This window comes from Dipodomys spectabilis, unplaced genomic scaffold, assembly GCF_019054845.1.
Source record: "Dipodomys spectabilis isolate Male_0828 unplaced genomic scaffold, ASM1905484v1 ptg000017l, whole genome shotgun sequence".
Lineage (NCBI taxonomy): Eukaryota > Metazoa > Chordata > Mammalia > Rodentia > Heteromyidae > Dipodomys > Dipodomys spectabilis.
In genome coordinates, this window is record NW_024870694.1 from 13,038,998 (window position 1) to 13,111,086 (window position 72,089).

Below are 72,089 nucleotides of genomic sequence, written 5' to 3' on the forward strand. Positions count from 1 at the left end.
TTGCCATATGTATGATAGATGACAAATGCCAAGTTCTTTCTGCTTAGACTACTGTGTGCATAAAACTTCACTGAACTAAGCTGGAAAACTTTGCCAGGAATACATCATTTGCATCTGGAAATCCAAATGAATGAAACCACATTTTGAGTTCCAGTGTCTTTTTTTTTTTCCTCTGCCCCAACTGACTGATGGCATTTTCAAGGCCCCAGAGCTGGTTAAGCAGGTGTCTTCCAGAACTGCCAAGAACAGATTCCCTCCCTTGTTTTTAAGCAGAAAACTAATCTTTATTCTTCCCAGAGCTGCCTGAATCTTCATTGCTTCATGCTACACTCTGAATACTGATGTTCTGTGGCTTATGGATATAGAGAATGTTAAGAATCCTTGGGCTACTGATTCTCAAATCAGTCTTTTCCAGACTTCATGATCATCTTACAGGTTACTGCACAGGGGGTTGTAGAAAGTATTGTTCAAGGATGTATACTGGCCACATTGGCCTGGAATGGGTCCCGTGCCAAAGACATGTTTAAACTGACTGCTATGGCTCTGTGGTGTGAAAGCCAAACAAAAGCAAGTCATCCTTAGTGATAGTTGCACAGATAGGCCTGATGGATGTTACCACATGTGCCCAGCACTCTTTAAACTGTGATTAATAAGGATTTCTTTTTGGTGATATCACACCAGGATGACTGAGATAACTTCAGATCTGGAGACAGATACATTTGTATCTCCACAGTGCCTGGAAACTTCTGAAACAAGTTTATGGAAGAACAGAAACAAGTTTAAGAGCAAGGTAATAACTAAATAAAAGAGTGCAGCTATCAGCAAAGTGTACAATTTTTGTTGTTAATTTTTTTTCCTGCCCATCCGGTACGACCTGTCCCAGGATAAGTCCCATATGGCCATAAGAAGCTTCTAAATTTGATCTGATTAAACCATTTTCTACCACGTGGAACATAAAGTGTCCATTCCAGGATCTCAAGCATCAGATGGCATGTTGCCTCTCAGGTGTCAACATCTACTTCTACCACCCTCTCGGACACCCCTCTCCCAGGCTCTGGACCAAATGGTCAAGCTGCATTCAACTGCTTAAAATTCCTGACCATGACAGATGGCACCTTGCCCCCATGTCCCTCATGCCACTTGCCACCTGTTTCACAAGCTAAAAAGCCTCTTCGATTTCAAAACCCACTTCAAATCACCCCAACAATGAAGCAACGTTTCCCCTCTTTTCCCTCTCTTTGCATGTTCTTCCATGACTTTCTATAATAATCCTGATCTTTATGGGTGTTTCATTGTCCTCCAGAGTAGATTGTGAACTCCTCTGTATCAAGCCTGAATATTGTTCCTATTTTTGTTCCTGATCTCTGCCTCAGGAGTGTGGCTGTAAGCTGGTTCACCGCACGGTGGAGGAATGAAAACGGAACAAGCTCACATCAACTTCCTTGTACTTCGAGCTCCCTTGACTCTTGTTTCCACCAGGGAGTTCTCCTGCTAATCAGTTCACTCTGCTCTGATTCCTTGTCTCCCTGCAAGATCTGGGAGTCGCGTGAGAGTGAGGTGCAGCTCACTGACTCTTTGAGGGCAAACAGAGGATGATCTATGGACGTCCCAAGCACAAAATTATAAGGTGATACAAAAAAACACAGCTGCTCTTACTCACCTGCTGTCATCTATCCTGCTCCAGAATCTGATTGCAAATCTGGCTTTCTGACAACTCACAAGTTGTGCTGCAGCAGCTTACCTGCTGGTTTGTTTTCTGGCAGAACTGAAGAGGCACCGGTTTGTTGTCACAAGGCTTGAATTCTCTTCTTGGCTCTGCAGCTTGAACTCTTTATACCTTTGTGAAGGAGATTCAACTTCCTTGTGAGCTGATTAAGGTACAGAGTACTTCTTCCTGCCTTGCTGAACTTTCTAGATTTGCATGGTATAAAGAATTTCAAATCACTTGACAGAATAGAAAATTCACCCAAAGAAGCAACAGCCCAAATGTTCATCAACCAAACAGTAGATTAAATAAATGTGGTTTTATTTATACTATTGAATATTATTTAGGCACAAAAAGGAACCAAATTCTTATGTAGGCTATAATGTAGAAGCCTCAAAAATGTTGTGCTAGGTACAAGAAGTTGGTTGCAATGACCACAAATTATATAATTATGTTTACATGACAATCTACATGTAACTATTTATTGATAGAAAGTAGGCTAATGGCCAGGAGGTAGTGAGAGACACAGAGGCATTGTTGAATGATGGAATAGGCGTATGGTGTTTAGTTTTGAAAAATAAAATGAATGTAATGTTCAAATGTGGAAAGCCCCTCAACAAATTTCTAGCAAATGCCACAAGTCATCTTAACCAAACAGTAAAGCACAGTACACCTTGCAATCATCACCAACACCAGCCAGGTTGTTCATGTCTTATCTGGTCCCTTTTCTGCCTACTTTCCTAGACGGACAATAGTCAGCACTCAGACATTTAACTGCTGTTTGTGGCAGGAACAATCTAACACAATTATGTCTATATGCCAATCTTATGTTATACATAGATACGTGCTTGTTGACTATTTTAAGAATATCTATTTTGAAGAAAACCAGAAACTTGGAGAATTTATCAATGTTTTTAAAAAGCCTTAGATAAAAATTTGTCAAGTTCGTTTTTCGACATAATGTCTTGTACATCTCATTGTTGCAATGGGTCCTCTTCTCTTCCGCTCCACAAATTATACCAACAAAAACAGTGAAAACAGTGGTTAAGGTAACAATGCTTGATAAGAAAAGTACTCATTACCTTGCTCATGTAATTGTAACCCCTCTGTACAGTATTTTCACAATAAAAAAATAAAAAAGAAAATACAAAGACTATTAAGAAAAAAATTGTCAATACAATTAATTCATTTAAAATATATAGCTTTCTAGTGGATATCAAAATGCAAAATGCTTAAAGAAAATTGCAACTTATAAAAAACATTAAGAAAATAATGGACATTGTAGAACATTCTATTAGGAGAGTAAAATTAGAAAAGATACTTTCCTCCCTACTAGATATGGAGTCCATTTAGAATACACCATTTTAGAATATAACACCCATGAGGCTGTTCATGGTCTTCTGAAAATATCAAAAGGTTAAAAAACCAAACAACCAACTAGCCAAACACATAGACAAACAAAAGCATTAGCTAGGGAAAGCCCTGGATTTCTCATGACAGAGGATAAAGATTGACACTTTTTATACTCTCTCACCTGATAATATGCCCTTCTTCCCTTCAAATCTTGATTTTTCCAGAGCAAACAAACAGGAGACACCTTAGTTGAGCGACTGAGTTTGGTTACACAGCGCTTTGCTGAGCCTGCCTAACACTGTAACCCTAACTCAAAGCTATATGTAATCATTTTCTATTTTTGTAACTCAGTTAAGAGTTGACTAGTTTCAACTTGAATTAGTCATTAAAGAAAAACATTAAAATGCTGATACAAAATACATAATGTTTTGATTGCTTTTGAACAGTAGAAGTTAAAATTGTGCATCTGATTATTCAGAATGGAAAAACTATGAAAATATAAAGAAAATCAACCAGCCATCCATAATTTCATTTACTAAATAATCTCATCTACAAGGAAGTGGAAGGGAAAACACTCCATTGTTCAGGCAGTGGGTGCTTTGTTTCACAATTACAAATAATGTGCTAAAGAGTAGTAAAATTCTTTGTAATTGTTGTAGCTAGTTGTAACTGAAGAGTAAAGCAAAGAAATACTTCACACACAACCAGTTATTTTTACATTTAAAAATTTTCAGCATGTGTTAATAGCTTTTTCTCTCAACTGTAAAAGATGGAGACATTACAACATTAAACAATAGTTAGATTGTGTGTGTGTGTGCTAGGACTTGTGCCCTATGCTCTCATTCAATGTTTGTGTTCTTGGCTGGCATTCTGACAACTGAGCCATCAGTCCAGCCCTTTGCTGGTTAGTTGGAGATAAGAGTCTCACAGATTTATCTGCCCTGTCTGACTTTGTACTAAGGTCCTCTAGGTCTCAATTTTTTGAGTAGTTAGGATTATAGGTTGAACCATCATTGCCTGCCTGTTGGTTTAGGTTTCTTACTGAAATATATAAAGCATCCAGGTATTGTCTTGTTATAATTTGGCTGCAAATTTGTTGTGCTTTCTGAAAGATTCATTAAGTGTTCTAAACTATGAGTTTAGCTCTGAAACACAAAATTAAAAGCTGCTCAATCTCTCTGGATTGTTTTTAAAATCATTAACCTTTCCAAGTAGTTTCCTTGAAAGCTAGAAGAAAACACTGTAATTTCTATTTATTTATTCTAAATCTGACCTCTACCACTTGTATATTGTAGGGAAATTATAGAATCTATCTTAGGGGAAAATTGGTTCTCTCATTTATGAAAAACACATTAATGATCCTTTGGTTATAAAAAATGAAGGCCCCAGGCTAGTCTTAGGGAAAATTGGCAGTAAATTGTACTGCATAATGAAATAAAAGGCAGGCAAGGTCTCCCAGCAGTAGTAGTGAGTTGATGAGGTCCTCTCTTATAGGGCATGGATAAAATACATAGGAACAACAATGACCAACAGTCATATCCCAGAAAAAAATCATTTTAGTCCTATCTTCAATGGACAGTAATTATGCAGAAGAATATTTGTTGTTCTCTGGGGATTAGGAACAAAACTGTGGCTAACTATAGGAGTAAGAGAGGGAAAACTAAGAGAGGTCAGATAGTTGGAAGAATATATTAAAATAACAGAAAATTGAGTGAGAAATATATTTGGGGTAATAGATAATAAACAAATCTTGAGAAAATCCTTTGCAAAACTTGTGGAGTTAAACGAAATTGTGCTAAGTTTTTTTTTGGTTTTATTTGATCTGTTTTGGTGGGGGGAGAAGGAAGTGAGGAATGAGAATTATAATAAATAATAGTAATGGGAACTAGAATAATAATTGTGGCAGTTCCTCAGAAGTTTAAAGATAGAATAAATCTATCATCCAGCAAGATGGTTAAGATAGTAAATTTTATGTATTTTACAGCAAATTGAAAAATACAAGAGCACTAAATTTTACTGATTACCCCAAACAGCAGAAACCCTTCTATATTATTTTTAAATACTATCATGTTGAATAATAATAATTATTATTCCCATATCCTTGATGGACAAACTGTGTACAGACAAGTTTTGGCATATTCTCCACAAGTCCCTTGGGCTTCTGCACATTTTATTAGCTAAGGTTTTTTTTCTTGTTGTTGTTTTAGACGGTCTTTTCAAGGATATTTGTATAGAAAAACAATCATGGTGTTTCCCTTAGGTGTAAATGGCTGGTGCATTCCTTGTCCAATGTAATAAAAACAATATTTCACCTCAGGGAGGCTTATTGCCCTTTGTAAGAGATTTGGGGTTTCTTTACCCACTTGATGTCACCCTACAGAGAAATGACACAAATGCTGATACTTTGCCACTGCTGTAGCCATGTGTGATAAAGTCCTTTGTCTCTAGTCAAATGTCTAAATCTTCCAGTGTCTAGGAAACTGGGGCAGCTAACAGAGTATACAAGAAAGGGAAGATCTCATATCTCTTTCAGTCTGAGCAGAAGATAAGCAACTTGCCCAACATTGCCCAACTGAAGAGTAATAATACAGTTATGGCTGGCACCAGTTCAGGGAGTTTCATTCCATAACTCAGGTGTGGCTTAGCCACCAGGCTATGTTTAAAAAATGGTTGTTCCAAGCTGGGCGCCAGTGTTTCGGTCTGTAATTGAAAGCCAGCCCAGGCAGGAAAGTCCGTGAGACTTTTATCTCCAAACCGGAAGGGGTACTATGGCTCAAGTGGTAGAGCTCTCATCTTAAGCTGATGAGCTCAGGGACAGTGTCCAGGCCCAGAGTTCAAGCCCCAAGACTGACCAAAAAAAAAAAAATGGTGGTTCTAAGCAGCCAGAACACAAAGAGAACTTAGTTCTCTTATTTGCATAGTTCTATTACATAAAGTTAATAAAACACACACAAATATATAATGCTTATGCATATTATATGTAATATACTAATATATAACACATGTTTATATAAGTAAACATAATAAAACATGTATATGTATTGCTAAACCATGTTTCATATATATTTTATTAACATATATGTTTTATTATGGTAAAACTCACATATTTTTAAAAAAATCTGCAGCTCTCTACTTTTCTTTTTTAAGGGAAAAGCCTCAACTCTGATTCAATTTATTCAGATTTCTTTCAAATGTTTTCATGCACATTCACAAAGATATATTACATGAAGGGTCTTGAAAAATGGATGGACAGAATCTACTCTTTATAATATTATATACTGTAACTCGGTAGTTAGCTAATTTTTAAAAAATATTTTATTGTGAAAATACTGTACAGAGGGGTTACAATTACATGGGTAAGGTAAGGAGTACATTTCTTATCAAGCATTGTAGCCTCTTCCTTTGTTTCCCCTTCCCATCGCTTCCACAACAACTCTCCCTTCTCCCCCCCCACAAAGTTGTAAAGTTCGTTTTTCGACATAACAACTTCTACATCTCATCGTTACAATGGGTCCACCTGTATCCCTATTTAAACAATTTGGTTTTTTTCCTTCCCCTCCACAAATTGTACCAACATCAAATACAATGAAAGCAGAGGTTATGCTGTGGAAGAGGGACATACAAAGCAACAAAGAAATCATCTTATAAATATGTTAGAAACAATCACAAGAAAGAAAAAACATTTGAATATTTATCTTGGGGTTCATTTCACATAACACCAACTTATCTGACCTTTTCTGCTTGTCTCAAACATATACTAGTTATTACAAATAAGGGAAACCATGGGACCTATGCTTCTTTGGGTATGGCTTACTTCACTGAATATAATTTTTTCCAAGTCTTTCCATTTCCTAACAAATGGGGCAACGTCATTCTTTCTGATAGAGGCATAGAATTCCATTGTGTATATATACTACATTTTCTTGATCCATTCATCTACTGAGGGGCATCTGGGTTGGTTCCGTATCTTAGCTATGGTGAATAATGTGCAATAAACATAGTTGTGCTGGTAGCTTTAGTATGGTCTTGTTTGTGAATACTTGGGTAAATGCCCAAAAGTGGGATTGCTGGGTCATAGGGGAGTTCTATGTGGAGTCTTTTGAGGAACCTCCATACTACTTTCCAAAGTGGTTGAACAAGATTACACTCCCACCAACAATGCAGTAGGGTTCCCTTCTGTCCACATCCCCTCCAGCATCTGTTATTAGAGTTCTTGCTTCTAGCCATTCTAACTGGGGTGAGGGATACCTCAATGTTGTTTTGATTTGCATTTCTTTTATGGCTAGAGAGGTTGAGCATTTCTTCATGTGTCTATTGGCCAGCCTTCTTTCCTGTTCAGAGAAGTTTCTTTTTATGTCTTTAGGGCAGTTGTTTCTTTGAGGATTTGTTGTTGGGGGATTTAATTTTTTTAGTTCCAGGTATATTTAGCTATGAGAACCTTGGCCATTGTATGGCTAGTGAAGATCTTCTCCCAATCCATGGGCTTTTTATTGATCTTGCTAGCTATGTCCTTTGCTATGCAGAAGCTCTGCAATATCATGCAATCTCATTTGTCCAACCTTTCTTTGATTTGTTGTGTTTCTGGGTCTCTATTAAGAAAATTTCAGCCTGTGACAAGGAGACCTAGGGTTTCACCTATTCCATCCTATAATGTTTTCAGAGTGTCTGCTTTGACTCATAGGTCTTTGATCCATTTGGAGTTGATTCTGGTGCAGGGTGATATATAAGGATCTAGCTTTAGTGTTCTACAAGAGATTAACCAGTTTTGCCAGCACCATTTACTGAAAAGGCTGTCTTTCTTCCATCCTATTTTTTAGTTCCCTTATCGAAGATTAAATGGCTATATGTCTGTAAGTTCATTTCTGGATTTTCAATTCTATTTCATTGGTCCTGAGGTCTGTTCTTGTGCCAGTACCAAACTGTTTTGATTACTATGGCTTTATAGTGGATTTCAAATTTGGTATTGATATTCCTCCAGCATTGTTCTTTCTGTTAAGGATCATTTTTGCTATTTGGGGTCTTTTATTGTTCTATATGAATTTTTGGAATGCCTCTTCTATTTCCTTGAAGAATGAGGTTGGAATTTTGATAGGTATCGCATTGAATTTGTAGATAGCCTTGGGAAGTATTGCCATTTTCACAATGTTGATCCTTCCAATCCAGGAGCATGGGAGTTTTTTCCACTTTCTAAGTTCTGTTTTGATTTCCTTTTTCAGGTGTTTAAAGTTTTCATCATAGAGGTCCTTCACTTCTTTGGTTAAGTTAATTCCAAGGTATATTTTTTGGTGGGGCTATTACAAATGGAGTTGCTTTCCTGATTTCAGCCACACTTTTCTCATTGCTGGCATACAGAAAAGCCATTGAGTTGTTTTTTAAGCCATTGATTTTTGAGGGTTAATTTTATATCCTGCTACTTTGCCAAAGTTTTGAATCAGCTTGAGTAACTTGGGAGTGGAGTTCGTGGGATTCTTCAAATACAAAATCATGTCATCTGCAAAGAGGGACAGTTTTACCTCATCTTTCCCTATTTGGATCCTTTTTAGGTTTGCATCTTGTCTTATTGCTGTAGCTAGGCATTCTAATACTAGATTGAAGAGAAGTGGAGAGAGTGGACATCCTTGTCTCATTTCTGACTTTAGAGGAAATGGCTTTAGTTTTTCACCATTAAGTATGATCCTGGCTGTAGGTTTGTCATATACAGCCTTTATTGTATTGAGGAATGTTCCCTAGATTCCTATTTTTTCCAGAACCTTCATCATAAAGAGGTGTTAGATCTTGGATTTTGTCAAATGCCTTTTCTGCATCTATTGAGGTAATCATGTGGTTCTTATCCTTGCTCTTGTTGACGAGATAAGTTTTATAATTGATTTGCATATATCGTACCAGCTTTGCATCCCTGAAATGAATCCTGTTTGATCGTGGTGTATGATTTTTTGGATCAATTGTTGAAGTCCATTGGCCAAAATTTTGTTGAGAAGTTTTGCATCAACATTCATCAAAGAAATGGGTCTATAGTTCTCTTCTTTGATGACTCCCTGCCTGGTTTTGGGATGAGGGTATGATGGCTTCATAGAATGTGTTTGGTAGTGAACTTTCTCTTTCCATTTCGTTGAAGAGTTAGAAGACTATTGGTGTGAGTTCTGCTTTAGAATTCCACTGTAAATCTATCTGGTCCTGGGCTTTTCTTAGATGAAGGTCTCTTATTGCTGTTTCTATTTCAATGCTTGATATGGGCCTGTTAAGATGGTTTATCTCATCTTGGTTTAGTTTCGGCATGTCCATATTTGCTAGGAAAAGGTCCATTTCTGCCAAGTTCTCAAACTTATTAGCATAAAGTTTTGAGAATATTCCCTTATAATGTTCTGAATCTTGGTTGTTTCTGTGGTGATGTTTCCATTCTCATCTCTGAGTTTATTTATTTGGGTGTGTTCTCTTCTTTTTCTGATAAGATTTGCTAAGGTCTGTCAATTTTGTTAATTTTTTCAAAGAACCAACTCTTTGTTTTGTTGATTCTTTCTATTTTTTTGGATTCTAATTCATTTAATTCTGATTTAATTATTTCTTTCCATCTACTGGATTGGGGTTTATCTTGCTGCTCTTTTTCAAGGAGGTTCAGATGTCTCATTAAATTGTTGGCTTTAGATCTCTCCAATTTGTTGATGTAGGAACTCAGAGCAATAAACCTATGAGTACTGCCTTTGGTGTATCCCAGAGGAGCTGGAAATTTGTGTGCTCATTTTTGTTAAATATCATGAACATTTGAATTTCATTTCTAATCTCGTCCATGACCCACTGGTTATTCAATAGTGTGTTGTTCGGCCTCCATGTGTTACAGGAGTTTCTTTGGTGGCTTTTGGTGTTGAGTTCTATTATGTTTTATTATGTTAAAGCTCACATATTTTTTTGAAAATCTGCAGCTCTCTACTTTTAAAATTTTCAAAGATACAACTTAAAATATTGTATGTTGCAGGAAGCTCTTCCTGTTTCCTTGCTAAAAATAATGTGGCATTTTTAAAAATCTGAATGTATTTTTTCTTTCTAGAATAAACACTGGTGAGCAACATGAAGCATGGGTTCTAGAATCAGACTGTCTTATTCTGATCTTGACCTGCCACTTCTTAGCAATGTGACCTTGGATAATTCACTTCATCTCATTTCCTCAACAGAAAACAAGATCATGACTTTAACAACTGGTCATAGCTACAGCCATAATAAAGAAAATTTATTTCTATTGCCCACACTCCCCATAGTTTAAGGAAAAATACACACATTGTTTTACAAGGACACTAGCTCTTTTGGCTTTACAGCTCATGACATAAAATGGCCTGTGTTATGAGTTTTCCAAGTACTCAGAATTTAAAGTACTCAGAATACTACTACTGCATCACTAACTTTTCAATAAATGTTTGCTATCATTATCCATCTTTTATGGCTCTTTTTAATTAGACCTGGATGTCTCAACCTTTAGCAACCAGTGAGTACAGATGTAGACTCATCAGTTCTGCCAAATACCAATGACTGAGTCTCTGACTAACTGTTTTAGAAATACAAAAGGGAAATCACAATCCCTTCTCAATTAAACTCAAGGCTGTTTTCATAATAAAGTCTTGATTAAAAGTCATCCTCCCATGGCGGCTGCGAGGAGGATGAGTTGGCCCACAGCTGCCACTGTTTCATAGCCCCCCCAGTGACCCACCTGCATGAGCTCGGGAGGAGACCCGGCTGGTGACATGAAATCCAAGATGGAGCTAAAGGCCCTGGAGTCCCAGGCACAGGTGTGCCAGGCCTTGGAACAGGTAGATGGAGTTGCCGACTACTAGGTGGATCGATGGGAAGAGGATGGAAGGGGGTGGTGGCATCAGCTGAGTTCTCAAGATGGATGTGTTGTTGAGAAGGCTGGGGTGAGCAGCTCTTGCAGTGCATGGAAACCTTTCTGAGGAAGCAGCAAAGCAAATGAAAAGCAGAGGAAAACTTTTGAAGGCTAAAGATGGTAAAACGCCATTTTGTGCTATGGGTTGTGAGTTCTGTGATCCATCCCAAGAATCCTCATGCACTCACGATGCATTTCAACAACTATTGGTACTTGGAAGTAGGAGAAGCTGATGGTGGTTTGGTGGTGGATGTGATCTCACTCCAACGTCCATTTTCACCAAACTCTAAAGGAGGCTTGTGACCAACATGGTCCAGATCTCTACTCCCAATTTAAAAAATGGTGCGATGATTACTTCTTTATTAGCCCATCGTGGAGAGTGGAGGGGCATTGGTGAGATCTTTTTCCATGATCTCAATTCTCCATCCAAGGAGGATGTCATTCGCTTGGTGCAGAGCTGTGCCCAGGCTGTGGTTCCTTCTTACATTCCTCTTGTGAAAAAGCACTGTGATGATTCCATCCCCAACCTTCCCCTCACCACCAAGGAGAAGCTGTGGCAGCAACTCCGAAGAGGACAGCATGTAGGATTTAATCTGGTGTATGATCGAGGTACAAAGTTTGGCCTCTCCACTCCAGGATACAGGATTGAGAGCATCTTCATGTCTTTACCTCTAACTGCCCGGTGGGAATACATGCACTTTCCCTCAGCAAATTCCAAGGAAGCTGAAATTCTGGAAGTTCTGCTCCATCCGAAGGACTGGGTGCATTGATGCAGGCCAAGCGGTTTGGAGGGCTTGGGTGTGTGTCTTCCTCCCTGGCTGGCACTGTTGCTACTATGTGGCGGTTAGGTAGGTAGTTCCTTGTGCTTTAGTGTTCCAGCCTTCTCCACGCTGCAGGTTGTATCATTTCTCCTGTCGGTGAGGGCCAGTAAGAGGGAAGATGATTAATTGACAGTCAATTGATAGAAAATTTTCAGAATTATCTTGTATGGCTATTTTATAACGTTCTACGTTGAACTTCCAGTGTGATGATAAGGGAATACAACTATTATAACAGGTACCAGGAAAGTCCTTATTTTTCTTAAAGTCTTCATTTTAGCTATAGAGTTATGTCCTGGGGTATGTTTTTCCTTCCTTAATTCAGTGAATATGTTCAGACTTCTTGGTAATTGCAGAATGCCTCTTAAAAGTAAAAGTTTACTTTGTCATTTCTGAAATCTCTTTGATGTGATTTTCACATACTTTACAGACCACAGTATTTTATAAAATGTTTATTTCTGTAATGATAGCTATTTAGAAGGCCTTGAAACATTTTTAGTCTGTGTGTGTTACAATTCAGTGCTTACCCAGAGGCTTAGTTTTAAAGTGACATTATTATTATTTAAATAAGGGACATCTGAAGTATACTTTCGATTCTTTTGTGAAGTCATAGTTTGTTAATGTTGAGATTTTTCTACTCTTTGAAGACAAAAGCTTATATCCCTGGATTCTGATAAAGTTTTTTTCCCCAGACCCTTATACATGGAAGTCTGGACTAAGAATAATTCTAGTATGTGACTTCAGACTTCAGAAAGTATTTTTCATTCGGAAGATTAAATGAGAAATATTTTCCTTCTTTAATTAAAGCAAATGTTACCTAGTATGACACCTAGGCATTTTATGCTTTTTTAAAAGTGAAATGAAATTGTCCTATTTTTCAAATTAGAATATACAACTGTTTGTTCTAAGAGAAAAGCCATAGCAAAATTCCTAATGCATGATCTTTTTGTTCATATAATTATATGGATTTTTTTGTTGTTAGTTTGTTTTTGTCGGTTGTGGGGCTTGAACTCTGGGGTCTGGGCACTGTCCCTCAGCTCTTCAGCTCAAGGCCAGTGCTCTACCACTTGAGCCACAGCACCACTTCCTGGATATATTTTTAATTCATCGTATGTTGAAGTTTATAAGGAAATGTCTCATAAATATTGAGTACTATTCTGGAATACCTTGAATGTATGGATTATGTGTGGCTCTTGTGGACCAGAAAATGTATGAATTCTCTAACTGTCCTACAACACACCCACTAATGAACTTTATTGTGAACTAATTAAAAAAGTTCATCCTCCCAATCAGCACTAACCCCAACCATTCCTTGGGGGTATGAATGGGAATGGTAAATCTGCACCTACCTAGACCACTCACCATAACCTCAGACCAGGTGCAGATGGGGAAAATGTTGGTGGAATGGGAAGAACTCAACCAGAGATCCCAGCTGTCACCCAGAAGTGATAAAAATGACAACAGACATTTTCTGTGAAGAGATGACCTTCAACAAGGTTTCTTTCACACCCCAAGGACACCAGGCTTCAGGGACATACCAGAGCTGTCCCCTGCACACTTCGCAAGGTGAGTTCTCTTCTCACTGTTGCGTGCTTTCCAAAATTGCCATTCTCTTCTGATTTTGTTGTTAAGTTGGGTCTCTTTTGCAAGAGTCTTTTTTCCTTCATCCATTTGGTGTGAATAGATGCATTGGCTCAGTGTAGAATGCCAGGCACATGTATCTGAACACAATGGTAGATGAAGTAATACAATTTTTCTACAAGGGCTACCGCTTCTCTGAAAATCAGTAGGTATAAAGGGATAAATGTGGGCACTCTGGGATTGGCTGAAATAAAGAACCCTGATCATAACAAGTGTTGGGAAGGATATAGAGACCTGGAATGGTCACATGTTTCTGTTAGTAAGATTAGAATATTCAACCATGCTGGAAAACATTTGGGCAGTTTCTTAACATTTTAAGTACAACACCTACCATATTACCTATCCCTTCCACTCTCTAGTATTTACTAAAGATAAATGAAAATACATGCCCACTTAAGTAAAGACTTCAGGCAAATGTGCATAGTTTTTGTAATAGTATCAAGGTGAAAATATCTTAAATGCCTCATAAAAATGAATAGATATACAGTATGATATATAGATAGACACATGTTCAGTGGGATATTATTTAGAAAAATAAAAAAGGAGTAAACTGACATACAAAAATGTAGATGGACATCAAAAGAAATATGTATACACACAGTATATTAGTACATACATTAGTATGTTAGCATATATTAATGTATATACTATGCACATATACAAAAATACGATCTTTTTATGAAAAGCACAGAATGACCCATAATCTATGCCAATAGAAAAAAGTCAATGTTTCCCTTGGAACTGGTGAGGGGGACCTAGGAGGGACAAGACACATTGATTCCTAAAGCACTAGCCAGTTCTGTGGGCTGATGGATGTGTTCATTAGCCTGACTAGGGTGATAGCTTCATGGGTATCTATGGATGTCAAAACATCAGTGTTCCCTTTAAGTCTGTCATTATTTAATGTCAGTCACACCTGCTTTACAAAACAGACACAGAACCCAGGTGTGGGTAGCCCACTCCTTTAATCCAAACTACTGAGGAAGCTGAGATCTGAGTATTTCTTTTCAAAGCCCGCACAAATACACAGGTCAAAAATATTTTTATCTCTAAATGACAGTGCCAGCAGTGAGTAAAGAGCTCAAGGCCCAGAGCCCAAGCCCTAGTACTCGCATAAAGAGATACAGAGACAGAGAGAAAGAGAGGCAGAGAGAGAATGTTCCCTTTGGGTCCTTTTCTACAAAATCATCCAAGTTATGTCCCTTAGTAGACAATCAATTTCATGTACATTACTTAGTTCTTAGGAGATAGGAAATAGCTCCTTGTGGGTTTTGATCCCCCCGTAAAGCTTAACAGAATATCTCCCACATATCACAGGCTTGTGCAGGCATCACAGACATTTAAAATATATGCAATGAATGGGAAATAAACTAACAACTTGAATAATTATCCAGTAACAGTCTATTGAATAACAAGGAAGGAAGGAAGGAAGGAAGGAAGGAAGGAAGGAAGGAAGGAAGGAAGGAAGGAAGGAAGGAAGAAAAGAAGGAAGGAAGGAAGGAGAGAGAGAGAAAGAAAGGAAGAAAAGAATGAAGGAAAGAAAAAAATACTCTAGATCCCCAACTATCAATGGAAGCCTGGTATTCCAATCCATCATCTGCAGCTTACTGACTGAAACTGAAAAGTCACTTCCTCACTCTTGGGCTAGTATTCCTGCCCTTATAAAGCATAAAAAAGTTTCCCATAGATCTTTCCTATGCTAACATTCTGTGATTTTTGTTATTCAAGGAAAGATTGATTTAGAGAGGATCAGGGTTTAAATGTACTCCCGTGGAATGGACAAAATGAGGGAGGCATTTTTGAGGATTAAGTTGAGGAGAGAGTTTAAATTGCAGACTATTCCACCCAGGAAGGTATAACACATGGGAGCTGGGGGGATTTCCAGTTCCATCTCCTTATCACTTAACTGTGTTTTGGAATTCCGAGAATATACTTGTCACGTCACGTTACATGGTTTCTGGGGAATACAGAGCTTGAGCACTGTGCACTTGCCATGGATAAATCTGTGATGCAGCAAGCAAGGCAGCTTTGTTCTGAAGGAAGCATGGGCCACTTATTCTGGAACTCTTCTGTGCATGTTTCATATCCAGGGACCCTGAGCGAAGATTTGGCATAATCTATATTCAATCATTGTCAGAGACAAAATTGCTTTTTCTGCCCATGTGTGTAGTTGGCAAGAGTCCTTTTGGTGCTGATGCCTAACAGGCGGCAGTCTCTGAAAGAGTGATTGATTGCCAGGTGCAGAAGTGATTAAGCCAGTGCAACTGTGGGCCACTTTGCCCTGTAATATAAGAAGCAAAGCATTCATTTTTCTGGGAACACTGTAGCTTTCTTAAGCCTTGCAGCTCATGGCACAAACATGCAAGAATTAAAAATAAATAATAACCCATGTTAACCAAGTAAGCTGCACTCCTTTATAGAAGCAAGAATCTGGAGGAAAAAATAAATAAATGGTTGTCAGGATTCAGGATGAAAACTTAATTGTATGGAATAAAAGTATAATGGTCATTCTAAAGGGCTGGCTTTCCCAGGCTGTACTTCTTTAGCCAAATACATTTGATAAGTCTGTGGCTCAGTTATACCTCAATCTTTTTCTCATATCTTAAAGCCTAATTCTGTCTAGGGAAAAATAATGCATTTCTGAAATTCTTTTTCTATTTGCATATGTTACTTGTAAAAAAGGATTTCATTCTGATGGGTACAAAATACTTTGACCAAATCCATCCCCTCTGCTAGAACCCACTCACTCTGACTTCTGAAGTCCTGAAAATATTAGACCTTTTGTGCTCACAGTCTTTGCAGTTCAGATGCAGTTAGGTGTGCCTTCAGATCTGAATTTTCAGCTTCCTCTTGGCCTTTTTACTTTGTGTTTCCTCTGCTGCTACTCAAGCTTGAACTCAAGGCCTTGGTGCCGTCTCTTAGCTTTTTACTTGAGGCTGGCTCTTTACTATTTGCACAACTCTTCCACTTCTGGATGTAAGAGTTCCTCAGATTTATTTCCCCAGGCTGACTTTCAGCTACTAACCACAGATCAGCCACCTGAGTAGCTACGATTACAGATATGAGCCACTATTGGCCTTTATTTTTTTCTTCCAAACCAGCCAGGTACTTATTTCTTCTTTATAATACCTTACTAAGTACTTTCTGCAGACTTGAAGAAAAAAAGAAGTGAATGGAGTTTGATATAATATAAGCCAAAACCTCCTACAGTCTTCTTTACCCATTTAATAACTTAAAGTTCTCCTCATTTTCCCCCCAAAGGAGGACAACTCAAATTCCCTCTTAGTTTGTTTCAACACTCCAACAAGAGATACCAGACAGGGTTTCTTGAAGATATATGGTTCTTTCCATCAATCTGGAGATAGCAATTTGTGGTTTGTCAGTATAGCCATTCCTTAGTATCCATGGGGGATTGGTTTCAGGTCTCTACTTTTACTTTCAAGGGTGACAAATTCCCTAGATGCTCTTGTTCCTTATTTAAATGTTACATTAGCATATGACCCATGAATATCCTGTTCTAGACTTTCAATCATCTCTGGATGCTATATAATACCCAATATACCAATGTGGATGCTTTATAAATAGCACTTACTACTGTATTGTTTAAGGAATATTTTTTTAAAAGTCTTACGTGCAGTACAAGTGAAATTTTTAAAATATATTTAATCTGTGGTGAATCTTCAGATGTAGAACCTGTAATTACAATGGGCTGATTATACATAATAAAAAACTTTCTGCTATTCCAGTCCCTACTCTGAAACACCAAGGCAAGTCTATCTAAATACAAAGTGCACCTTCAGAATGAGGAAGTATGGGAAACACAAGAGTTGCTGGTCCTACAGGATGGAAGACCAATGGATTGTCTTTGAACAACTCTTTTTCTGCAGTGGAGGAAAAATCTTCATAAATCTTAGACCTAGATTCTTGGAAAAGTTCCCTAGTGTTTTCTATGGCCCTAGCTCTGCTGCCTGGAAATCTTGGCATTCAATGATTTTTCCACAATCAGGATTTTTTAAGGCTTATAGTTTCTCTTAGAAATGCTATTCTCTCAAAAAAAAAAAAAAAAAAAAAAAAAACCATTGTAAGCTTCAACTCTGTTTGCTGCCATTCAATCCATGTGCTCATTACTGTATGTACAGTTCTTCCCAAACCACAGTGTTTAAAGTATTTCTTTGCTTCCCCACTTCTCTGCTGAACTCTGAAGTTAGTATACTAGTGCATGTCAAAAACAGCAGTTTGTACAGAAAAAGGCTTTATTTTGGCCTATGTTATAGAACTGAGTTTCCCCATTAAATTGAGAAGACCTAGTAGACCTTTGGGCTCACAGCTTTTATATTTCCTACTATTTGTAGTCTAAGATGAAGTTGGCTTTTCAACTTCAAATTTTCTAGATTTCTATCAGCCTTCATTCTTCTTTCAAACCAGTCAGTCTCTGCAGGAACTTATTTTTTTTTCTTTGTAATACCTTGAAACACACACAATGAATACACAGACACTGTTTTTATTCCTTACCTATTATTCCATAACTATAGAGTTTGAATATTCTTATTCTGCCTTCTAAGTTGCTGAAGGTGCAGTATTACCAATGTTTAACCACTATATAATATGGCTTGTCATCTTTTTAGACTCTGCATACCTGTTTCTTTTACAGCAGATGCTTGACAATTAAACCAAATTCACATAGCTTAAAGTCTTATATAGCAAAGCCCTATTCTGTTTTCAGTTCTGCTTAGTTGTTTAGGTGTATGCAGGGAAACAGCCATGCCAACAAAATGACCATTACACACAAACATAAAGAGATAGAGAGACAGAGATAGAGACAGAGACAGAGAGACAGAGACAGCGACAGAGAGAGACAGAGAGAGGCAGAGAGAGGGATGGAGAGAGACAGAGACAGAGAGAGACAGAGAGACAGAGAGACACAGAGAGACAGAGAGAAAGAACCCTATTGGATAAGCATTAATAGATTTCTCTGCACATAAAGTGGCTCAAGTCTACAAAAAACCTCGTGCAATTTTTTACAATAAAATAGAAAAAAGAATTAAAACTTCCCTATCTCGTTAAAGTTTGTGACATTTCCCATTTATTTCCTGAGGGACTCCCAAGTACAATTTTACATACATAGGTTCAGTAACCTATGTATGACCTTGGTGTTTTCTCTATATTGTAAAAACTACAGACTGGGTAATCCCCAGAGGCATATCTGTAGTCCAAAAATTGGAGTAAAATCTCAGATTTACTATGGTTTCAAGTAAATTGTCTAAGAAAAAGGAAAAAAGACAAAATGATCTCTTTAACCTTTATGAGTTAAGAAATCAGTGTAATTTACCCTCATATAAATCAAAGTAATTAGGATAAATATACATAACATAAAATAGTAGCTCCCAAACTCCTTTAATAGCCCAAAATACGTGTTCCTGGTCCACCGGTCAGCTTTCCTCCACATAGTGATTCAGGTGCCCATGTGACAATGTGTCTGCCATCTGCTGCAGTCTGTGATTAACAACATCATCCTGGAGGCACCAAGTCAATTCTTCATAAAGAAAAAAGAGAGGAAGAGGGACTTCTCTTTCCAAACGCCTTTACCTGGACATGGTACCCGTAACTTCTACTCACATTGTATTGACTTAGTCCTAGGGTCCCATTCACTGGAAATGTAGGCTAGTTAACTGTTGGTACCAGAGGGAATAAAATTGATTAACTGCTGGTTGTGTCTATTGCAAGAAATTGGAATAATTATGAAAGCAAAACACAAGACCTGTAGATAAATTAGTTAAAAGGTAGTGCTTTAAAAAAAAAAAAAAGAGTGCTTTCCTAATTACTGGAAAAGCCTCTCATCCCCTTGTTTTACTCCTAGAATTATATACCAGCCCCAACACCTATCTTTTTTGCATGTGTATACAGAATTCCATTGTTCATTAAAAGAACCTGAAAAGAAGGAGAGGAGCAGGGAATGCTGTGAAGAATTCAGTGTATATCCTACAAAATTAAGAAGAGTGAGGGAAGGGGTGACTGGAGGAGGAAGGGGTAAAAAATTGGAAAGGGATGACCTTGATCAAAACGCACTGTATTTTAAAACTCCTGTGTAAAATGGCAACTCCTTTGTACAGCTAAAGATAGTAAAAGTAATTTTTAAGAACCTTAGTCATGGCTCATTCAGGATTGTCCTGGGCCTGTTCGAAATGTATCTAATCTGATTTATCTTGGTCTTAAATTCCTGTAAGCCAACCATCCCTTTACTTGAGTTCAGTGTATGGTTACACACATTATTTTTTTGCCAGACTTTTTAAACTTAAAAAATGCATGTTGTGTATCTGCAGGCATTCACTCCATTCTAATGTAAATGCACTGAGAAAGGCGACCTTGTTTGTCTTGGCACATCACAGAAGCTTCTCAATCACAGCTGCTAAAGCATTTTTGTTTGGAAACACAAATGGCTACAGTCAGTTTCCACAGCTTTCCCCTTTCTTACCATGTTTCTGTGTGTTGCTGTTTTGACACCACTAGCTCTGGAGGGACTATAGTTCCCAGGGCTAGCCAAGTTTTAGACACTGTACATAACTTGCCCAGCTTCATGGCTTTCAAATGCAAACCAACCAACCCAGTATCCATACTCCACCCCTTTCTTTATGGAGCCCTCAAACACAGATCACTGTCCATTGCCTTGATCATTTCATGGCCAGTGTATTTGTGAGAATTCTTCAGACAGAAACAAGAGGAGAGTATTGTTAGAAAACTGAGTCATAAGGATATTAGAATAAAGAATGAGCAGAAAGCAAACGCAGCAGACCAGATCAATTTTAATGGGAAGTTCAGTAGGGGTACCATGGAGACCTGAGGAGTCAGGAGACATGAAGTATAAGGATGCCAGGATAGAGGAACTTAAGTAGGGTAATGGTTGGGGGCAGAGTCCCAGGTAGCTGGAGGGTTGAGTTTTGTAAGTTTCTAGTGCAAGTCTGGCTCCAGGAAACTATTATTTGAGCAAGTTTCCTGCCCTGTCTATCACCTGAAAAGGTGGAGAAGTGGACTATCATATTTAGATCAAGATTCTGGGCTGGAGCCATGGGAGCAATATTGAGAACAAAGCATATCATCTATATCTCTATCTATCTATCTATCTACCTACCTACCTACCTATAGATAGAGAAACATTTACTTTTGCTTGCTGTCCATTGTTTTCAAGTTATTCTTTCTAACTCCAGATTTATATATTTATTCTGATTCCCAGCCTTCGACATCTATCATACAAAATTCTGTTTTCGGATTGAATATTATGCCTTTTCCTTCCTCTTGTTCTGAGAAAGGCTTTCTCCACCCAAGAAACTCAACAGATCCTGTACCTGGGCTCAGCCCTGGAAGACTCTGGGGAAATTAGATATTTTTGTAACTTCTACTTAATTTTTACTCTTCTTGCTTCTTTTCTTCTTTTGTGATCATCAATCCATCTAGTCACCCTCCCACTGATGCATGCATCTGTACATTCACCCACTGATCCAATCTTCTATTCAAAATGTTTTAAGAATTTGCCACAAGACTAAGGTTATGTTAGACTCATAATAAAGCGGGTTCTTGTATTTAATGAGCCTACAGTATAATGATGGAGAACAACTTTCAAAAGATAGGGATTTCATTAAAATATAGTGTTTTGCTAAGTAGAATGGAAAGCCTATTTGGAAGTGTGATAGTAACTAGATATCTTTCTTCTCACCTCCCTTGTCTCCCTGACTCTTCCACATCATCTGCCATTTCCTCCTACAACAAACTCCTCTTCCACTCGGAGACTGCTCCTTGTGCTACCTCTGATGAGCCCTCTCCTTGTTTCGCATCTTTTTTCTTTTCCTCACTCATGAAATGAACCTCCAGAACACACACAAGGATGTGTCAGGCATTTCATGAGAAGATGCTTTAGCAAGGTTTTGAGTGGCTGAACTCGGTGTGGAAAACTTGCGTTGAGACTACGAGTTGTCTGTATATACACTCTCTTGCCTAAGAGAAGATGAAATGAAATGCCCGCTGTACTTGCTCTCTTTGACGAATAAAATGGGAGGTAGGACAATGTGATAGCACTACTTGATTGGCCAAGCATCATGAATTTTAAAATGTTTGTGGGAAAATACTAAAAATAAGGGACACATGTTACACTCCCACACACATATAAAAGAGACTTGAGCCAGAGTGCTGGAAATAGCAACAGAAAGATTTGTTTCTCTGAAGATTCACAACCATATAAAATGAATGTTCAGGCATGTGTCTCAGCTGCTGGCCAAACCAGGCAAGGTCACAATCTTACACCTTGGGATGGCATGTTTTGATGGCGGTGGTGGTGGTATAAAGTCAGGGACAGGAGACCCACAAGAGAGACTGTGGGACATGCTGGCTCCAGCACCCCTTTCTTGTACAAGGAGTCCCTTTTGCTGCTCCTTTCACTTTTAAACACCTGTTCTGTCTGCTTTAACTGCTTTTCCTGTCCTTTCATTCTTTAATAAACCCAATCCCAAATAGTATCAGAAATGGTGTCTGTTTCACCTTTTGCAGCTGGGAATTAAGTGGCTAAGGATGGGGAGGAATACCGGGTGGATTTCACCTCAACTGCATGACTATTGGACCAGTGTAATCTTACATAAAGATAAACATCCGATTCCTGCATTTGAACCAAGACCTAACTCACATCTCACTTAGCAGTCTGTAACTCATCTTTTCTGGTTTATAGCTCAAGTCTCCTCGCCCCTTAGAGATGGCCCCTCTTGCTATGTCTCTACCTAAGAATCCTTACTTCGGGTCTGGACCACTCCCACGTTACTGACCTCAGCCCTAATCAGATACAAACTGACCTCAGCCCTAATCAGATACATGGGCTAAGGTAGCACAGCCCCAAGGACTACAATTGGCAACTCTCCAAGTGCACCTGGCCCAGGGGATGACAGGAACACAGAGCATTCCCTAAGACTGTCCACAGATAATGCTCACTCAGACATTAATGATTTAATTATTAATGGTGAAAAGAAGATTCCAGGGACACTAACAGCTTTGATCTTTGATTCTTCCTTTCTGCTCTGGTTTCTAAACCAATAATGCTATTGAAGATAAGGTTGAGCTGTACAGTATCAAGAAACCCTTTTTCACTTTGTGTTCAGTTTCTGCTTATGGAGAAGTAACATAGCAACTGGATTTTTCTTTCTCTGCCTTTGTTAGCAACTGAAATCAGAATGCCTTATTTTTCTTTTCTTTTTTCCTTTCTGGTTTCATTTAGAGATTCAGAAACCTTTTGTTCTGGTTTTCTGCAAAATCCTATTGTATCTTTGGGGAGAAATTCTTTCTCCAGCCTTATAATCTTCTGCTATCAGTGGGAAGCCGAGTCAAAATAAAGTTGTAGGAGAAAAGCCATCACTTTTATCACTTAGCAAGAGCTAAAATGTGGGTTTTGACAGATGACAAATTGATTGTGATTAGGGAAATTATTTAAGTCTTGAAGGCCAAACTTGAAAAGTAAGATTATTTTTTCTGTTTACAGGTGTAAAGGTAAAATTGCTTGACAGCCATATTTTTTTTGTTGTTGTTGGTTGTTGGTTTTTTTCTTCTTGGAATATTGCTCACCTCCTTCTAGCCAGAAAAGCGATACTTTTTAGAAATGACATTCTTACCAATTTCTAGTCAGTGTAACATTATTCAACAGGATTTGTAGAATGTAAGAGCTAGAAGGAAACTCTAGAATGACCCAGTCCAAAGAACATATTGTCTGGTCTGGGAAATTGAGATCTAGAAGACAGGAGATTGGCAGAGGTTCATCCAGGAGTCAAACTGTATCTCAGTCTTGAATCTCAGCCAAACTCCTGCCTGTGACACCTCTGCAACTTCTATGTAATTTTTAGACATGTGAAAGGGAAAAATGCTCCTCCTTCCCCCCGCCCCCGCCTTCTCCCAAAAGCCATCAGCTGTACCAGAGTTTTGTATGATGGAGGACAAAAATTGCTCTATAAGAAACACTGCAAATAATTTAATTATTAACCATAAAAAAGAGATCCAGTTGCTGCCTTTCCTGCTGTTGCTGTTGCTTGTCATTCTAATGCCTGACACTTCATTTATCAAACAGCAGTATGCGATGAAAGTTTTACAGAATGAAAAATGCTGACTTCATTTTGTAATGTCTAAAATAATGCTCTTTGCTTTTGGAAAACCATGTCAAGATGAAATACATGTTTTCATAATGTGAAATTGTACCTCTTTATAACTCATGAAATGTGTAATAGGCACAACTACACACTTACCATTAGGAACCCAGACAAATAAATCACTGTGTGCTTGCTTCTAAAGGACTTCCTGGAATACTTTGGAGTCGAAGGGTATCACTAAGGGGAAAGAGCAAGTAAGCTTACTTTCCATCTAAAAATTAATTTAAAAGGTAGTTGCAGAGATGGGCGCTAGTGACTTACAGTTTTAATCCTAGCTCCTCAAGAGGACCATGGTTCAAAGCCAGCTTAATTAAAGAGCAAAAAACTAAGGGACAACTCCCATGCCCTGCATTTAAGCCCCAGTACTGGCACTAAATAAATAAATAAATGTCAACTGTACTATGTTTGCTTTTTATAAGGAATATACATATAAAATAAAATTAATAAGCAGTAACCACAAAATACCATTTCCCCAAGCTCCCACAACACAAGACAAGCTGTTAAAAATGGATTCTGTGGTTGAATGAATTTGAAAAAAGTAATGTAGCTCCTTGAAATTATGCAATCTGAGCTAGCTTTTTCAGGCTTTGAGGTGTCCTACTGTCAAGAAAAATGCATTTGTGAAGTTAATTTATCACAGACGCATTTTACTATTTTATGGAGCATGTTTTTGTTTCTTAAAAAAAACACAATGGTACAAGTAACGTTTTTTTTTAAATGTTAGTAAGAAGTTGCCTTTAAAATTGTAAATGAATCGAGTACCATGGAATAAAAACAAAGAATTAAGTCTTGGGCATCTGGTACTGAAAGGTCAGGAATAATATTTAAAACAAATACAAAAGTCAACATAATATGCAAAGGGACTATTGCCCGGCTTTGAAATGTTAGACAACAAGCATGAGTCCTAAGAGATGAAAGCTGTGAAAGCAAGCCCAGGATGAGAGGCCTTCACCCTAAGGTCTTATCTGAGGGGTTTGAGGAGTGAGACTCAAATAGAGCACTCTGCTGAGGAGCAGAGATTTGAGGTATCCAAAATTTGGGGTGCATGAGCCTAGCAAAGTGGAGCTGCATAGAGAAGGAACTTTAGAAATCAACTTAAAAGTCCTCTTTGTTTTGGTAAACTACAACATTGCTTATACACAGGGGAAACTCATTAAGAAAGGAGCTCCTAAGTTCTTGTGATCTGAACAAGCCAAGTCTTCAAGGGAAGCTCTTCAGGGGTCATGGGGAACCACAGAGATTTGACCATCCACAGTGAGGAGATCTTATAGAACATGGTACTCTTTCTACTGGGAACATACAGAGATTTAAATGATGGTTGCACTCAGCCTCACCTTACAAAGTTTAAAATTAAGTCATCAAGGGATCCAGCCCGTCTGACAGTAAGTTCCTCCCTGTCATATCAAATTTCCCACATCTTCCAGCAAGGGAAATACTAATTTAAAAATGGAACTTGAACAGACTGAAATTGTCTTAATAGAGACCCAGAAACACAACAAATCAAAGAAAGATTGGACAAATGGGGTTGCGTGGAACTGCAGAGCTTCTGCATGGCAAAGGACATAGCTAGCAAGATCAATAGAAAGCCCATAGGTTGGGAGAAGATCTTCACTAGCCACATAACAGATAAGGGTCTCATATCTAAAATATACCTGGAACTCAAAAAATTAAATCCCCCAACAACAAATCCTCAAAGAAACAACTGCCCAATAAATAAGTGGGCTAAAGACTTAGTGGGAGACTTCTCTGAAGAGGAAATAAGAATGGCCAATAGACACATGAAGAAATGCTCAACCTCTCTAGCCATAAAAGAAATGCAAATCAAAACAGCATTGAGATACTACCTCACCCCAGTTAGAACGGCTATAATCAAGAACTCTAATAACAACAGATGCTGGAGGGGATGTGGACAGAAGGAAACCCTACTGTATTGTTGGTGGGAGTGTAAACTTGTTCAACCACTTTGGAAAGCAGTATGGAGGTCCTCAAAAGACTCCACATAGAGCTCCCCTATAACCCAGCAATCCCACTTTTGGACATTTACCCAAACGATCACAAACAAGGCCATACTAAGGCTACCAGCACAACTGTTTCTCACAGCATTATTTACCATAGCTAAGATATGGAACCAACCCAGATGACCCTCAGTAGATGACCAGATGAAGAAAATGTCATATATATATATATAGATACATATATATATATGCATACATGCATACAATGGAATTCTATGCTTCCGTCAGAAAGAATGACATCACCCCATTTGTTAGGAAATGGAAAGACTTGGAAAAAATTATTAAGTGAAGTAAGCCAGACCCAAAGAAACAAGGTCCCATGGTTTCCTTTATTTCCAATAATTAGTATATGTCTGAGACAAGCAGAAAAGGTCAAAAGCTATGTACATATGACCATATAAGATGATGATAGGCGAAATGAACCCCAAGACAGGGACACAGTGGTTTTTTCTTTCTTGCTATTGTTTTTAACATACTCATAATGTACTATGTCATTTTTTTGTTTCTTTGATATGTTCCTCTCCCACGCTATAACCCATGTTTTGATTCTGGTACCCTGCATCTTGTATATACACTTTTCTAATTTGGGGAGGGGAAGGGAAAAAACAAAATGCTTACATAGGGATACAGGTTGACCCACTGTAACAATGAGATGTACAAGACACTATGTTGATAAAGATCTTTACACGTTGGGGGCAGAGAGGGAGGAGTTGGGGAGGTGGGGCAGGAAGGCATGGTAGGTGAAAAACAAAGGAAAGGTAACAATGCTCGATAGGAAATGTACTCATTACCTTACTCATGTAAATGTAACCCCTCTGTACACTATTTTTACAATGAAAAATGTATTTAAAAACAGAGCATGATGAGTGTCCAAGATGAACTTTTTTTTTAATATTGTTATATATTAATGCCCTTTTAAAAAGCCAAATGATAGGATCTAGTAGCAGAAAATAGTGGGTACTGATGGAAGTGGATAGAACTAGACTCTGAGGTGATCAAGGTGCAAGATTCAGCAAATAAGACATAATAAAGTTTTCAGTTTCAAGTTTAAATTCTATCCTTTATGTTTTTTTCAAATTCTGGGAATTTAAGAGGCACCCCAGAGTGATGAAGATTCCTATGCGGTGTGTCTAAAAAAGACACAGGGATTATGTCTAGATGTAAAAATTAGTACTTGGCTGTTAATGGAAAGTTATAAATGATTCATTAGCTGGCTTAAGTATGGGAAGCCAGAAAGAATATTTTCCTGAGTAGCAGTAAAAGAAAGTATTTCAAAATTAAAATGTGAAGCAAAAAGCAAGTAAAAATAAATATGGTCATCCACATCAAAGGAGCTTTATATAATTTCGTACTCAATCAGAGCTAGTTTGTCATATTCTTAAGAGACATTTGTCTTGCTTGATTTTATATTTCCATATTATGCTCTGAGTCAGCATGACAGAACATCGACTTTTGTAGAATGCCTCCCATTAGAATCTCATAAGAACCTTTAAATATCAGGGCAAGAAGGTCAATCACAAATGGCTTAATGAGGTATGTGAAGGTGAAGAAGAGTTGGATCCTATAGCCTAGCCTGTGGATTCCCAGTGCAGGAAGGACTGTGTATATTCCTAGACATACTGGTATCACAGGGGCAGAGATGAAGGTCCTCTGAATGGGAAAGTTATCACTAACATCATTTAGAATGGTCATATAAATGTAGATCAACATCTGGTTGGTGTTAGTAGTTTAAAAAAATCCTTCATTTATTCTGGCATTTAATAAAAAGGATGATGCTCTTCCATTTTACCCTATAGCAGATTTCTCTAAGAAACTGGGCATATCCTAGAGGCTTTTTGTTAATATTAGGATCTTTTTTTTTGTCAGTTGTGGGGCCTGAACTCTGGGCCTGGGTGCTGCTCCTCAGCTCAGGGCTAGAACTCTACATTTGAGCCACAGCACCACTTCTGGCTTTTTCTGCTTATGTGTTGCAGAGGAATTGAACCCAGGGCCTCCATGCGAGGCAAGCGCTCTACCACTGAGCCACCTTCCCAGCCCAGGATATATTTTTAATTGTCCTCAACAGATGAAATATTCCTGTGCATGTACTCCAGGGGTGATGCTATATAAAAATTTAATAAAAATTTATATGACAACTAAATAATTTTTAACTTTAAGCTCTACTAGTGCTACTAATTGTGTTCTTATGCATACACATATGACATTATCATTACAGGGCTGAATGCATGGCTCAAGAAGTAGAGGACTCGCTTACCTTGCTAATGCCACATGTTCCACAAAATGCTATAAAGACACACTGCATACACTGACTACTAGGTATTTTACCTCTAGTAACCTTCTACTCTGCTTCTTTTTAAGGTGCTAGCATTTTTTTCTTCATTTTACATTCCACCCTGCTTATTTATCACAAATATCCCCAACCCTTACCCTTGAGCATTTGAGCCTTGAGTCTCACATCTCTCTTTTTGACCACCTTGTGACCTTACCTGATTTTCTATGCTTCTATGACTGACCAACTCCACAGCAAACAAATCCTTTGATAACACCAGTGGATGGTACAAGGTTCAAAATGGGATCCAATAATATTGCTTCTTTCTTCAAAATCATGATATTATATAATCCCCTTCTTTCCACATGCAAAAACACTGCAGATTCTTAACTGCACCTAAGAAAGAAAAGAGGCAGAAGGAAGGAAGAGTTAAGAAGAACGTTTTTGCTCCAAAATGGAACATTATCTAAAGGAAATATAAAGAATCACCATATTGTTGTAGATTCTAGCTTATATACAGTTATAAGGGCCTATCACCTGTTTACAAAGATACAGTTGAGCAGTTGGTTGACAAATCTAAAATTTCAAAAACTTTGAAAAAGCTAACACCGTGAAGGTCATGCAAGTTCTGGAACAAGGGTCACATCCACTTTAAGTTTTAAAACATTACATTAAGCAAGTCTAACATTTTTATATCATTGCTAAGAATAAGATTTTTAATGTTTTTTAAATAATCTCAAACTTACAGAAGAGTTTCAAGTACAATATAAAAGTTATATACTTAGAACCATTTGAGAATGACTTGCTGAAATGATGGTACCTTTTAACTCCAGAAAACAATTTAGTGTGTCATATTTCCAAAAATAACCCCCCAAATATACTACATGACTGTAATATAATTATTAAAACTAGATAATTAGGGGCTGGGAAGGTGGCTCAGTGGTAGAGCGCTTGCCTTGCATGCATGAGGCCCTGAGTTCTATTCCTCAGCACCACATAAGCAGAAAAAAAAGCTGGAAGTGGTGCTGTGGCTCAAGTGGTAGAGCGCTAGCTTTGAGCTGAAGAGCTGAGGGACAAGCACCCAGGCCCAGAGTTCAGGCCTATGACCAGACCCCCCCCCCAAAAAAAAAAAAAACAACAAAACTAGATAATTACTAGGTGCCAGTGGTTCACACCTGTAACTCAGGAGGCTGAGATCTGAAGATTGCAGTTTGAAGACAGCAAGGGCAAGAAAATCCAGGAGACTCTTATCTCCAGTTAAACTATTCAGAAAAAAGAGTCACAAGTGGCACTGTGGCTCAAATGATAGAGCACTTGAGTACAAAAAGGCACAGTGTCAGCACCCAGGCCCTGAGTTCAAGCTCCAGGACCAGCAAAAAAACAAACAGCAACAAGAAGAACAAAACTAGACAAATGAAACTCATAAATTGTTACTGTTTCATTCTTATATCCCAATGAAATTTCGCCAACTGTCACAATAATATTCTCTACATAAAAGGAAGCAGTTCAGAATCACACATGTATTTTTAAAAATCATTTCTATCAGGAACACTTTCATGGCCTTGAATCTTTTGATGATTAAAGTCTATTAGAGGCTAGCTATTGTGTAGAATACCCTTTAATTTAGGCTTTCTGATGTTTCTTCAAATTATATGTTGGACATTGATCTGTGCCAGACATATCACAAAAGTGGTACTGTGAGCTTTTCATTTATCTCTGAAGAGGTAACGCATGACTGTCCATTTGGTGCATTACTTTTTTTTCTAGTCCTGAGTTTTGGACTCAGTGCCTCAGTTTGCTTGCTCCTGGCTGATGATATACCATTTAAACCACACCTGACAAGTTTATAGACCATATTTTACTGGTTATTTTGGAGATGGAGTCTTGTAGAAACTTCTGCCTAAGCTGACTTCAAACCTCCGTCTTTGGGATTTCAGCCTCCTGAGTAGCTAAGTTTGTAAAGGTGACCAACTGGGACCACTGGTCCATTACTTTTGCTGTTCACTTTGATGATTCAACTAGGCTTCACCAGTGTAAAGTCACGCTCTCCATTTTCAATGAACATATAATTTGTAGAGAGGTATTTTGAAATTATGTACATCTTGTTCTTCCTCGTTACTGTTTATTCATCAACTGAGCCATCGTTTGAGGCTCAGTTTGAAGGATTATCATCATTTGCTATTACTGACGATTCTGATGTTCTGTGTCCTCTTAAGCACTTCTCTAGGTACAATTCTGGTCAGGTGTTACAGCTTCTGACCGTCTTTCTCCATCTCATCTAACAACTAGGACTGAATGGATCACGGAAGGAAGAGAAGGGAAGAAGAAGAGTTGGCAAGTTTGAAACACAAGTAGACAAGTTAATATCTGTCTTTATCTCCTCCCCACTATACCTTGAGAGACCCTTGCAAGGAAACAAGATAAAGTGCTAATCCTCTGCTAATAGGAATGGGAGTATGAGAGAGTTTGAAATCTTCCCACATCATTGTTATCCAGGAAAAATATGAATGTATCTATGCTTCCAGCACCCTGAGACTGGGTTAACTGCTTACCCCGGTTAGTTACTCATGTTTCACCCTTATTCATCCTTTGTGGTGTTTAATAATGACTCTGTGAAACAGAGCAACCATGGGATCCTCTTTAAGATCTTCAGTGGTGGAAAAATGGTGGGACTTTTTAAAATTTCACATACAGAATGTACCTGAAGTGGTACAGGTACAGAGAGGGAAGACTGGTAAAGTCAAAAGTCAAGTCCCAAACACTGAAAAAATAAACAATGGAGAAAACCAAACCTTGACCAGGACCCTAAGGAACTCTAGAGGCTGGGAAAGTAAGAGAGAGGCTCAATGTAGAAAGGAGCACTTGACAACTTTTCCAAGAGCTCATGCTATTTCTTAGTGTTTCTGTGCCAGGGGACAAAGCTTTGTCTTCCGTACTCTTAAAGGAGTTATTTTTAATATAAAAATACTACCTGGGTATAATGAATTTTTAACAATGTTTTCTCTCTAGGGAGTAGCATTTTGAGAATATTGATTTCCTAGGTTTTTATTTCATTTCTGGTGTGTTCGAATTTTTACTAAGTAGATATTATGCTGTAACCAGAACAATTATAAAGGTGAAAGATGTGTGTGTGTGTGTGTGTGTGTGTATAATGTTGTTTTCTGAGGTTTAATGCACTATTCACTAAAATGCAAAAATCTTAGATGTGTCTGGAAGGATTTTTACATGTGCATATACCCCAGCAACGACCATCTTGATTAAGATGAGAATATTTCTGTAACACAAGACAGTTCCCTTGGACTTCTTGAGTACCAAACACCCACTGAGATAAACTACTGTTACAGGTTAGGTCAGGAAGCAGGTTTCCAGCTCTGCACTAACCATTAGTGTACACTACCAATCTACACAAATCCCTCCTCCTCTATGTGAAGAGAAATAGACTAAGTGCCCCCTTCTAAACTCTTTCAGATTTACTATTCCAGGAGACAGTTTGATAAGTGAAGTATTTTCTCCTCAGGGTTGTTAGTAAATGAGCAGAAAGAATTATCTCCCAACTTCCAGACCTAACTCTATCTACTGAGCCACAGGGCTTCTGCATAAATTTCTTCCCAAAGCTAAATCAAACAGAGTTTATTCAAATGAGAAAATGATGCTTAATTCCAAACTATTATAGCAATGGTTCATTCATTCATTCCACCAACACTTTTCTTTTTAGTTTACTACTTCCTAGTTGCTAAACATCTGTTTGATAAACATGGCCTGTGAAGGAGCCAATGAGGGTCATCACAGTGCCAGCTCTGCCCCTGTCTACAGGAAAAATGTAAACACGGATTCAAATGACTAATGGGAGAAAGATAGACTCAAGGTCAAGAGACAATCAGATACCACTCCAAAAGGGCAGAAAGCTTCACTTTCACCATGAGCTTCCTGAAAGGATGTGACCAGAAAGCTGGCCTTGAATGACAACCAATAACTAGATACACAGAAATGGAGTTAATTTTTTATGTGCTATATTGTCACAAGGATGGCATACTCCCGCCATAGAATGTGTGAAGACAATTCTGTTTGCAACAAGATAATGACTGTATGCTGAGGTCGCTGCATAGGTGACCTGATTTATATCTGCAAGTTGACACGTCATCATTAGGGGAATTGGGTTTCCCTACCACAGGCAGATTGACAGCAATGCATCTTTCATATGACATTGCAAAAAACAAAGATATATAGACAGACAAGAGCACATGTCCACTGAGCTACTGCATATTTGTAGCTCTAGTCATAACCCTCCAGAATAGACTGTATCCACCTAAAGAGGGTTTTAATGTCTCCTGGTTGGATTAAACCTTGGAAGACTTACACCAGTGCCACAAGAGTCTTTGCTACTGGAGGAAACAATATATGATAAATGCTCTTTTCTTACCCCGAATAGCAAAAACGCTCCTCAATGGAAAGAACATGGCTGGAGGAATATCAATACCAAATTTCAAACTCTACTATGAAGCCATAGTAATCAAAACAGCTTGGTATTGGCATAAGAACAGACCTCAGGACCAATGGAATAGAATTGAAAACCCAGAAATGAACCTACAGACCTATAGCCATCTAATCTTCGATAAGGGAGCTAAAACAATAGAATGGAAGAAAGACAGCCTCTTCACTAAATGGTGCTGGCAAAATTGGATAACTACTTGTAGAAAACTAAAGCTAGATCCTTATACATCACCCTACACCAGAATCAACTCCAAATGGATCAAAGACCTCAAAGTCAAAGCAGACACTCTGAAAACATTACAAGATGGAATAGGAGAAACCCTAGGTCTCCTTGGCTCAGGCCGTAATTTTCTGAATAGAGACCTGGAAACACAACAAATCAAAGAAAGGTTGGACAAATGGGATTGCATAAAGTTGCAGAGCTTCTGCATGGCAAAGGACATAGCTAGCAAGATCAATAGAAAGCCCACGGATTGGGAGAAGATCTTCACTATCCATACAACAGACAAGGGTCTCATATCTAAAATATACTTGGAACTCAAAAAATTAAATCCCCCAACAACAAATCCTCAAAGAAACAACTGCCCAATAAATAAGTGGGCTAAAGACTTAATGGGAGACTTCTCTGAAGAGGAAATGAGAATGGCCAATAGACACATGAAGAAAGGCTTAACCTCTCTAGCCATAAAAGAAATGCAAATCAAAACAACATTGAGATACTACCTCACCCCAGTTAGAACGGCTATAATCAAGAACTCTAGGAGTTCCAGGAAGATGGCGGAGGAGAAGCTGGAATCTGAACAAGCTCTCGCATAGAAAGCAGTTTTAGAGTTTCAGTGAACAGTCCTAAGCCAGAGAATCACACCAAGTGTGCCATCACAGGACAGAGAGTTAGGCAAGAGAGGGGAAGCCAAGGCAAGGAGACACATCTGAGCGCTTGCCAGCAGCCGCGGTGGCCACGGCAGGGTCGCAGCGGCAGAGTCGCAGCTTTGACCGCACGGCACCCAAACCTGAGCCACAGTGAGTCCGGGACGAAGGAGCCAGACGCAGCGGGCTAGCGGACTCTACTCAACACCAGCAAGAACCGACAAGGAGCGAACATCTTCATCCTGCATTCTGCAGACCAGAGAAGACCCAGGAACCAAGACTCGGCGTGAGTAGAAGCCTGACGTCCTCACTCCTTCTCAGGGAGCAGAGGAGGGAAGGCCACCCCTCCCCCCCCAGCACCGGTGATCTCCATCTTGGGTACCGTCAAAGCTCGGAGGAGCTGCTAAATCCAACTCAGGCTTTGGAATAAAATGAGTCATTTAGCAGGTCACAAGAACTTAACGGCGAAGTGACCTGCCAGACTCAGCTCCATCCAGGGAAAAGTCACCCAGCTCAGGCGCCAGCCATAGGAGTGGCTTTCCCCACTGGGTAACCAGAGCCAGAGGCTGCCCCTCCCTCTAGCAGCCTCCACAATCAATTGAAAAACAGAAACCCTGAGAATGGCTCCAGGGTGGGTGCTGTGAGTTTTTCACAAAATAGACCCAGGGAAAAGCTGCTGTTTGTTGAAAGGCCTCAACTCTACCCAGAACCTAGCCACATCACTGCATCCCCCTCTTTTGTGATTCTCAAAGCAGATCACCCTCCCAGTAAACTAACCTGGGAGGGGGATCTCAAAATCTTGGGTAAAGCAGAGCATTTTTCTGCCTGTTCGAACAAACGGACTTAAGAAACCAATCAAGTCACAGGACCTCAAGCAGACCAGAGACTCCAACAAGAGGCTGGTTACAGACACAAGGGAGATACAGGATTCTTCCCACCCCTCCCAAAAAAATCAAAAAAAAAAATCAAAGAATTTTTTTTGGTACCTTATATATATAAAAAAATTTTTTTTCTTTTCTAAAACTTTTATTAATCTTTAATTTTTGCCATTTTTGAAAAAAAATTGTTTTCCAGTAACTTTTTTTACCCTCTTATAATTTTTATTTTAGGAATACGTGAATGTGTGTTTTCCTTTCTTTCCTTGTCTTCTTTCTCTTTTTCTTTCTTTCTTAATTATCTTTTTGTTTTTTCATTAGCTCTACTGAACTTCTGATATTTTTTCTCCCTTTCTTATCCTTTTCACGTTTTCCTCTCTTTTGTTCTTCTTTATGTGACTTAACTCTTGTCCTACACATCCTCAGATAAACCCGTAGTTAACTAGTAGACCCTAACCCCCATTGTGTACAAACTTAATCCACAAATTTATTACTCAATTCAAAACCTCTGAGACTTAAATTCCTTAATAGCAGTACTACCTCTTTATACCTATATAATATTTTAAGCATTTTTTTTAAGTTTTTCAAATCTCCTCTATGTCCCTCCCCTTCTCTCAATATATTCACATTCCTCTCTAAATAGATTGTAAAAGACAATCTTTTAATCTCCATAATAATATTAATTTTTACGCTTCTATTTTTTTCTGGTCTCTTTTCATTTCCCTTTCCCTTTCTTCTTTTTCTCTCTCTCTCTACTTGCATCCTACCCAACCTATTTCCTGAACTGAGATTAAGACATAATTAACTCTCCTGTGCCCCCCCACACCAATCTATTCCTATTTTTTACCCACATCTCTCACTAACCCTAATAATTTCTGGTTTTCCAAATTCTTCTCTGCAGTTCGAAGCCCATTACCATATAGTTTTTGATGTTGAATAGATGTATCTGTTGAACTAGATTGTATCTGTAGACTATTGACTGTACAAATGCAAACTTTGGTTGATGGTTGCCTTAAGATAGTGTTCTAGGACAAAACTGGTGCTATTTTCATCTCAAATGGGCAGAGTAAGCCGGAAAAACACAAGAAAAATGGCAAATCCAGGTATCTCAATTCGCAAGCTTGATAATCAGGGGACAGAACAGATAATGAATAATCCAGAGGAGAGTTCCCAAATAGCTCTACAAACACTGCTGGCAAACATGATAAATGAAAAGTTTGACAACTTACAAAGGACTCTATGAGCGTGATAGGGAGAGAGAGGGAGGCATCCCAAAAGTGTATACAGGAATATCATAAGCGTAAGGAAGCTACTCAAAAACTGATACAGGACTTGCGTGAGCAACTTGAGAATACTCAAAGAGAACTACAGGAATCCCATGAATGAGAGGAAGCTAATCAAAGAGTAATACAGGAATTGAGAGAGCAGGTAGAGAATACATAAAGATCACTAAAGGCATTCATGGAATCCATTAACAAAGAGCTGAAGGAAGTTAGGGAGACCACAAAGGGAATGCTGAATGGAACCCAACAGAAGGAATGGGAGTCCAAAGAAACCATAACCAATCAACTAAGTGATTTCAGAACAAACACTGAACATCAAATTAAGGAAGTAAAGAAATTCATACAAGACCTAAAACAGAGCTTCAACAAAGAATTTGAAGTCATCAAAGCTGACCAAATGGAAGGAAAAGAGATAAAAAACAAAGTAGAGAGTCTTGACAGCAGGTTAGACCATGCAGAAGATCGAATCTCAGGGATTGAAGACAGCCTAGATATTATAGAGAAAGAACATACAACCATCCAAGACAAGTCCAAGAAATATGATAGATCTATCCAACACCTGGAAGACACCATCAGAAGGCCTAATCTAAGGATAATGGGTGTAGAGGAGCACCTAGAAACAGAAGTTAATGGTCTAGGAAATCTGTTTAACAGGATCCTAGCAGAGAATTTCCCAAACATACAAAAAGATAGGCCTATTCAGATACAAGAAGCTTGTAGAACCCCAAATAGACCAGACCAGATTAGGACATCCCACCGTCACATTATAATCCACACAGGATTAACTCAGACCAAGGAAAAGATCCTTAAAGCTGTCAAAGAGAAAAGGTTAATCACCTATAAAGGGAAACCAATTAGAATCACCTCAGATTTCTCAGCAGAGACAATCAAAGCAAGAAGAGCCTGGAATGATGTATGCCATGCCCTAAAAACAAACAACTATCAACCAAGAATACTGTACCCAGCTAAACTCTCCTTCATAACTGAAGGCCAAATACAAACCTTCCACAGCAAAGAAAAATTGAAACAATACATCTCCACCAATCCAGCCCTACAAAAGATCCTTAAACATGTCCTACACATAGAAAACCAACAAGACCACAATAAAGGCCAAGAACTGCACCCAAACTGAGAATCCAAGAACCATAGGAAGAACCCAGTTTTCGCAGCCCCCAAGAAGGTAGATAACATGGCAGGAACTCCCAAATACCTCTCAGTCCTATCTCTTAACATTAACGGACTGAACTCTCCAATTAAGCGACATAGACTGTCTAGTTGGATTAAAAAACAAGACCCTTCTATCTGCTGCCTGCAGGAGTCACATCAACAATCGGGAGTTGCAATCCTAATATCAGATAAAATAGACTTCAAATTAAAATTCGTGAGAAGAGATAAAGAAGGTCGCTACGTACTAATTAAAGGATCTCTCCTTCAGGAGGATACTACAATTCTAAATATCCATTTGCCAAACAATGGAGCACCCAAATTTATCAAAGAAACACCACTTTCCCTCAAATCCGATATAGACCCAAAGACATTAATTGTTGGGGATTTTAACACACCACTCTCCCCACTAGATAGATCAACTCGGCAAAAACTCAACAGAGAAACCGCAGATCTAAACAGCTGCATAGATCAACTAGACTTAACAGACATCTACCGAACATTTCACCCAGCAGCATCAGAATACACGTTTTTCTCAGCAGCACATGGAACGTTTTCTAAAATAGACCACATTTTAGGCCACAAAGCAAACTTGTCTAAATTCAGAAACATTGAAGTTATACCTTGCATTCTCTCTGACCACAAGGGAATAAAATTAGAACTCAACACCAAAAGCCACCAAAGAAAGTCCGGTATCACATGGAGGCTGAACAACACACTGTTGAATCATGAGTGGGTCATGGAAGAGATTAGAAAGGAAATTCAAATGTTCATGCTATTCAACAAAAATGAACACACAAATTACCAGCTCCTCTGGGACACAGCAAAGGCAGTACTCAGAGGCAAGTTTATAGCTCTGAGCTCCTACATCAACAAATTGGAGAGATCTGAAACTAACAATTTAATGACACATCTAAACCTCCTTGAAAAAGAGCAGCAAGATAAACCTCAATCCAGTAGACAGAAAGAAATAATTAAAATTAAATCAGAATTAAATGAATTAGAATCCAAAAAACTATAGAAAGAATCAACAAAACAAAGAGTTTGGTTCTTCAAAAAACTTAACAAAATTGACAGACCCTTAGCAAACCTTATCAGAAAAAGAAGAGAACACACCCAAATTAATAAACTCAGAGATGAGAATGGAAACATTACCACGGAAACAACCAAGATTCAGAACATTATAAGGGAATACTTCTCAAAACTTTATGCTAATAAGTTTGAGAACTTGACAGAAATGGACCTTTTCCTAGCAAAGATTGACATGCCAAAACTAAACCAAGATGAGTTAAACTATCTTAACAGACCCATATCAAGCACTGAAATAGAAACAGCAATAAGAGACCTCCCAGCTAAGAAAAGTCCAGGACCAGATGGTTTTACAGTGGAATTTTACAAGGCCTTCAAAGCAGAGCTCACACCAATACTCCTCCAACTCTTCACTGAAATTGAAAGTGAAAGCTCACTACCGTACCTAACACATTCTATGAAGCCATCATAACCCTCATCCCAAAACCAGGCAGGGACTCATCAAAGAAAGAGAACTATAGACCCATTTCTTTGATGAACATTGATGCAAAACTTCTCAACAAAATTTTGGCCAACCGACTTCAACAATTCATCCAAAAAATCATACACCACGATCAAACAGGATTCATTTCAGGGATGCAAACCTGGTTCAATATACGCAAATCAATTAATATTATTCATCGCATCAACAGGAGCAAAAATAAGAACCACATGGTTATCTCAATAGACGCAGAAAAAGCATTCGACAAGATCCAACACCCCTTTATGATGAAGGTTTTGGAAAAATTAGGAATCCACGGAACATTCCTCAATACAATAAAGGCTGCATATGACAAACCTACAGCCAGCATTATACTCAATGGTGAAAAACTAAAGCCATTTCCTCTTAACTCAGGAACAAGACAAGGATGCCCACTCTCTCCACTTCTCTTCAATCTAGTATTAGAATGCCTAGCTACAGCAATAAGACAAGATGCAGACATAAAGGGGATCCAAATAGGGAAAGAAGAAATAAAACTCTCCCTCTTTGCAGATGACATGATCTTGTATTTAAAGAATCCCATAGACTCCACTCCCAAATTACTCAAGCTGATTCAAAACTTTGGCAAAGTAGCAGGTTATAAAATTAACCCCCCAAAATCAATGGCTTTTCTGTATGCCAACAATGAGAAAAGTGTGGCTGAAATTAGGAAAGCAACTCCATTTGTAATAGCCCCACAAAAAATAAAATACCTAGGAATTAACTTAACCAAAGAAGTGAAGGACCTCTATGATGAAAACTTTAAAATCTTGAAAAAGGAAATCAACACAAAACTTAAAAAATGGCAAAACTACCATGCTTCTGGTTTGGAAAGATTAACATCGTGACAATGGCAATACTTCCCAAGGCTATCTACAAATTCAATGCAATACCTATCAAAATTCCACCCTCATTCTTCAAGGAAATAGAAGAGGCAATCCAAAAATTCATATGGAACAATAAAAGACCCCGAATAGCAAAAACGCTCCTCAACGGAAAGAACACTGCTGGAGGAATATCAATACCAAATTTCAAACTCTACTATAAAGCCATAGTAATCAAAACAGCTTGGTATTGGCATAAGAACAGACCTCAGGACCAATGGAATAGAATTGAAAACCCAGAAATGAACCTACAGACCTATAGCCATCTAATCTTCTATAAGGGAGCTAAAACAATAGAATGGAAGAAAGACAGCCTCTTCAGTAAATGGTGCTGGCAAAATTGGATAACTACATGTAGAAAACTAAAGCTAGATCCTTATATTTCACCCTGCACCAGAATCAACTCCAAATGGATCAAAGACCTTGAAGTCAAAGCAAACACTCTGAAAACATTACAGGATGGAATAGGAGAAATCCTAGGTCTCCTTGGCTCAGGCCGTAATTTTCTGAATAGAGACCTGGAAACACAACAAATCAAAGAAAGGTTGGACAAATGGGATTGCATAAAGTTGCAGAGCTTCTGCAGGGCAAATGGCATAGCTAGCAAGATCAATAGAAAGCCCACGGATAGGGAGAAGATCTTCACTAGCCATACAACAGACAAGGGCTTCATATCTAAAATATACTTGGAACTCAAAAAATTAAACCCCCAACAACAAATCCTCAAAGAAACAACTGCCCAATAAATAAGTGGGCAAAAGACTTAAAGAGAAATTTCTCTGAAGAAGAAAGAAGGATGGCCAATAGACACATGAAGAAATGTTCAACATCCCTAGCCATAAAAGAAATGCAAATCAAAACAACATTGAGATATCACCTCACTCCAGTTAGAATGGCAAAAATCAAGAACTCTAACAACAACAGATGCTGAAGAGGATGTGGACAGGAAGGAGCCTTACTTCATTGTTGGTGGGAATGTAAACTTGTTCAACCACTTTGGAAAGTAGTATGGAGGTTCCTCAAAAGACTCCACATAGAACTCCCCTATGACCCAGCAATCCCACTTTTGGGCATTTACCCACATGTTTACAAACAAGACCACACTAAAGCTACCAGCACAACTATGTTTATTGCAGCATTATTTACCATAGCTAAGATATGGAACCAACCCAGATGCCCCTCAGTAGATGAATGGATCAAGAAAATGTGGTATATATACACAATGGAATTCTATGCCTCCATCAGAAACAATGACATTGCTCCATTTGTTAGGAAATGGAAAAACTTGGAAAAAATTATATTAAGTGAAATAAGCCAGGCCCAAAGAAACATAGGTCCCATGGTTTCACTTATTTGCAATATCTAGTATATGTATGAGTCAAGCGGAAAAGGTCAGATAATGTGATGTCAGGAAAATGAACCCTTAGATATGTATCGTAATGTTTTTTTCTTTCATGCATGTGTTTCTAACACATTTATAATTTTATTTCTTTGTTGCTTTGCATGTCCCTCCCCTACAGTATAACCCCTGCTTTCACTATATTTGATGTCAGTATAACTTGTGGAGGAGATGGGGAAAAACCAGTTGTTTAAGGATACAGGTGTACCTGTTGCAACAATGAGAAGTACAAGTTGTCATGTCCAAAACGAGCTTTACAATGTTGGTGCGGGGGGGGGGGGCAAGTGGGGGGGAAGGGGGAAAAGGAGAAGGATTGGGATTGGGGGGGAGAGGGAAGGCTGGGAAGGGATGTGAAGGGTAAACAAAGGAGGAGGCTGCAATGCTTGGTAAGAAATGTACGCATTATCCTGCCCATGTAATTGTAACCCCTCTGTACAGTATGCTCACAAATAAAATAAAATTAAACTAAAAAAAAAAAGAACTCTAATAACAACAGATACTGGAGGGGATGTGGACAGAAGGAAACCTTACTGTATTGTTGGTGGGAGTGTAAACTTGTTCAACCACTTTGGAAAGCAGTATGGAGGTTCCTCAAAAGACTTCACATAGAGCTCCCCTATTACCCAGCAATCCCACTTTTGGGCATTTACCCAAATGTTTACAAACAAGACCACACTAAAGCTACCAGCACAACTATGTGTATTGCAGCATTATTTACCATAGCTAAGATATGGAACCAACCCAGATGCCCCTCAGTAGATGAATGGATCAAGAAAATGTGGTATATATACACAATGGAATTCTATGCCTCCATCAGAAAGAATGACATTGCCCCATTTGTTAGGAAATGGAAAGACTTGGAAAAAATTATATTAAGTGAAGTAAGCCAGGCCCAAAGAAACATAGGTCCCATGGTTTCCCTTATTTGCAATATCTAGTATATGTATGAGTCAAGCAGAAAAGGTCAGATAATGTGATGTTAGGAAAATGAACCCTTAGATATGTATTTTAATGTTTTTTTCTTTCATGCATTTGTTCTAACGCATTTATAAGATTATTTTTTTGTTACTTTGTATGTCCCTCCCCCTACTTTCACTATATTTGATGTCGGTATAACTTGTGGAGGAGATGGGGACAAACAAGTCATTTAAGGATACAGGTGGACCTGTTGCAACAATGAGAAGTACAAGTTGTGATGTCGAAAACGAGCTTTACAACGTTGGTGCGGGGGGGGGGGGGGGCGAGGGGGGGGGAGCTTGGTAAGGGATGTGAAGGGTAGACAAAGGAGGAGGCTGCAATGCTTGATAAGAAATTTATGCATTATCCTGCCCATGTAATTGTAACCCCTCTGTACAGTATGTTCACAAAATAAAATAAAATAAAATGAATAAATGCTCTTTTCTTTACATTGTTGCATGATAGCTTCCTTAATGATTCTACCCTTGTATTATTGACTCTAAAAGTACTGAGGGGCACGTGGCCTCATTTCCTCACGGATGTGGTGAAAACCTTATCTGAGGTCTTCAGACTTAAGTTTTCTTGAGTAGCTCCTTTGTGCTGTCATCCTATATGAAAAAAAAAAAGAAGAAAATCCTTTCATGGAGGCAATGAACTAGGATTCTCATGGCTAAGCTGTCAAGGGAAGACTGCTAAGACCATTTCTAATTGTCTTATGGTTATCTGTTCACTTGAAATAATGAAATAAGTTTTAAAACTTATTTACCAATAGTTTAAGTTACACTCTCTTAATGTACATTGAATATTAAATATTGGTATTTTGCATTAAAAATAAACATTTTAATACAGTTATTTAGCTACCAACTGATTCTCCACAGAAAGACAGAAGAGAGAAGGTCATAATTTCCAAGCATCATGCACGATTCATTGAGCTACTCCCCCTATGTACCACGGTACTTTTCTGTGTGTTGAGAAGTGATAGGTGAACCAAGTGTCTCAGAGATGATCAGTTTTCGTGATGATCACATCCACCTGAAGACAGAAATCGTGTGGGATCTGTGGGAATCTCAGCAAAAAAATCATGAATTTTCTGAAGAAAGAGTTCCCTAAAGAGTTGCCATAGAACATATGTCTAGTAAACTGTACTAACCAAAGCCTGCACTTCCTTTGCTGGGTTAAGATTTTCATGACCAACACAATGGTTTTCCATGCTTCCATAGAAATGAATGAAATCTGATTAACATTTTCCTGCAGTTGACATATGCAATGATACCAAGGCCCCAAAGAAGCTTGAGGAGTTTGAGGAGCCACAAGAGGGTAAAAATGAAAACAATTAGATTATATTGGATGCTACCAAAAGTAATGAACAAAGAAATGGAATTTTCTATTTGGATAATTTAACTTGTTGAATAGAAGTACTAATGTATGAGGAAAAGGGGATGAGTAACTTATTTAAAAGGCTTGTAATAGATAAGGTCTATTGGGGGGGTCATGATGCTTGGCCAAAGTAGCAGGGTAGAAGAGAGAAGTGGTTTTGGATTTAGTTTGATGTTAAAATCAACAAGGTCTGCTGATGGTCTAACGGAAATATAAGGCAAAAAAGATAAGGGTCAGGGTAGTTTGCTGGAAAGAGAATGGTGAGCAAAATGTGTATTGGAGTGTGAGGCAGCTGCATGCTAACAAACAAATGAACATGATCTTATGTGATCACAGGTTGAAAAAAAAAAGACTGTGAGTGCTATGTCACCAGACAAGAGATCTTTGCTTTCAATGCCTAGTCAGGGCAGCCTGTCTGAGGAAAGGGTGTTCAAGCTGAAGTCTGAAGAATAAGAAGGGGTCACCATGAAAAAAACATGGGTGAATGCTTCAGACAGAAGCTCTAGCAAATATAATAGCCCTGAGGTCTGAAAAGTAGAAAAGCTAGGATTTAAACTATCGAACTTATGCCTACTTTGTTCAACTCTCACATACTCTGTCACAATATATTTTAGGGTGTGATCTGTAGACCCCAAAGACCTCCAAAGACTCTTTTAGAATTTCTCACAATGTCAAAAAAAGGACGATATTCTTATTTTTCAGGCGAATTCCCTCTAATGAGCACTACATTTTCCAATGACTGTAAGACTTAAAATCGCAACAGATTGAGTACAAACCAAGAATGAGAAGCCAGCTGTCTCCTGTTATTCCAGAAACTAAAGAGATGTAAAAAATATAAACCAATATCACTTTCACACTTATTTTTACTTTTAAAATAATTGTTTCTTATAACACGCCATTTATATCGATTTCAGAATGGGTTGTTGTTGTTTTAAACACATGTACACATTTTTAATTGCTTAGTATTGTTTCCAAATAAAGTAAGCCAGAAAATAAAGATTCTCTGAGCCCTTCATCATTATGAAGGTTGTAACAGCTCTTGAGACTCTAAGTTTAAAAATTGCTCTTCTATTATTAATACTAAAGCGCTCTCAAATTTTGTACTTCTTTGTACATTTTTAACTTGTACTTGATTTCTAGGTCTCAAATCCCCTTTCATACCCAGAATATTCCTTAAAACCCAATACAAAGGATTACTAATATTTACTGTTTCCTAAATTCTAAGCAAGTCATAGGCTTTCAAATATTACAACTAATCCAATCCTCTCAAACCTTTGATGTGGGTAATCCTGTTATACCGAATTTGCAAGGAACAGAGACATTAAAACTTATTCCATACCATACAGCTAGTGATAGGGTTGTGATTTGGGACCAAATAGTAGCCTCACAAAAATCATTTTTTCTTTAAGGTTTTTAAAAAAACTTTTGAATCTTTTATTATTATTATCTTCACGTAGTTGTACAAAGGAGTTGCCATTTCACAAGGCAGTTGGTGAATGTAAAATATGATGGATCGATGTCACTCCTTTCAACATTCTTAACCATCAATGGTAATTTAATATGTGTGTGCATAGAAATAAAGGCTTAGTCTTAATGCTGTATGGACTTCCCATGCAAGGAGTTACAGCACCTTCACCTGGCTGGTTGATCCAGATTAAGTTAAGTAGTAGCCTCAATTATGTGGTAAGAATTGCTAGGGACAGATGAAAGCTGTCTAGGGAGTGCTAAACATCAAGCCATAAAAATCCATCTCTGTCATCAAGTCCCACAGGCAAGCATGAATTAGGACAAGGATGGAAGACAGAGTCCAAAGCCATGTGGACACCTGTCTATCAACTGAGCCAGAACAAGAGCAAAGCTCATGCTTTTGTACCATTCCACGGAAGACATTTGTCATGTTCAAGCTTTAGGGTTCCCTGCTCTTCTGATGTTCAAAGGAGGGCTAGGTGTTAGCCTATGAGGCTGGAAAAAGTACACACATAAACAACTTAAAATTCTAGCTACCAGTTTCAGAGGTTCCAGTCCAGGGTTTCTTGGCTCCATGTACTTGGGTATAACATCATAATAGTGGAAATGTGTACAAAAGGAGGCTGTGCATCTCATGGTAGACAGGAAGCAGCGACACAGATGGCGGCTGGGATAAGATAGAATGCCTAAAGGCATGGCTTCTGCCACCTAGGATGTACTATCTAAGGTTTCCAGAACTGTCAAAATACCACCACCACCTGGGAACCAACCATTCCATACACAATTCATTTGGGAAGAAACTCCATCACAGATCACACAGACTCTTTTTCTGAAGGTCACATAGGAAGCTTTTGCTGAGATTGGAAAATGGCCTGATGTCAAGAGCTCATACCTCCAATTCTAACTATTCATTGAAGATCAAGGTTTGATCTCCATCATACAAGTCCTAGAGATTATTATATGTAATTAATCAACAAAAAGTCAAAAGTGGAAGTGTTACTCATGTTAGAGTGCCAGCCTTAAGCAAAAAAGCCAACAAAGAGCACGAGATCCTAATATCAATACCCAGTATTAGCATCAAAAAAGTAAAACAAAAATTAAACATTGGAAAATGCTTTCTTCTCTCCCCATCAAAATCACTAAGTTGTGAGTTCCCAAATTAAAAAATAGGAAGTACCTACAACTTGTTGGCTAGCTTGTTTTTTCAGTTTTCTTTTTGGTTTGTTTTTTTGCTTTTTGATTTAATTCAAGGAATTACAGAATTAATAGTGTATGTCCTAGGAATCTGAGAAAGTTCAGGGGTAGATTGCCTGGTTTAATTGATCAGGTTAGGGAAAACAACCATATGAGTATATTTGACCATAATGTAATCTATTTGGTGCATTATGAAGTCAGACTTAGTTTGCAGGCTAGAGTTTTCATTAAAATTCAAAATTTTTATATGAAAACCAAATTCCCAAGTGCGTATTTTAAGATCAGGTATGAAGTCCAGAATCAATAAAGAATAAAAGTCAAATTATATTCTATTGAGCATAAATACCATTTATCATAAGAATTTGAAATAGCATGTAGAATTTCTATCTTTAGTAGAATGAGAAACAATTTCCACTTTTTGTATAATACAATTGCCAAAGGAAAGGGAAATGTTTATATGCAAAAACTCATGGGTCCATCTGTGACAGGCAGCATAACCTCCTTCTATCCTCCACCAAGATGAGTTCAGGGTATATATTATGTAATAAAGGGAATGAAAAGAGAAGAAAAGGAGCCAACAAAGCCTGCGTGGTTTATATTGGAGAGGGATAACATGAATAGCTTTGTGAAGAGTTGTCTGTGAAACCTCTTTCATATACCTACTACCTATTCCCATCCTGAAACTACAAAGGCCATCACCTTCTTATCAGGTAGGTGTTTAGCCTCCAAAACACATTGGTGACTATTGTTTGTTTTGAGAATGATGGAAATAAAATTTGTTGGCAATGTGCTTTGTACTCCCTCTTTCTTACTTTCATCCAGTTGGACAGGAGTTTGTCATTTTTTTCTATGGCAGATTCCACTACTGGCCTCATTCATCTTTTTCTTTGTTCCTTCTGCTTTTGACCCATTATGACTGTGTCTACTCTTTTACTTCATTTATAATACTTGAGGAAATCACCTTGTACATACTCTTAGTGCACATACATAGGAATAACTTTATAATATATATCCAAAATATATAGTTGCAGGTTGTGTGAGAATCTCAGCTCCTTATTCTGCATGTTGGGTTTCTTTTTTTCCAATCAATTACCAAGAGAAATGAACTAGAATCCCCCCCCATGGTGATGATGGATTCTAAAATTTCTCTCTGCCATTTTAACGATTTTGGTTTCACAGCTCTAAGTTGAGCGATAATTCTCTTCACAGTTACTGTGAAGTTGTGAATAATATCATGCTTGCCTTTTTTTTATATTGCTTTACAATTATTTTCACTTTTCCTGTGGGATTTCCTCTTCTTTTCTTGACACGTGATTTATTGAAATTATGATAGATTGTCAAAAAATGGATGCAATTATTGCTTTCCCTGTGAAGGAATCCCTTGGTAATATGAACTGCATTTCCTTGAGAGGTAAAAAAGAAACTATGCCCTTTCTAAGCTGAAGCCAACAGTCAACAAACTACAGCCCACAGGCCAAGTCAGAATATCTGTCTAATTTTATAAATAAAGTTTTATTGGAACACAGCCAGATTCATGTATTTACAGATCAGATATAAATGGTTTGGGTTTTGTTGTTGGTGGTGGTGGTGGTTGTGGGGGCCGAACTTGTGGCCTGGGCACTGTCCCTCAGCTCTTCAGCTCAAGGCTAGTGCTCTACCACTTGAGCCACAATGTCATTTCTGGCTTTTTTCTGCTTATGTGGTGCTGAGTAATCCAGCACAGGGCTTCGTGCATGCAAAGCAAGCACTCTACCACTGAGCCACCTTCCCAGCCTTGTTTTGTGTTTTGCTTTTGTTTCTTCCAAAACAGTAATAATGAGTAGCTGTCACCGTATCGCTCCCAAAGGATAGACATTTATAGAAAGTTTGCCAAGCTCTAGTTTAGGTTTCCAGAGGCCATGCAATCTATCCTATTGGAACTTAACCTCTTGTCATGCACACAAGAGTCAGGTGAACTCTTAGAGGGTAAGAGGAGAGGCTAAATCAGAGATGAACTATCCTAAGTAAACAGATCTGGGGCCAGCCGAGGACCAAGAACCTTGGCATCACAGAAACAATTCCATCAAGAATGACTAAATCTAGCCCAGACTAAAAGAATTGCTGTGTTAACTCATGAACTCCTGAGCAATAATAAATTAGTACTATTTTCTGACACTAGATTTAGAGGCAGTAATTTTTAATTTTTTAATTATCTTTAAATAATTGAATTAAGGAGTTGCCATTTAACAAAGCAGTTTATGAATCTAAATACATCTTGATCAGTGCCCACTATCATTTTAATACTCATTCTTTTCAGGAAATCCTATATAGGACATTTGTCTTCTCTCCTTTATTGTTGGTAATCAACTATACTGTGTCTTTGTATATTTCATTTTTATTATTTATACTATTCAGATTTTTTTCTGTTTCCTTAATGAGAAAGCATTATTATTACATATTTGAGTCTTCTTGGACTCCTTCCATACTGACCTTTTCCTACTGTCTTCTTTCATAACTCCGTCTATACATATGCCAACTTTCTCATTTTCTCCCTAAGAAGTACATTGAATATGTTTCCCTGCTTTTTGATTCATATTAAATAAACTACATAGTAAAATACATTTATATTAAATCTACTTTAACCTGTTAAAATTTTGAATTGTTGCAGCCATCATTCCATAAAAAATTCTATCTTTTTAAAAATGTTTTTTATTGTGAAAATACTGTACAGAGGGGTTACAGTTACATAAGCAAGGTAATTAGTACATTTCTTATCAAACATTGTTGCCTCCTCCTCTGTTTTTCCCCTCCCACCCTTCCCTCCCACCTCCTCAACTACACCCCCCCTCCCCACCCCCGCCCCCCACCTAAATTGTAAAGTTCGCTTTTTGACATAGCATCTTATACATCTCATTGTTGCAATGGGTCAACTTGTATCCCTATTTAAACAATTTTTCCCTTCCCCTCCCCAAATTATACCAACATCAAATACAGTGACAACTCAGTGGTTTCTAGAACATGCACAACCTTGTGTACCTGTCACATCTATCAAATGTCAGTAGGCCCAATGTTTGTGTGGGGGATCTCTGAGAGTCTTGTCATAGAACAAAAATGTGCACGTTAATTAAGTACAGACAGCATGGGTTCATTTACCCAGAACACATGTTGATGATGACTATGATGTCACATTATTATTTTAGGTGAATGTATTTTTGGTCTTTATAATTCTACTAGTCACCAGATAATGGGATTGCAAGAGTTGTTGTACCTATGTGATATTTTTATTAAAATCAAATTCAATGCAAAAAAGTTGAAAAAACTAGCATTTGCATCATGTTTGGATCATTGTAATAGCTGAATTTTTCAAGACTATAAATTTCTTGTCAGGATTGAGAACAAAATCTCCTTTCTGGGACTTCACCTTGTAGTGAAATGATTGTTCTATCTGTGTGAGTCTTTGTAGGAAATTATCCAATCTAATTATAGAACCTGGACTCAGCAGTCTGGCCCTCCAAAGCTATGGCTTCTCAGCAATAGCTTCTTCTACTCCACTCAGTGTCATAGGTAAGTAAGGCTCCATTGGAATGACTGCAAAATAATTTACCCATTCTTATTTTATTTTATATTGTTGTGCCAGTGCTGGTGCTTACACTCAGGACTTGGACACTGTTGCTTAGCTGTTTTGCCCAAGGCTGGAGCTATACTACTTGATTCACAGCTCCACTTTTGGCTTTTTTGCTTTTTAATTAAAGATAAGAGTGTCCCCCAGGCTTTCTTGTGTATCTGGCTTCCAACTGTGACAGTCAGATCCCAGCTTTCTGAGTATCTGAGGTTACAGCTATGTTATCATCACTGGCCTATTTCCATTTTATATTTCATAGATCTCCCCCAAATTTATTCAATCATTTATAAGAACAATTAGTCAGCAGGTTAGAGAACTGTTCCACTTTTAGAACATTCATATAAATGGATCTAATGCAATAAAATATGTGAAATAGCTGTTAAAAGAGGAAAAAGCACCATAAAAACAAAAAAACTTATTTTTATTAAGAAATTGATAGCATTTAATGGCACAGTAATCACTTTGTTTACTTTTCTTCCTTTGGGCAAATACAAAAGCTAAGAAGGTGCTATTATGAAGACTTTTCTATAATCATTTTGATATTTCTGACTAATACATTTTCTTTTATACATGGAGAACTTATAAACTATAGTGACATTTAGAGAAATAAGACTGTTTCATTTTTAATTCAAGATAATAGCAAGTTCATATGCTATTGAAAAGGCAGAGGTGGAGCTACAGCTTGTCATCAGAACTCAGAAAAAGAAAAAATTCTTAATTCAAAGAATGAAAACATGAACCATATTTGACAAGCCACAAGCATCTGTTTATCCATGTGAGTTGCACTCCATCCTTCTTGGGTGTAGTATGGAGAAATTCCCAATTGCCTGCATCAGCCTCTACAGAAGTCTTAATGAAAGCACTTTACCATGGCAAACCTCTTTAGGCTTAAGCTCAGTGGTAGAGAAGGGACTAACACAGTTGTCTCTAATAGGATGATGAATGAGTGCTAAGAACCATTTTCTAAACACCCTTTCCTTCCTTGATGGATGTTTCCATTATCATCTCATCACTCAGGGCTTTAAGTTGCAAAACCTCTCTTCTGGAGAGTTTCCATTGCATGCTCTCAGCACCCAGAATATTTATGGTATCCTCAAATTCCAACAGCCTTTCTGTCATTCTGCTTTCTGCTCTGGTGTTCTGTGGCAAATGATGTCCTAGTGCCTTGATCCAAAGCTTTCACTGTGTTGACATTTTTAAAAATAGGAGATGCATCTAAGCTGTAAAGACAACATTTATTTCCACCTAAGCAGACAAAATATAGCTAAAACTCAGTATCCATGTAAATAAACTTTTTCCTTTTTAAATGTTCAGCTAAATTTCGTGGACTTTTGTGCTATCAATACCTTTATCAATAATCCCTCCTGATTGAATCATAAACTTCAGATGAGGCTGGAGAGTTTGGACTGTGCTAATCATCCTGTATTACTCCTTTTATGAACCTTCAGCATGTTGGGTTTCTGTGATGAATAAGAGAGAAGCTGCCAAGGCCAATGGACAAAGACACCAAATTCTGAAAGGGATGGAGCTAGTAAGTAATCACTTAAGGGTGATGTAGAGAATTTAAAGGTGATAGACCAACTGAACTAATTTTTTTCTCTCTCAGATTTTCTCTAAGATTTTTCTTTTTTCTTTCTCCTCTTTCTCCCTTCCTTTTTAAATCTCTTTTCCTTTCTTTCTTCTCCTTTTTCCCTCCCTCTTTCCTTCCCCCCTCCCTCTTCTCCCCTCCCTCTCCTCTCCTGCCCCTCTCCTCTCCCCCCTCTCCTCTCCCTTTCTCCTCCTCTCTTTGCTTAAGCAACTGGAAAGTAGTTAGTAGATGGCACAGGGACAAACTCCTATGTTAGTTATTGTGACAAAATACCTGAATCAACTTAAAGAAGGAAATTCTGATTTTGCCTCACAATTTCAGGTTTCAGCCCATGGTCACTTAGCCCTGCTTGTTTGGCTCCATGGCAGCACTGTGCCATGACACAATGTCATGGCCCTCCTAAAAGAATGGCCTGGAGTCCCACAATCCCCCTCAAGGGCCTTCCTCCAATAAGATGGCTTCCTTTCACTAGTCCTCACCTTCTGAAAGTCCAACCCCTCCCAGTCACACCGTAGGCTTGAAACATAGCAGATGGAAACTATTGCAATTCTCTATTGCAATTTGAGGAATCCTAGAACCAACTTCTGGCAGAATGTTTTGGAGAACAATCTTCTTTCCATCAATAGTGTCTACACCGTACCTGGTCTGGAGAAAGCAGTTAGGTGGGAGAGTAATGAATACATGTGGGAAAGGATTAAGGATAGCTCTCTCATAAATTTTCTTGGTACCTTGAAACTGCAAAGAAGAAGCCCAAGATTTTGTGCCTATAAATAAATTGTGAACATTTACTGATTGTGAGTCACCACCTCCTAAAAAATTCCTTAAAAGAAGAAAGGAAATGCATAAGGACAAGAATGTGATGTTTCATTCATCACACTGTCAACAGACACTGTGTGTAAGGGTTCCTACCCGCTTGTTCCTTCAGTTTATCCCTGGGCTGTATATCATTCTTCATCCAATTGTCATCCTTTGAAAGAGTAGAAGAGAGCAGAAACTTGTGTGGTCAATATTTCAATCTTTCTAACTTGGAAAGCAACTAGAGTGGACCGTGCTTGCTTAGAATCAAGGTATGGAATACAAAGTGAGGATACATTGATCACAAAGGTGAGGTCTACTGGAGTTATTTGGAAGTAGCAACTGTAAAGTTTATAATGTTAAGGTTGATGTTCCTTTCCAGCTGCCAATGGCTTATGCCTACAGTCCTAGCTAGCCAGGAGGCTGAGATCTGAAGGCTGTAATTCAAAGCCAGCCCAAGCATGAAAGTCCATGAGTCTTCTAACTTCAATTAACAACCAAAAAGGCAGAAGTAGAACTGTGGTTCTAGTGGTATAACACTAGTCTTGAACAAAAAATGCTTAGTAACAGTACCCAGGTCCTGATTTCAAGTCTCAGGACTGGCGTACACGTGCGCACGCGCGTGCGCGCGCGCACACACACACACACACACACACACACACACACACACACAAAATGATGTTCCTTTAGTTTCTATTATAGTGGGTTACCAAAATGAAGTAAAACAGTTACTTCTTTTAAGAAAAATGTGTGTGCGTTAACTATTGGAAGAGATAGCCTGAGTATTATAAAAATACTTGTTTGGGTTTTTTTTTTTTTTTTGAGGATTTCATAGACTCAGGAAAAAGCTTCACTTAGAGCTGAAAAGAACAAATTTGGGACCGTTTGTCAGTGAAAAAGTTATATTGTCAATTTTCAAGAGTAGATTTCTCAAAAAGCAAATCCAATGAATTATAGGACAATTTTAATCCAAAGTAAGCCAGAATCCCAGCAAAAGTAAAAAGCACCTGATTTTGAAATGGAGAAGAAATAATGAACTAACAGTTGACAATGGAAGCTTGAATTGCCCAATGCTACAACTTTTATTTGTTACTTTGGTAGCATGATTCTGCAGACCAGTCTATAGGCTTCATTAACAACTAAAGAAAAGCACGAGGTAGGTGTCCTATGAACCCAGACAAGTAAAGAACATTTGCTGAGGGACATCTCTTGTTGCAAGAGTGAAAATCCTAGCTCCTCAGAAAGCTGGGATGAGAGGATTGCACTTTGATTCCAACTCAAGAAGCACGAGTCCTTCACATGCTTGCTGGTCCAATTTTCCAGCAAAAAGCCAGAATTGCAGGCATGGTTTGAGTGGTAGAGTGCCATCTATGAGTGTACAACGCTGCATAAGAACATGTATCCCTGAGTTCAAGTCATGGTGTCAGGGAAGGAAGGAAGAAAAGAAGAAAGAGAGGGAGGAAATGAGAGGAGAGGGAAAGGAAAGAAGAAATGGAAAGAAAAGGAAAGAAGAAATAAAACAATCAGAGGAAAGAAAATAATGAGGGCAAAGAAAATGCCTGAATGCACACTTCTCAAGGTCACATTCCAATGCATATCATCATTTCACTTCTGCACCAGGAAATGGCTTCAAATGTGTTTTCAGTACACTATGAGTTGTGGAACAATAATTTCTTAAAAATAGTTTCAACTCTAGATTTAATAACCAGAAACCTTATTTCTCAGCACATTAGAACAGATTTTAATTGCTTGTCTTTTTAAAATCCCTAATTCTGAAATGGAACGCAGCTGGGTTTTTTTCATTGCTGTTTCAAATATTCTCTTTATTCATGTATCTCAATATCTGTTGTTTTCTGAAAACTAAGAAATGAACTAAAATGAAACAAAGCCAGAAATGTTACCTCAAATGAACTTCTACATTTCTAGCAAGTTAACTCCATCTAGTACACACACACACACACACACACACACACACACACACACACCAAAAACCATGAAGTTTACAAAACACTGTACAGAAATTTCAGAGCCTGTTGCTTGTCTTCCAGGTAATACTCAGGTATACTGAGGTAATATTCAGTCTTCTGGGTATTACTTTATATCATAAACCAGTTTTTCTGAGGCAAAGAGTAAAAGCTTTTAACTTGGGCTCCAATGAAACTTGTTTTCCAGCCATTGTATAGAAATTGCAGAGCACTGAAGAAATCTCACACCTTAATACTGAATAGCAAATTCCACACCAAACCATGGAGTAGGGTGAGCAAACAATAAAACCAAATTATCCCAATCACCAACTCTTTCAGATATATCTCATGAGTGTGTGAAAAAGTAACATCACCAAGAATTTTTCAATGAAGAAACATCTTTGTCATTTATGTTCATTTCAAAACCCTAACATATGGTAGAGAGGGCTAAATCAGGCCTTTATTATTGTAATCAGTAATAAAAAAAATAGTCCAGAAAACTCCAACCAAATGTGTTCTTTTCATTTGTCAAGTGAAAAGGTTTTTTGAGGTAACCTGACATTCCTGCAATGGAACAGACCCATTAGCAGACCCAGGCAGGTCTCCCTACCTCTCCATTCTTTCTGTCTGAATAATCACCTTCTCCCTCCCCTTGGGACACAGAGCTGCTCCTAACTGGATCTTTTGTCTCTGCCATCTTTCTCATGCTTTATAGACCTTAGTTTCTCCAGAACATATTTTTTCAGCTCTTAAAGTTACTAATTCACAATGAGATGTACAAGTCATTATGTTGAAAATGAACTTTACAACTTTGGTGCCAAGGGTGGGGAGGGGGTGGGGGGAGAGGATTGGGGGGGGGGGAGGGGATGGGAAGGGGAAACAAAGGAGGAGGCTACAATGCTTGATAAGAAATGTACTCATTATCTTGCCCATGTAATTGTAACCCCTCTGTACGGTATTTTCACAATTAAAAAAAAAGTTACTAATTCAGATGGCTTTCATTTTTTGGAATCTTTCATGAAACTATCTCATGCTAAACCTCATTTTAAACTAAGGTCCAGAGAGTCAAACATAAAGGGCCACGCTTCAGTCAGCCAAGTTTCTTATCAAGAACTTGCTGTGGCTTCCTGTTCTGTAGTCTTTTCATCTCTCTTTCCAAGTCTCCCTACATGATTTTGCCCACTTCCATGTCTCCAATTTTACCTTATATGATTTCACCTCTGATCTCCACTAAAAAATTATTTTCTAGAGACTCAAAACCCAGCTCTGATATTTGTGTTTTCCCATACTGCAGCCCTCTACTTAACTTTGCCCAGATATCACCAAAGACAAATATCTAGTAGAAACATTCTGTCCAGTAACATTACAGGATATCTAGAAGTCAACTCCTATACAGTTTAAGTCTCTAAATTTTGAGATACAACAAACGAGGCCTAAAATTCTCTATCAATCACTCATTTTCAATGGAAATAACATTTATTAGAATATTAAATTTTAGCCACTGTGTACTCTTTACTTGCAAGTTCAGGCAACAAATTACTCACATAAAATTCAGATCATTGGGTAGAAGTTGGTTGCATATATTTGGAAACTCCATAAGAAGTATAAGATTAGTTTACTGTATTTCAACAAATAGTCATTGTTTACTACATGAAAAATCCTTTACTAGCCAAGTTGGAGAATACAAGGAATGGCTAAGACACAGTATCTGCCTTTCAAGAATATAACATAAAATGAAGAAAGATGCAAACTTTTGTATTTATTCATATATAATAACCTGGAAGATGAAAGAGGTGAAAGAGAATTGTTTTGATTGAACAGAATACTTAAGGCTTCCAAAAAAACAAATATTTTACCTTAAAGATTTTCAGGATTTTATAAGGTAAAGTGATCCAGGCAAAGGAAACATTGAGTGAGTTCCCCAGTACCACATATCATAACTATGTGTCTGTGTATTTCTTCTCTACCTGAGTATTTGCTCCTAACTTACCACTCTCAGGTCTAGAAAGACCTAGAATCCGAACATGTTTAGTGACGTTATACTAAAGCCATTAAAAAAACACAAAAATTCAAAAAAACCTGCAACTATTTGTATGTGTATGTATTTGTGTGTGTGTGTGTGTGTGTGTGCATGTGTGTGTGCCCTGCACTGTTATCTTCTGCAAGTCTCGCTGTTTCAACGGGAGCAAATCCAGGACCCCATAGGAAGTAGACATCCTCTTTTTCAGGCTAGTTCCATCCTCAGCAGAGATTTCTGGTCAATGAGGACTCACTTATGCTGGTTTTGGATCTGTGAAAGGAATAAAAATTGTTGGTAGTATCTCTTAGATATCAGTGAAAGGGTAGGGTAGTGTTTGGAAGGTTAGGAGTTTAGTTGTAATTCTATATATTTAAAGGAAGAAATTCCCAGATCCTATTCTCTCATGATACTTGTACCTACGGCATCCATGGAAGAAACTAAATCTAGTGAGAAGTAAAGCTTTGATTTCCTACTAGGTAAGTAAGAACTGGACAACACCATTTGGGCCTTCTTGGAAGCTGTGATTGAACCCACGTTCAAACTGACACAGAAATGGGCATGAAATTTCTACCTCTTCTCTAATCCTAGCAATCAATATGCATTTCCAGGAAGAAAGATCTGTAAGGCAAGTCCTGACAGAAGTAATTATTCACTGAATTGGGTGGGGGTGATGGTACAGAAGAAACTTGGATGGGCTTGTATGAAAGATGCAAAGCATGTCTATATCTGCAAAAGGAAAAAATACAGCATTCATAGTCACCAGTCTGAAAGGAACATTGAGAAAGGAAGCCCAATGAATGTTTTATATTCTGAACAATATGTCAATTCTTCTGACCTTGAGAGAGTGAAGTTAATAAGGGGCAGAACACCAGCAAGTCCATTCTTTCTGTGGTAGCTATCATGTTCATGAGCTTGAAAGCATTTTCAATTACATTCGTCTTCCAAGATGTGTATTTAGCAGTGGATTTTTGTTCCTTCTATCAAGTATTTTTTGTTCTAGCTACTCTGTTAGCTATTAGAGTTGCAATGGTGAATAAGACCATCAAGATTTTTGTCCTAATAACATTTGTAGCCTAAACAGGACTAAAGAGAAGCAAATAGTCCATTATATACAATGTAAAAGTGCTGTAATAGAGGAAGCATGAGGTGGTACAGGAAAAAGAATAGGAGCAAAGAGTCCCCAGTTAAGAGTAGTGGGCTGGGTTTCCCTTATTTGCAATATCTAGTATAGGTATGAGTCAAGCAGAAAAAGTCAGATAATGTGATGTTAGGAAAACGAACCCTCAAATATGTATTTTAATGTTTTTGTTTCTTTCATGCATGTGTTTCTAACGCATTTATAAGATTATTTCTTTGTTGCTTTGTATGTCCCTCCCCCACAGTGTAACCCCCGCTTTCACTATATTTGATGTCAGTATAACATGTGGAGGAGACAGGGAGCAACAAGTCGTTTAAGGATTCAGGTGGACCTGTTGCAACAGTGAGAAGTACAAAATGTCATGTCAAAACCAGCTTTACAATGTCGGGGGGGGGGGGGGGTATGATTGGGTGGGGGGGAGGGGGGAGGCTGGGAAGGGAGGTGAAGGGTAAACAAAGGAGGAGGCTGCAATGCTTGGTAAGAAATGTATGCATTATCCTGCCCAGGTAATTGTAACCCCTCTGTACAGTATGTTCTCAAATAAAATAAAATTAAAAAAAAATAAAAATTAAAATTAAAATTAAAAAAAAAAAGATAAAAAAAAAAAGAGTAGTGGGCTGGCAGGGAGAGATATGACTTCATGGTATGTTTCTGTTTGATCAGTGTTCATCCTTCAATCTTCTGGTATCAAAATCCTTGTTTCCCTTTGGGGAACTCCCCCTGTCCCTTTTAACTCAGGAGACTTTTAATTACGGCTGACATCAGCCTCAACATTCTGAGAATCAGAGCATTTTTCCGATGGAGTCAATTAGTATATTTCATCCTTCTACTAGGCATGATTGGTTCAGTTATATTTGTGTTATCTAAGCTGGATCAGCAAACTACACTAGTTCCAAGGACATGTATGAAATTAACTGGCAAAAAAAAAAACCCTTGATGAGTCAAAAATGCGAATCTAGTAGAATGTTAAGACTGGAGCAAACAAGTAATAATACATCAAATGGAGGTATAAATCAATAGAAAAAGAGGTGGAGACATACCACTTTCATGTACCTTCTATCAAGAAAATGAAATTCTCTCTGTTTTAAATTTTTCATTCAAGTAGCTGTGCAGAGCAGATGCCAAGTAACGAAATGATTTATGAATACAATGCATCTTGATCAGGGTCATCCCTTTTAGCATTCTCACCTTTCCTTGACCCACTCCTAACTTTACTCTTCTTAATTTTGTGATATATAATGAATTCTTGACTGCATTTCCCCCCTCTAAATCTTCCCTTCATTCATCTACCTCTCTCTCCTTGGCCTCACCCCCTTTTGGATGCACCCATTTCCTGTTGTTGATTTTGCTGGGCTTTGATGTTGTCTTTCTAAAAGATTATACTATTTGAGTTCTCCATAAAGTTTATTCTGCTTCAATTAATTCACATGTAACCATTAGCATGCCACCCAGCATGTTTACTTATAGATTTACAGCACATTCTGGTTATCACAAATGAGGGAAAACATGCACCCTTTGTTTCTTTGGATCTGGCTTGTTTCACTTAATATAATTTTTGCCAAGTCTTTCCCAAAACAGAATTCTCTTAATGCATTACACCAGTTCTTTTTCAGCTCCCTAGCAAGAAGTAAGCCAATGAGATGTAAAATGGATGTAAAATGATCAACCCTAATTTTGAGAGATGTTGGACATACTGTTGAGAATGAACCCCAAGATAAGTATTCAAATGTTTTTTTTCTTTCATGCAATTGTTTCTAACATATTTATAAGATGATTTCTTTGTTGCTTTGTATGTCCTTCCCCCATGGTATAACCCCTGCTTTCACTGTATTTGATGTTGGTATAATTTGTGGAGGGGAAGGAAAAAAACAAATCGTTTAAATAGGAATACAGGTGGACCCATTGCAACAATGAGATGTACAAGTTATTATATCAAAAAACGAATTTTACAACTTTGGTGGGGGGGGGGGAGGATCGGGTGTGGGGAGTTGTGGGTAATGGGAAGGGATGGGAAGGGGAAAACAAAGGAGGAGGCAACAATGCTTGATAAGAAATGTACTCATTATCTTTCCCATGTAATTGTAACCTCTCTGTATGGTATTTTCACAATAAAAAAATAAAAAATAATAATATAAGCTGGAAGTATAGCTTGTATGAAGTCCTGAGTTCAAAACCCAGAATCACCAAAAACATAAATGAACAAACAAATAACCAACACACAAAAAAGCTGATGGAGTAGTTTAACCTTCAGAGTGCCTTGCCTGGCAACGAGAAGGCCCTGAGTTCAAACCTTAATAGCACCAAAATGAACAAACAACAACAGAAACCAAACAAACAAAAAACCTTGGAGCTTTGTTAGTAAAAAAGAAGGGAGCAACAAGACATTGAGAGATACCAGCAATGGTGGCAACAGTGCATAAAAAACCCTTAAGATACACGATCTTATGTTAGTTCCCAAGGCTTTCGAATCGAAATACCAGAACCAGGGTATTTTAGACCACAAAGATTTATTATATCACACTTCTCACAGCTGGAAGTCTGAAGTCAAGGTGTCAGCACATTTTGGGTTATTCTGAGGTCACTCTCTTTGCTTGCAGATGACACCTTCTCATTATGAACTCAGTCCTTCCTCTGTGGATGTGCATTCCCAGGGTTTCTCTATGCAATTTCCTTCTCTTATAATAGCTCTAGTCATACTGGATTAGGCCCCACTCCAACAGCCCCATTTTGAATTAATCATTTCTTTCAGTCTTCATTTAAAAATATATCCAGACTCTGAGGTCCTGAAGGTTAGAATATCAACCCATGAATTGAGGGTGGAGGCGGAATAAAAATGTATGCCATAACAATTCATAGCATTAATTGGATCTGGTTTCAGGAAGCTAATAAAATGTGGGGTTTTTTTCTTTCTGTTAGCAGTATGGGCAGGGACCTTCCTTTTTACATCTCTAAGACATTTAATAATCATCTTAAATGAATTAGAGAAAGAGCTATTGCGCATCCTGGTGATTTGCATTTGTTTGTAGCAGTGAAGGTGAACATTTTTCAGGTGTAGCTGTCCTGTGTGATTTATCACTCTGTGCCCCAGATGCCCCCAGGATCACCCGAATTCCAATCATGGAAGTGACAGGCGGGAGACTCCCAGAGTGCAGCCTGTGCTCCAGGGCTTCTCCTCTCTGCAAAGATCGCGGAAGTGCTGGGGAATTAAGAGCCTTGGATACAGGTGGACCCATTACAACAATGAGATGTACAAGACGTTATGTCAAAAAACGAACTTTACAACTTTGCCGCGAGGGGGGGGAAGCGGGAGGGCACGGAGGGGGGTCGGGGGGAGGAGGCATAGGGGGAGATGGGAAGGGATGGGATGGGGAAACAAAGGAGGAGGCTACAATGCTTGATAAGAAATGTACTCATTATCTTGCCCATGTAATTATAACCCCTCTGTACAGTGTTTTCACAATAAAAAAAATTAAAAAAAGAAATGTACTCATTACCTTGCTCGTGTAATTGTAACCCCTCTGTACAGTATTATCACACAAAAAAAAGTTTCAGGAAAAAAAAAATATTGGGCGTATCTGTGCTAAGATTCTCATCACACACACAAACAAAAAAAAGAGCCTTGGGACAACTCTCAAACAAATGGATATAGAAGACCATGTGTAGACACGGGGTGGCCAGTCTAAGCATTTCTACCCTTTGAGCACATGTTTCAGTTGCCTCTGGAGATGGCAAATTCAATGGTACACCCTTGTATTGTCTTTTCTCCTCTCCCCTTCAGTCTGCTTAAAGCTCCACATTTTTGCCTCCCTAGGTTTATCCCAACGTCCTTCTTTAAATAACTTACTTGCATGGAAGTCTTTCAGCTCTGCATTAAAAAGCATTTATCAACCTTTCTTTGGGTACAACATTTTCTCATTGTTTGCCATGAAAGTTTCAGATATCAAAGATATAACATCTGGGGGAAATGTCGAGAGTTCTGAAAGGAAAATATATTTCTGGAACTCTATGCCATGCTTAGCTATAATGAGACCAGAGCAAAACATTCTTCTATTTACCTTTAATACTTTATAAGTGCAATGCTTAAAAAGATCTCTTTCATGGTATCATTTATATCATGGATTTTAACTTGGAAATAGAACGTATACCTCTGTAAAATTCTTCTTGATGTCAGATGGTTCTCTCTATAAGTCTTTTGGTTTTAACTTTAGAGACAGAATACCATTTTAAGTTTGGTTAATAATCTATTTCTAGCCAGGTACCAGTGGTTCATGCCTGTAAATATTAGCTACAAGGGAAGGTTGAGATTTGAGGATCTCAGTTCAAAGCCAGCCTATGCAGGAAAGTCTGTGAGGCTCTTATCTTCAAGTAAGCACCAAAAAAAGGCTGAAAGTGGAGCTGGGGCTCCACTGGTAGAAAGCCAGCTTTGAACAAAAAAGCTCGGGGATAGCACCCAAGCCCTGAGTTTCAAGACCCAGAACTGGCACAAAACAAAGAAAGAAAAAAACAAAATACAAGAACAGAGGTAGAACTGAGCACAGAGGCCATGATAAGTACTTTAGATGGATTTATTATCCCAACTTGTAAATCAAAGGAAGAACAAGCTTCATTTTACCCTCTCAGATTATCTTTGTTTAAAACTCAATCTAGTCAATTTCATTTGAAAATAATTAGCAAACATCTGGTGCTCTGTAGCTGTTTCCTTCCCCAAGATGTAGACTCTTCCCACTTCAGTGGGAGTCAGTGCCCTACCTCCTTTTATTTTTTTTTTTTTTGAGCAGTATTATCCATGAGCAAGGAATTAGTGCAAATAAATAGTTTCGTTTATTCTTCTTCTCTTTCTCCTTCCCTTTCTCTTTCTTTCTCTCTCTGCAACAATGAAAGTTTGAACTCAGGATCTTGTGAAGGAGAAGCCCCACCACTTAAGGTCCCTCACCAGCTTCTCTTTCCGTTGATTCTTTTCAAGACACAGTGTCATTTTATACTCAGTCTAGCCGGAACTAAAATCCTCCTATTTATACTTCCCTTTGTTGCTGGGATGACAGGCATGAGCCACTGTGCCCAGCAATTGTGCTTCATCTGTATTTTAGGATGACAAGTGCTTTCCACCATATTGCTTAGATTGAGTCTTGCTAACTTTATCATCCAGAGTGGCCTCCAATCTCTGCCTCCCAAGTAGCTAGTTTTACAGGCTTGGGTCATTAGGCTTCACTGGTGCTAGTTCTTAGACAGCAAGATGATCTATTTTATGCATCTACAACCATATTAATAAAGCTGTGAGTTTATTTTCCCTTTTAGCTGCCTTTTCTCATAATAGGAACAGCGATCTTACAAGTATGTTAATCCATCTTAAAGGTATAACAAGGAGATGACCAGTCTTTTATTCATTTTGCCATTCTTTAGCCATAATTTGAACACGTACTTGATGAACACCTCGAAGTTAGTGGGCTGAGCTCAGCCTGGAGAGTTACCTGAAAAAAGAACATCTAAAACCAACACAAAAATCCATACAAAAAGTCCAACTGAAAAATCGGTGTGAAGAACTGAAGTAAGAGGCAGCACCAAGGTAAGAGGTAATAAAGGGATAGCAAAGTAAGATAAAGCAGGAGATCTGGCCAGGACTGTACCTGGACGGGTCCCCTAAGGTCCAAGACTGTAATTCCAAATCCTGATCACAGGATACGCAGTACTTTAAACACCAAAAGGGACCAAAATATTCAGTACATTCACAGTCATGAGTCATGATCCCTTCCCTTCAGCTTCCTGTTTCATGGAAAACAAATGCAAATTACATACACATATATAAAAACACAGAATGGAGACACTATTTTTGCCTCATAGAAACTAATAAGTCAATAAATTTAGCTGAGTAAAGAGTTGGTTTAATTTATTTATTTTTATTCTTTATAATGTTTTTATTGTTATTATAAAGATGATGGACAGAGGGTTTACAGTTATATAAGTCAAGTAATGAATACATTCCTTTTTGGACAATGTCACCTCTTCCTTCACTCCCTCCCAGTTTTTCCCTCCTGTCCCCACCCACAACTTGTATGGTTCATTTTCTTCCTTTAAAAATTTGTTATTGCTATTATAAAGTTGAGTACAGAGGCATTACAGTTACGTAAGTCAGGTAAAGAATATATTTCTTTTTGGATAATGTCATGCCTTTCCCTCTTTCTCTCTTCTAGTGTTTTCCTCCCATCCCTACCCACAAGTTATATAGTTCTATAGTTCATTTTCAATCTAGTAATTAGTGGGTATTACTGCTGCAATTGTGATTTAAATTATTATCAACAAACATAAAAAACTATCATGACATTGTTATTGGGGAAGGACATAAATTTATCGTGACTTTTTTGTTGTGATTATATTTTAAGATTATTTTTAAAAATGAGAATCTTATGTGGGTCACTTGGCAATTGGTAAATACTGTCATTGTCCTTTATGAATGTGTAATGTCCCAGTTCCTGAATATCTCCATCATTTTCACACCAGATATTATTTCTGTGTAATGGAAACCCAGAATGGCCTAGCTAGAGGTTTTGCTTTGGTGTCAGGGAAGTACACCAGGGTAATATAAGCCTGATCTCTTCTTGTCATCTTTTTTTAATCTAATTTCTTGGTTTGATAGTGTCCAGACTACAGAGAACATTACATCTCAGCCAGATAAAGTCTCAGTCCCTGGTAAGTAATGTTTAGGTTAGACCTGCTTTGGCAAAGAACCAAGCCTGAGATAAACACAGCTTTCTTGTCATTGAACTGGGGGGATTATTCCAGGCCACAGTATGGCCAAGGAATCAGTACTGCCAGACAATGGTAGAAGTATTGCATCAGGAAGGGAGTGGTTTTCATTCTGGAATTCTCCACATTCACATAGTTAAACAGGGTTCTCTGCCCTTAACAGAACAAACAGATGGAAGCTATGTCTAGCGCTCAGATGTTTAATCCAACAGACTTGGGATTTGTACCTAACACAATGGACTGCTGAAAACGTCACCTGTTAAGACCATCCAGATACTTGTTTCAGTACATTACTTACTCCACAAACTGCCTGCTTCTGATGTCAAGGCTTGCGGAATAATTTCTCATACTTATCATTCCCAATCCCCTCTACTTTTTGTTCTGAATTCTTCTTTTCTTGATTTTAATTTGATTTTCCAGTTTACATAAGCACAAAACCAAATTCAGCATAGTCCCAAAGACTACATACAAGCCCTAGTTCCACCATTCATACCTAACTCACCTGCAGAACCAGAGAAAGGAATGAGTCTAAACTAAGTAGATAAGCAGGGTGGTTGTTAAGTCTGTTCCTGTTACTATTACAAAATAACTTAAAGTAGGTAATTTAAAACAATAGAAAATTTAAATGGTAGTTATATAGTTCAGTGACAGAGTACTTGCCTGTCATGCACAAGACACTGGTGACAATGATGATGATGATAATTATGATGATGATGATAAAAGACTGAAAAAAATAACAGAATTTGTTCTCATAATTCTAGAGGCTAGGAAGTCCAAAATCAAATCTGATATGAGTAAGTGAATCAGCAAGTGAATGAGTATGTGAATGAATAATGAGTCAATGAGCAAGGGAATGAGTGAATCCACACATGAAGGAGTTAGTAAGTGAATCAGAACATCAGTGACCAAATTAATGAGTGGGTAAATGCATGAATGAATGAATTGGTGATTGAGTTAATGAGTGAGTGAATGAATCTATGGTAAGGGCAGCACTGAAAGCAAACAAAAATAGATAGTACTTACAGAAGCTCCTAGGGAATCCACTCCAAAAGCCTCCAAAAGCCTCTGGTTTGTGGTGGTTACAAATGGACACAAGCCTTGTGGTTCAGCTGTCATAATTTAACTAATACCTGTTCTTCAGGTTTGGCTTTCATCTCATGCTTTAGCAGGTCAAGTATCTAAAGGCTGATGGTAATGTGATTCTTGGTACTCCTAAAATTATGGCAGTGAACATGTGTTACCATCGTGTCTAAACCATGTATCAACATCAGAATAAGGATAAGCAAGGCCATGCCATTTAAATATTTTATTATTATCATGATATTCACTTTCCAGTGTGGAAGACAAGACTTTTAGAGGCAGGTAGAATTAAAACCTCATTGTATGCATTAGTTTCTGAGATTCTGTCTGTTGACATACAAATAGATATTCATAAATCCACAGTAAAATGCTGCAATAATTAATGTTGACTGCAAACCATTAATCTTACACAAAAATTAAGATTTTAAAAAATAATGCATAGGGAAACAACTGTGTTTGATTTATGAGATTGCCTTGGTGAAAGTCCAACCTCATTTCTGACTAAATTCTCAAGCTCAAAATTTAAACAAGAACTAAGACTTTACCTCAGTCATCACTGTAGGAAAATATAGAAGATTTGACATCTTGATTGTAATGTTATATCAAGATTCAAATTTACCTATATGGTGGTGTTAACCAAAACATCTTGACTCTTTGTTAACCTCAATCTAACGTAAATATCTGTTCCCATCTCTCATGTGACCACATGTGCTCACTGGAAGCTGGTAATGTTGATGAAGTCTTTCACAAGATCTAACTTTTAAATTTTGGCCACTGAAAATACTAACAGCTGGGTTTTTTTTCCTTTTGCCATCCAGTTTGCTTATTTGTAGATTTATAGGCATATTCTAGTTACCACAAATGAAGGAAAGCATGCAACCTATGTTTCTTTAGGTCTAGCTTACTTTGCTTAATATATTTTTTTCTAAGTCCTTCCATTTCTTTATGAACAATATCATTCTTTCTGATGGATAAGTAGAATTCCACTGTGTATATGTACCACATTTTCTTGATCCATTCATCCATTGAGGGGCATCTGGGTTGATAGCATAATTTGCTTGGTTATGGTAAACTATGCTACAATGAACATGGTTGTGCTGGTAGCTTTAGTGTGATCTGGTTTTGGGTTATTTGGATAAATACCCAGGAGTGGAATTGCTGGGTCATAGGGAAACTGTATGTTTAGTCTTTTTTTTTTTTTGTCGCTCATGGGGCCTAGGTGCTGTCCCTCAGCCTAAGGCTAGCTTAAGGCTAGTGCTCTACCATTTGAGACACACCACCACTTCCAGCTTTTTTTCTGCTTATGTGGTGCTGAGGAATCGAACCTAAGGCCTCATGCATTCAAGGCAAGCACTCTACCACTGAGCCACCTTCCTAGCCCCTATGTTTAGTCTTTTGAAGAACTCCCATACTGCTTTCCAGAGTAGTTAAGCAGTTTACAGTGTAGTAGTTCCCTTTTGGCCATATTCCAGACAATATTTGTTATTGTTAATTTTTTTATAATGGCCATTTTAACTGAGTGAGGTGGAATCTCCATGATAAACTATATTGGTCTCTAGGCATTCACACAGTGAGACCAAAGGAGGATATTCCTAGCAGAGGATCACATAGGCACAATAGATGCATCTCACCATATAAAGTAATACTTGTTGAAATGAACTCCAGGAAATGGATACAATAGATTAGGTTTTGTTTCTCTTCTTTGCTGCTGTTTTGTTTTATTTCTTTTCATTTTGTATGTTCACTTATCTGTCCTTGGGAGAATAAGAGAAAGCACAGAAATGGTGGAACAGAGAGTGGGCAAATGTGGCAGTGATACTAACTAGACATTATATTGAAAATGAACTATACAACTTGTGGGTGGGGACAGAAGGGAAACACTGGAATAGAGCAAGGGAAAAGGTGACATTGTTTAAAGAGAAATGTACTCCTTATCTGTCCCATGTAATCATAACCCTTCTGTACATCACCTTCACAATAACAATAAATAAATTTTTAAAAAGAGCTAAAGAAAAAATGCAAACAGCTACATTTTAAAATACTATTTCAAATTTATTCTGTGTCCAGGTATTTATTCTGTGATGGTAAGAATATCCAGTTACCCTCATTTGCCTGGGTATGAGGTAGTTCTTGAACTCTGGACTTGTATGCTAAAATTAGGGGCGTCCTGGGCAAATAGAAGTAAGTAATCACATTAGTGATTGTTGTTTTCTTGAGCCTCAGTGTTGGATCACACTTACTATTGGCTGTAATATTCAGTCAAAAATCTGCATTTAGTGTACAACTACTGCTGAAATCTTGCAGTGCTGCATAGAATTATTGTCTACTATGATGCTGATCACTTCTCCAGAATAGCTAGCTTGGAGCACAGAAGAATCATATCTAGAGAGAAAGTGGAGAGCTGGATACTGGCTTATCAGACATCATCTTACCTCCCAGTAGCTTGTGGACTGACCCACAATCCAGCATTCATGCATTTCCCCAATGTCAGCACCCTTTACTTCCCTTACCATTCCTAATGTCTTTACTTACTCAGCCTAATATTCCAGTTTTTACTTGCTAGGGATTATTCCTTATCCAAGTCCTTTAAATAAATGTTTTTATTAGTTGAATAACAAAGAATCCTATTGCTTTAGAGTTTTTCACATAAACTAGATTCACAAGCCAGCCCCATGACTGGTCTTTTGCTGTGTTCTAACCAAGTGAAACAGACCAGTAGCCATGTCCCCTGAGCTTCAAGCTACTGTTTATTTACATAAGAGATTATGTGGCTAAAAGATTCAACCTTCAATTTAATAGAGACAAAGCCTGAGCAAACCAATAGTATGATTAGCATATATTTGGAAGCTTTTTAAAGATTTCTCATTTTATAAAAGAGAAGGATGATAATGGTGATGATAAATGGCTAATACTTATGCTAATGTTTGTGGTGCTTCAGAAGGATTAATGCACTTAATTCTCATCATAGTCTTATCTGAAGCCATTACCTATTACTGGTTACTAAACTAAGTTACTAAACTAAGTCCACAGTAACAAAGTAAGGAATTTGTAAAGTTATTAATTTGAATCTAGATCCTCAAAGTCCACTCAACTCCTATATTCTCCAATTCATAAAGTATTTTGCTAGTGTAACTTTGTTGCTGGAATAAGATTAAAAGCTTCTAACTGAAACTTAATTTTTTACTAATTAGAAACTAATATTACTCACCCATTTATTTTATTTATTTATTTATTTATTTTTGTGCCAGTAATGAGGCTTGAACCAAACCACACAAGGGCTAAGTGATGGTGACTTATGCCTATAATCCGGGCTATTTAAGGAGTCTCAGATCTCAGGGTCACTGTTCAAAGGTGACCCAGGCAGGAAAGTCCATGAGACTCTTATTTCCAATTAACCATCCCAAAAGCCAGATGTGGACCTGTAGCTCAAGTGGGAGAGTGCTAGCCTTGTGTAAAACAAATTCAGAGGCAGTGCCCAAGCCCTGATTTCAAGCCTCAGGACCAGCACACACACAAAGACAACATGAGATTAAAAGAATCCTATTATTAATTCTTGTTGCAAACAACCTTTTGTCCTCTACTCCTTTGTACAGGAATTTTAATTCTTAAGCTACTGGAAACTCTATCAGAGCAGTCACGATTCTGTTCTCTCTAAGATTAGTAGAGAGATAAAATGTATATCATATGCAAATATATTGTCATGTATATACATGTAAAGGCTTAAGAGTATGCAGAACAACTGCAAGCAGAATTGCACATAAATGAATGATATCTATGCTCACATCTATTAAAAACTGAGATTGCTTGTGCATGGAGTGTGCCTTAACTGAAAATTAATGCTAATAGGATTGACTTCGTGAGAACCACACACTAATCATTTATACTCAGATTATTTATTAAAGAAAAATAAGACATTTGCTGAAAATTTAGGGGGGAAAAGCTGACTGTTTTTCAGTATGCCCAGATAATCATTACCAAGGAGCCTTATTGTGCTGATTGCCTCCATGAACATAAAACATACACTAAACATGAAAATTTAAGAACAAAGATTGGTTGTCATGTGTAACTTTGGAAGGTGATGGGACATTGGATGTAAAGGAAGATAATGTATAAGTAACCTCACTAATGGCATAGAAATTTCCATTCTAATTTTTTCTCCTTTATCTTATCGTAAGACTTTAGTGGCTTGTCAGTTCTGCCCAAAGTTGGAGCTTTGGATGCAACAGATAAATATTCACACTGGTGTTAAAGAGATGACTTTACTCGGCCGGGCTCTGGTGGCTCAAGCCTGTAATCCTAGCTACTCAGGAGGCTGAGATCTGAGGATCATGGTTCAAAGCCAGCCCGGGCAGGAGAGACCGTGAGACTCCTATCTCCAATAAACCACCAGAAAACCGGAAGTGGCGCTGTAGCTCAAGTGGTAGAGCGCTCGCCTTGAGCTGAAGAGCTGAGGGACAGCGCCCAGGCCCAGAGTTCAAGCCCCACGACCGACAAAAAAAAAAAAAAGAAAAAAAAAAGAAAAAAAAAAAAAAAAAAAGAGATGACTTTACTCCAATTGAAAATCACCAGAAATCAAATAGAAATGTAAAAGAGCAGGATCCATCTTGTTTTCTTTAGCATTAGATGTGCTTCCCATCTTATTTGTTTACTGATGCTTTAATTCAATGAGTCATATTTCTTTTATTCTGTCTAAATTTCAAACAAATACTTAGTTTCTGAAAAAATTAGCACATTAGGGGCAATGTCATTCTTTCTGATAGAAGCCTAAAATTCCATTGTGTATATATACCACATTTTTGATCCATTCATCTATTGAGGGGTATCTGGGTTGGTTCCATATCTTAGCTATGGCAAATAATGCTGCAATGATCATAGTTGTGCTGGTAGCTTTAGTGTGGCCTTGCTTATGATCATTTGGATAATTGCCCAGTACTGGGATTGCTGGATCATAGGGGAGTTCTATGTTTAGTGTTTTGAGGAACCTCCATAATGCTTTCCAGAGTGGTTGAACCAGCTTACATTCCCACCAACAACATAGGGATGGAAAGACTTAAGTAAGCCAGACCCAAAGAAACATAGGCTCTATAGTTTCCCTCATTTATAATAATTAGTATATGCCTAGGATAGTTTTGGCAGAGAATCATAGTAGCCCAATCTCTATGAACATATGATCATATGACCATACAAAATGATGCTAACTGAAATGCTCTCCAAGACATGGAAACAACAGGTATTTTGTTTTGGTTGTTGACTTTGTTATCACCAATGTACTGTATCTAGTTCTTTCTTCTTATTTTATTTCATTTTTCTTCTTCCATTAGTTTATCCCTGCCAATCACTGTCTTTGATTCTGGTACCCTGTGTCTTGTATATACATTTATCTGATTTGGGGAATGGAAGGGGAATAACAAAATGATGAAAGAAGGGCAAGATGACCCATTGCAACAATCATACTCACAAGATACTATATTGGAAAGAAACGTTACAACTTCCAGAAGGGATAATGGGAGAAAAACAAAGGAGTGGGTAGCAATGTTTGATAAGAAATGTACTCATTACCTTACTCATGTAACTATAACCCCTCTGTACAGCATCTTTACAATAAAAAATTTTAAGTTAGTACATCAGTACCAGCTGCTATACACATATACATAATATTTGTATATGATGGATGGATGTACATATATTTGAAAATACTATATATAGAGAGATGTATATATATATATATATATATATATATTCATGTATATATATACAGGAATGAAGGGATGTTTGTATTAAAGATCATATCAAAGATTTGTTACAAGGAATCATGAAGATCTTGGCTCAAGTTATTATGGTAGCTACATTACCAGCTCTTCAGTGGCAAGTTCAACCAAGAGGTTTTATTGCATATGTCTGAGTTTGAAAGATAGCAAGTTCAAGGCCAAAAAAGAGCTGATGTTTTAGTTCAAGTCCAAAGACAGGAAAAAATATATTGAAGTCCTATCTGAAACTGCCAAGCAGGAGTTCTCTCTTAATGCAGAAGATCAACATTTGCGTTCTATTCAGACTTCCTACTGATTTCTGGGACCTGCTCACATTAGGAAAGGCAGCCCACTGTGTCCAGTCTATCAATTCAAGTGTTAATCTCACCCTCAAACACCCACTTAGGTACTCCCAGAATAAAGCTTGATTAACCATCTGGGCACCCTGTGGGCTAATCAAGTTAATATAGAAAATCAACCATTACAGACATGATTTTATTACTCCTTTTATTCTTAGAAGAAATCATTTCATAGATTGTTCTTCAATTTAAGCTTATGTCTAAATTTCAACATAGTCTTTGCCATATACTTTCTGTGTGTGTGTGTGTGTGTGTGTGTGTGTGTGTGTGTGTGTGTGTGACTCCTCATGAAGCCAAAAGATTAACCTATGCAAGGTAGCAGGTTCTATATTAGGTGAGTTCTATATATATATATTTCAGAACATATTTTAATTCACAATATTATAATAAATTTCTTTGTCAGGTTATGGACTATAATGTAATCTGAAACCATAGGAACAGTATTTTTATTTCAGTAATAGCTTTTTTATTCAATTTACTCATAAATGCAATCCAATTTGCTCTTCAAAGAATGCAAAGGTATCTGAAGGAGCCAACAAAGAGCTTTGGAAATTTTACCACTCTATTAACAACTATTAGAATTTTGGGGATAACCTATATTTTGCATACAAATATAGATGCAATTATAACTGGATTTTAGTACAAGCTGTTTGCTCACCTACATTTACGTATATTAGACTCCAAATACATATAACAACTGCAGGATGCTATGAATATTTTTCTTGTGCTTATGGTTTATCTTTTAACACACAGTTTAAAAGGTCAAATAACATTACATGTTTTGTAATGAAAACAATGTAATTGCCAAATGCCAATCTCACTGGTTTTCACTCCAGAGTAACTGACTTTTAAATTCTTAGATTTTTTGGCTCTCATCTCCATTTTTCGAAATCACCATAATCCATTAATAATTGTTATTTTTTTTACTTTTCTGTTTAAACTATTATATGATGTTCTTTCTCCTTTTTCCTTCTGCCCTTTCTGTGTCTCTCTGTCTCTGTACCTCTCTGTGTCTGTTCATCTGTCTTTCTGTCTCTATTTCATTCTTTTACACACACACATACACACAAACTTGCATCTTGCAATTATTTTCTGTCTCTCTCTTTAGCTTCCCAATGTAGTTTGATGACCTTTTGGTGGAGTCAATATCTTAGTCTATGATCTTAAGAAAAGAGCTGTTAAGGCAATATTTAAATGCTAATTCTTTAAGGGTATACCTCCAAGACATGAGAGCAAGGGAAAGTTTCAGGAAAGAAAGGGGAAAATATGAAAAATGATTTATCACTTAGCTGTACCTTTAGAAGAAACCCATAGAGTCCCTGACTGGAGAGAATGCCCTCCAGAACTGGAGGCTCGAACCACTTATCTTCCAAAATGTATGCTCAAGAAAAAGGATATAAAATCTTTGGACTTCTTCCCATCATCCAGTTCTCACAACTCCTCAGTTTGTCTCACGGGTCTCAGGTTGTGTTACCCAGTCCTCGAGCCTCCCAAGCAAGACTATGTAGACCTAGGCCTGGATCTTTGGAAATTCTTTTTCTTGGAGAAGTGGGGGGGGGGTCATATTGATACCCTGGACTTGCCTAGGACAGGATGAGATGAAGGCCCATTCTCTCCTCTAAGTAGGGGGCCAAGGTAGGAGAAGGCGTAAGTCCAGACAAATCTGGAATACATAAGTCCAGTATAGTCAATACTGATGTTTAGATTTA

At 37.9% G+C, this 72,089-nt stretch overlaps 1 pseudogene; it reads left to right on the forward strand.

Annotated features, from left to right (window-relative positions):
• The first annotated feature begins 682 nt into the window (after positions 1 to 682).
• Positions 683 to 11,838, forward strand: LOC122099838 (annotated as a pseudogene).
• Positions 11,839 to 72,089: the final 60,251 nt, after the last annotated feature.